The sequence below is a fragment of the Cajanus cajan genome, chromosome 4, assembly GCF_000230855.2.
Source record: "Cajanus cajan strain Asha chromosome 4, NIPB_CcT2T_4, whole genome shotgun sequence".
NCBI classification, from domain to species: Eukaryota; Viridiplantae; Streptophyta; class Magnoliopsida; order Fabales; family Fabaceae; genus Cajanus; species Cajanus cajan.
The window spans coordinates 21,344,319-21,416,407 of NC_138520.1; the positions used below are offsets into that span (position 1 = coordinate 21,344,319).

At 38.0% G+C, this 72,089-nt stretch overlaps 5 protein-coding genes, 1 long non-coding RNA gene and 1 pseudogene across 6 annotated transcripts; 1 reads left to right on the forward strand and 6 right to left on the reverse strand.

Annotated features, from left to right (window-relative positions):
- Nucleotides 1–305: 305 nt before the first annotated feature.
- On the reverse strand, nucleotides 306–4,899 carry LOC109792161 (altered inheritance of mitochondria protein 32). Its single transcript, XM_020351540.2, has 5 exons — nucleotides 4,571–4,899; nucleotides 4,386–4,471; nucleotides 2,755–3,060; nucleotides 2,584–2,667; nucleotides 306–878 (listed from the first exon to the last, which is right to left on the reverse strand). Exons 1-5 carry the CDS (start codon nucleotides 4,796–4,798, stop codon nucleotides 563–565), a joined length of 1,020 nt encoding a protein of 339 aa, XP_020207129.1. The 5' UTR covers nucleotides 4,799–4,899; the 3' UTR covers nucleotides 306–562.
- Nucleotides 4,900–5,943: 1,044 nt separating this feature from the next.
- Nucleotides 5,944–8,582, reverse strand: LOC145957233 (uncharacterized). The gene is made up of 4 exons (XM_083073456.1): nucleotides 6,836–8,582; nucleotides 6,546–6,750; nucleotides 6,291–6,454; nucleotides 5,944–5,972 (listed from the first exon to the last, which is right to left on the reverse strand). Exons 1-4 carry the CDS (start codon nucleotides 8,580–8,582, stop codon nucleotides 5,944–5,946), a joined length of 2,145 nt encoding a protein of 714 aa, XP_082929582.1.
- A 13,271-nt stretch (nucleotides 8,583–21,853) lies between these two features.
- On the reverse strand, nucleotides 21,854–22,366 carry LOC145957234 (uncharacterized). The gene has a single exon (XM_083073457.1). It carries the CDS (start codon nucleotides 22,364–22,366, stop codon nucleotides 21,854–21,856), a length of 513 nt encoding a protein of 170 aa, XP_082929583.1.
- A 19,613-nt stretch (nucleotides 22,367–41,979) lies between these two features.
- On the reverse strand, nucleotides 41,980–42,606 carry LOC145957235 (uncharacterized). Its single transcript, XM_083073458.1, has one exon. The coding sequence runs from the start codon at nucleotides 42,604–42,606 to the stop codon at nucleotides 41,980–41,982; it is 627 nt and encodes a 208-aa protein (XP_082929584.1).
- Nucleotides 42,607–53,988: 11,382 nt separating this feature from the next.
- On the reverse strand, nucleotides 53,989–56,573 carry LOC145956756 (uncharacterized). The gene is made up of 3 exons (XR_014432987.1): nucleotides 56,397–56,573; nucleotides 55,412–55,496; nucleotides 53,989–54,172 (listed from the first exon to the last, which is right to left on the reverse strand). It is a non-coding gene; the product is annotated as an uncharacterized LOC145956756 (long non-coding RNA).
- An 11,089-nt stretch (nucleotides 56,574–67,662) lies between these two features.
- On the reverse strand, nucleotides 67,663–68,424 carry LOC109806202 (NADPH-dependent aldehyde reductase-like protein, chloroplastic pseudogene; annotated as a pseudogene).
- Nucleotides 68,425–69,554: 1,130 nt separating this feature from the next.
- Nucleotides 69,555–71,770, forward strand: LOC145957236 (uncharacterized; the record flags this gene model as incomplete). Its single annotated transcript, XM_083073459.1, has 3 exons — nucleotides 69,555–69,747; nucleotides 70,185–70,354; nucleotides 70,464–71,770. Coding segments are annotated over 3 exons (615 nt in total), but the record flags the coding sequence as incomplete, so codon positions are not given.
- Between the last annotated feature and the right edge of the window lie 319 nt (nucleotides 71,771–72,089).

The window sequence follows — 72,089 nt, forward strand, 5'->3', positions numbered from 1 at the left end:
TTGTAATTAATGGAATCTATAATAATTATGAAGTCCTACATAAAAAAAACGTGCTACTTTTATCTTTTCTAGAAGACCTTGTCTTATTATTTAAGAAAGAATGGATTCAGATCTAAGCTTAATAAAATTTCACGTGCCTAAACATTAGAGAGAAACCCCAGCAAAATATTTGCAAATGTACAAAAGTATAATGGGTCATATCCAGTGTAAACAATGACAAGTATGAATTTGGATAATAGGATTATATATGGATATTTATTATTATAAGTTAGTAGTCACATATGTATCATAGAATGCCAGTGACGTAAGTAAAGAAACATATCATTATGGAACATTCAGCAGCAATATCATAATTCTGTTGGCTTCAAAAAGATGATAAAGTTTTCATCACTACATCTGTTGCTAGACTTTTAACTATTCCTTCCGTGCAACAAGCGGAAGCGTCGATGTATAACTTAAATAGTGGTTATCGTAATTGTTTCTTGATCTTATTGAACCTCGACAAAAAAAAAAAATATCGAGCGAATAAACTCCCAAGCAACCTAAAACATATTTTAGTAATCTACCCTGCTCTTCTATAAAGTTTGTAAGCCACAGCTACAACTGCTACTGCTCCAACCACACCAACAGCTGCGAGAATATCACGCTGCTGTAATACTGGCCAATTAGAACAGATTTTTCTCCCCTGTTTTTTATGTGCTTCAGGTGTTTCTTCAATTTCGTTGTTTTTCTCAACACTTGCACTTCTGCAACAAGAAACTCCATTAACACCCTGGCAACAACCACCAACATTTTCCTTGCTGGCGGTATCCTCTCCATTGGCAACTTTCTGGTCATCTGCTCCCTTAACTTCTGCAACCGATGGCCCCATTTGGCCCCTGTAGTATAAATTTTAAAAATATTAGCATATATCCCTCCATTATAAGAAAAGAAAATGTCAATCCTTAATACAGAATTTCCAGAGTTATTGCTGATCTTGAAGGATTAATACAGAATTTCCAGTGTTTTACTCTCAATCATGTTCCTAGGGAAAGCAAACAAACCGGCCCATGTTTTAGCTACTCTTTCTTTGTCTTTCTTCTGGTAAGTGGTTGTTTCTGGATGTACCTCATTAGGTTTATATGGCTTCCATGTGACTCTATAGTTGAATTTTTAATGATATGTTCTACTTTGAAGGAAAAAAAAAACACTGAAGGGCCTAAACTACATGAAGCAACTGAACAGTATCAATGACAATATACCATTTACTGAAACTACAAAATATTTTTTTCCTTTGACTATTTTAAATTATGAAACCAGGGCGGATAACAAAGGAAATAATTCCGACAGAAAATCATTACAAATAGAAGCAGGACATAAACCAACATTCAGATAGATGGATGAGAATTAATGCACACGACAATGAATGAAGGCTGCATTATTTTGATATAGATGCCAATATAGGGAATGACTGCTACCCAAGATGAAGAAATCCAACTTCCGCTTTCACTATTTTAAAACATAAGCTCAAGAAGATGCCCATTTAGATTTTCTCAAGACAAGGCTGACAAAAAAGTGAATTATAGACATATCAATATATATCTGATATCTTATAGTGGGCCATCCATTCAACTGGGCCAACATGGCATAGACATCATTGTTTAGTCCCTATGCAAGAAAACTATAAGTTTTAGTCCTTACACATTTTTTTTGTAGAAGTTTATCACCTCAGAAAACTTTTGAAGTGGTATTTTACAGCCAAGGTTTTTTTTGAGGTCAAGTTGTCAACAAATAATGGAAGGGGGCAAAACTTAACTTCTATGCATGTGTAAGAACTAAAACTTAAAAAGTTTTCACGTATATTTAACCAATATAAAATATATGTCACGTCATTTTCCATAAGCTACCAACAATAAATAGCAAAATGACTAAAGAATCAGTAAAAATATGAGAAAGAAACTTGGATAATTACATCATTTACAAAATGTTCAGTAAATATAAAATAAAATTTCACCTATTAAGTAAATATCTCAAGCCTTCAACGAAATGCTTCTAATAATTTTGCATTTCATCAGATGTGACAACAATAGACAGCATAAAGACAGGTATTTATGATACGCAGGGGGGTATGATGTATTTCTTCCTATGAAGAACAAAATCCTTGACGCAATAATTTCAAATCCAAATATGATCACAATCAAACTAGAGACACATTCTTCCTTTAAAAATTTCCACCCATTAAGCTCAAGTATTTCTGCAATGCAACTCATCAACACCAGAATAATGAACAGAGAAGAGGAGAAATAAATAAAAACATCTAGTCAAAATTTAATAATCATCCAAAGGCATGAGAAAAATATGTAGCCTCCAACTCTGTAAACCCTCCTCAAATCAACTGTTAATGCATGTACAAGTGCGTGGAATGAAACAGTGATTGTTTTGATCAATCTACCATATAGTCCAGCAGCCAACAGCATAATACTTCTAGAATTTTAAAAATCACATTTCATTATTATAAATGTTTCATTTTGTCATAAGAAATAACATATCCTTCAAATTAACATTAAATCAAAATACTCAATTCATAACCACAAAAATACCAACCTCAAAAGTCGGTGTATGACCTCTCCCTTTGCAATATCTTTGTCCAACAATTCAGAAACATCATCAGGAGTAACATAGCCATACCTGTAAATAATTATTATGTGCTACAATTAATCTGCGATGAATTCCTTCAAAATTAAAGGATGCAACTGTGGAGGTCAGAGAGTTTACCAGTGACCCGTAATTTTTCCATCTGCTCCTGGGCTGTATATGATTACATTCCCAGCATACTTATGCCCACCAATATGAGAACATGCAGTAACAGATATCTGATCTTTCAAGCCTCGGAGCTCAATTTCCTCATTCAGCTTATTGATGAGAACTGGCCCACAAACACCACATCTCACATCACGACTTGCATGGGCACATACATAAACATGCGAACCGCTCAACACCTCTGGCACTCCAGCACTCCATGGTTTACCATTTATCAAAACATCTTCAAAAAAGCTATCAACATTTGATTCCTCCAAACCCCTTCCAATTTAAAGAACAAATTAAAGGGTCTCAAAACAACAGAAATATCTCAACACCCAACCCAAAAACCCTCATTCATCAATAAAGACCAAATTTAAGAGAGACATTACTTCAACTAAATACCAGTTTAAAATTTTCACTATGCAGAGAGGAATGGCATCACTAAAGAAAAATGGGGAGAAATACCCCTCCAGTGATACACCCTTCCATATCCCTTAAGTTGCAAACTACAACCTTAATATTCCCTACATTTGCAAAGGAAATCATCACCAGTTTAGCAGAGTGGAACTAAATCAGGCTGCATCCTGTAGCCAAAATATTTTCCTCCACTTGTTATTAAAACTACAGTACAATAACTATAATAATATCATAGTTGTCAATCCCAAATAGTTGCGTGTGGTGGCCAACCCTGAAAATGCTGTAGTAGGTAGAGGGAAGCCACTAACCCAACTAGAACAGAAGGGAGGGGGGTGGTAAACATAGAAGAGAGCACAAATCAGAGAGATGAGAAACCTGTTTAAGATAGATTAAACCACAGAACAATGCAGGGAGAGAACAGAGCAAGGCAGCAAATGTCACAGTTGGCCAAAAACAGTGACAAGTTTGACAGATAATGGCCATAGGTTAGAGATGACCGGAAACTATGGAAAACAGAGGCTGCAGAGGTTGGGGGTCAAAAATTGTCATAGCTGGCTGGAAAACACTGGGAAATGTTGATGAAGAAGGGTGGGTGTTCTTCAGAGAGTTTAACACTGAGTACTTTTCCATAACAGAATGCACACAAAAGGGCCTGAGAAAGTAAAATTAGGGTTTGAGTTCTGAATCAAAGGAGGGAGGAAAATCCAGAATTGCCAGCTACCTCAAACAGTCCTAAAGACACGATTTTTCCGGGCATTTGTAGCCATACTTCAAACTGAAACGCTACACAATTGATTCAACGGTAGCGCTACTATTTGGCGCTATTGACAACTATGAATAAAATACAATAGTTTGAATTATAATAATATAATATTAAACGCTTCGAACCATTTGCAGACTAAAGCCTAGCTCTACACCTTACAAGCAAGAAAATCCATACAGTTCCGGCGTTACACACAATTCACAATATGCATCTCAGAAAATCTACCTAGCATTGCATACAAAATACTCAAGATTTAAAATTAACTTGACCCATCCGAGCTCAAATGTTAGCTGAATTCAACTCAGGTTTTGTTTACCACACAGAACAAAACCCTAACAAAAACAACCGAAGCTCAGCTTCAGTTCAATAAATAACAAAAACGAAACCCTGATAATAGCACATCAAAACAGAGCCTCCAATTCACCTGTATTTAATCATTTCGGGGAAAATCAAAACGTCGCCGTCGGAGAAGCCAGCCTCCTCACGCGCCTCGCACACAGTGATTTTCGTCTGCAAAGTCAAACCACCGAAGTCAACCTCAGATGGTAGCAACAATAGCGGAAAAAAAGAAGAAAAAAAAAACGTACGAAACCTTTTCCGCTCACGAACCTTGACGGTTATGTCGTTCTTCCGGGCCTTGAAGGCGGCGGCGACGCGCTTGGGGAGGGGATCGGAGTCGGAGGCCTCGATGCGCGAGGGCCAGGACACGTGGCTCTTGTAGCAGAGGAACACGTGGCGGTCGTAGGCGTCGACGGTGCCGGCGAGGTTTTCGGTGTACATCTCCGGGCGAGTGAAGCCGTTGACGGCGTCGTCGGCGGCGGCGTTCTCGGAGGCCATGGAGGAAGAGAAGTGGGAAAAGAGAAGCAGAAAAACGGGAAATGGAAGAGTGAAGAGAGGGAAAGGAGTATCGCACACACTTTGGCGGTGATTGGTCAGATATAACAAGCGGCTATGGTGCGCAATGCGCCAAGGATCCAGAGTTTCGTCGTATATTTGACTTTGAGAGCGACATTTTATTTTGAAAATGAAAATTAGTTTTTGTTTGTATTAAAGTAAAAATTTAGGTTAAGTTACATTTTTGGTCGCCCTTCAATTCTTAATTTATTTATTTACGTTATTTTAGTTTCTATTTTAAATTATGAATTTTGGTCTTAAATTTTTAGAAATATGTAATTTTGTTCCTACATCAAATTGTATCTGATGATAACTATTTAGCTTCTGAAAAGATTTATAAACATTAATTCTTATCCATATGTCGCAATTTATTGTGTATCTATTACGATAATTATCATTTTAAAAGTTACGTATTGATGCATTTAGGATAGTTAAAAATCTATATTCAGATATTTATGAATAAAAAAAATCTATAACACATTATTAACTTAATAATTTCAATGGATATATTAGTATTTATTAAAAAAAATATAAGAACGAAGATAGATATTAAAATACATACATGTTTTGTGGATACTTGTTAAATACATGAAAACTCAATATCAAACTAGTTAGGAATAGCTAAATGCTCGGGGGATTGGAAAGTATATAGGAAGACTATTTTTTATTGGACGAAACAAGAGGGCAATCTTTGGCTTTCTCAAGGATAGAATTTGAAAGAAGGTGCAATCATGAAGTGGCAAATGTCTATCAAAAGCAGTGTTTTAAAAACCGGACCGGTCATTGAACCGGTGAGAGTACTGGGTCAATGGGTCACTGGTTAGACCGGTAGGTCACCTATTAAACCGCATGACCCGGTTTTTATTAAAAAAAATTAAAAAAATATTTGTTATACATATTTCATACCTATAAATTTCAAAAAAAAAAAAAATCACATCATACCTTAAAATAAACTCCACAAAAATTACAAACACATTTTAACATAATTTTATAATGTCATTCATGAGTTTTAAGCAAATAAAACAAGTTCTAAATATGAGTTTCAAACAAGTAAAAAACACACATAAGTTCCAAGCTAACTTGTAAGTTCAAACATATAACAAGTCACATAACAAAGCTACAAATAATATTTAAACATAATTGAACTACAAGATTTAAACAAATCTATATAAACTATTTATGTCCAAGGAGTAAAAGTTGTGGCCACCACTCTTTCATCAAAAATCTCAAATCCTTCTCCAATAACTTCTTCAATATTGCTTTCATTTAAATTCATGTTTTCCATAGTATCATCTTGTGCTTGTACATCATCATCATCATCCTCATCCAAATTTAATTGATCTATGACAATAATTTAGAAATAAGTTAGTAATTACAAATTCAAATTTAGTGATAACAAATACAAAATAATGAAATAACAATATAAAAAAAATACCAATGTCACTTGAAATTGATTGGATGGTCATATTTGCAAGGTCATTACGTAGTGCATCCACTTCCTCATTGGTTAAAAATGGTGGGGAATCCTCCATTACCCAATTAGAATGGTCATCAAGCGTTTCAAGATTAATAGGATCATAACTTTGATGTCTCTTTTTCCTAAGCACATGTAAATATGTAATGTATTTAAATCTAAGTACATGTATTTAGAAATAAAATGACACAAAAAAAGAAAGAAACATAATAATACCTATGTTGTAACCTCAAGTTGTAACGAACAAAAACTAGATCATTAAGCTTTTGATGCTCCAACCTATTTCTTTTCTTTGAATGAATATGCTCAAATACACTCCAATTGCGCTCACAACCCGAAGCACTACAAGTTTGACTTAAAACACGAATAGCTAACTTTTGTAGATTTGGTGCACCACACCCATAAGATTCCCACCATTGATCTAGAATATTGCATGAAATAAATCAGTATATGTATTAAACTTAAATAAACATTAAGGATCACAAAGTCACAAGTTATGAAGTTACCTGGCATAACTGTATTTCTTTCATACAAAGCAGATTGCCTTCCAAAATCCAACTCAGCATCTTTGTATATTCTCATCTCAGTAGTCAATTTGTTTCGTAGTTCAGGATCTCCATGAGAATACTTTTCAATCACATCTAAAAGTCCAGATGTTGTGGAAAAATGTTGTTCAAATTCTTCATCATTAAATCTACAAGCTGGATTCAACCAATAACCAGCAGCATGAAGATTTCTACGAAGCTGTGAATCCCAACGGTTATCTATGATCTTCAAGTAAGGTTCCACTTTCATCTTATTTCTTCTAAACCTTCTCAATATCTCTTCTCTAGCTTTATGTATAGCTTGGTAAAGAAAACCCATGGCAGGTTTATCTTCACTATCAACAATACGCAACACACGTACAAGTGGTTCTGTGAGTTTTACTATATCAGCACATTTAGTCCAAAACCCAGAGTTTAAGACTTGTTCCACAAATTTCTTTGCTTTTGCTTCTTTGGCATAAGTTGAGCTTGTCCATTCCTTAGATGTTACCATGGCTCTTAGTGGATTTTTTTGAGCCAAAATACTTTGCAAAGCAATAAAATTAGTTGCAAACCGAGTTGGAGCAGGACGAAGTATTTCTCTTCCACCTGTGTGCTTTCTCATCAAATACAATGCATAACAATGATTGTAGACATATTTAGTAATATTTGAGGCATGTGACACAGCTATACTTACTTCCTCTAACTTTCCCATGTCTTGCAACATCAAATTAATGCAATGTGCTGCACAAGGAGACCAAAATAATTTAGGAAACTCTGCTTCCAATAACCTACCAGCGGCAACATAATTGGCAGCATTGTCTGTCACCATGTGAACAATGTTTTCTGGCCCAACATATAACACCACCTCTCTGAAAAGCTTATACAACATATCAGCAGTTTTAGAAGCATGAGAAGCATCAACAGATTTAAGAAAAATAGTTCCTTTAGGACAATAAACTAAAAAGTTGATCAAAGTTCGCCTACACCGATCAGTCCACCCATCCGCCATAAGAGTACAACCTGTTTTCTTCCAAATTAAACGATAATCTTCTACAAGCTTCTTTACATCATCAACCCACCTATTTAACAAATGACCACGAATAGTATGCATACTTGGAACCTTGTACCCTGGACTCATACTACATAAAGCATCAACCATAGGTTGAAAATATGCTGAATTAGCTGCATTGAATGGAACTGATGCATCAATGAACCATTTGGCAATAGCAAGGTCACATTTTTCTATCACTTCTTTGCTTTGCAACACACTTTTTAAGGTAGGTTGAGCTCCAGGAGTTGTTCTAGGCATAAAAAAGTTACCAATGCGGTTCTTGCCTTTTAAAAATGTTGATGTTGATTGTTCCACTTCTGACACTTCACCTTCTTCAATATGTGGGAAAGAGTAACTATCATTATTTTCTTCTTGAATTTTTCTTTTCTTGCTCTTGCATTCATCAATGTTTTGTTTCATCTGAAAACGAATATCTGCGGGAACCTTTTTACATTGTTCAACTTGACCTTTCTCACGAGCCAAGTGACTCTTAAACCTATTAATTCCACCTCCCCGAATAACTTTATCACAGTATATGCATAATATAATAGATTTTTCATTTTCCTTAAGCAATTTACAATGCCCCCAAGCTATATCAGTTTTCCCTCTAATATTCTTTTGGAAAGAGTTTTGAGTAGAACCCTCTTGTGATGATGGCGTTTCACCGGTTGTCATGCCTAATATCAAAATATCATTCAATAACAACCAACAAAAAAATTATTGCAAATTAAATCAACCAAAATCAATATAATAATGAGCAAATCAAAGAGTAGCTAACAATAACATAATGTTAAATATAACCAAATTATAAATTCAAATAACAGCTAATTCTCCACATTGCCACTCACAGGATCACGTTCTCCGTCCACCAGTTGCCTAATCTGGCATTGTACAATTCTCTGGGCTTCAATTTTGGCCCGAGGTTGTATCCATTTTACCAACACCTTCCTGGCTTTGTTAGTTCTCTTCTAAGTATTCTAATTTCTAACTGGACCCAGTGGTGACTTCTCTGAATGTATTTGGCATATGATACTATTATGATTAATGCTGGCATTTGCATGTAAATGTTAATAAGATTGTTTGGCTGTCTTAACCTTTGTTTTAGTAGTTGCTACTGGGTTCTAAGATAATCCATTGTTAGGTTGACAGCAGCATTATTTCGGTTTGGGCTTTACAATATAGGTAAGGGTGCATTCTTGCTAGTATATATGTTTTAACAAGCAATATTATAGAGCTATGGTGCTTTAGTTTTAAATTTGGTGCAGTCATGTTTCTTTTTGTACGGAAATAGATAAGTTCCGGTTATTGATATATACTAAATATCAAAGTAGCTAGATTCATCAACATTTAACACCAAGATATACACAGAGTAGGGTCCTCTGCAGATTCAATGAGGAGTGAAAATGAAAAAAATTTGATATGAACGTCCAAACAATTAAGTATGCCACAGACCAGTGCTACTAGCTATATAACTATAATTTTTGGCAAATCAGAAATGGCGATTATGGAGATTCGGAGTTGGTTTAACTATAATTTTTGGCAACGAGATGATCCAAAACCCAAGTTTGAATAAAATAATGTTCAAGTAGCCGTAATCAAAAAATCAAAAAATGCTACCAATATTTTAAACAATCAAAAAATCGCACAACTTATAACCTGAAGCAACGCGCGGTGGTGCGACGAGGTGGCAGTGTAGCGATGCGGCAATGCGGTAGTGCGACGGTGCGGTGGTGCGACTATCGTGGTGTAGCGGTGCGGCGGTGCAGCTGTGGCAGTGCGGTGGTGCGTGCAGAGAAGCAACGTGCGACGAGTAGGATTTGTTTCTCAAAATCAATCTGAAAAAAATAACCTTAGGGTTTCTGAAGGAGGAGGCAGCGTGCAACGAGCAGAGGCATTTTAAAAAACGACGTCGTTTAAATTTTTCTTTTTCAAAAAAACTGATGACCCGGTTTGGGTCATGACCCGCGAGTCGCTGGTTCAACCAGGTTTTTAACCGGGTCAAACCGAGTCATACCGAGTCAGCTGCATATCCGATCTGATCACTGGTTCGGCTCGGTCTAACCACCGGTTTCCGGTTCGACCGGTTCGACCGGCCGGGTCGAGCCGAGTTTTACAACACTGATCAAAAGTTGGAAAGGATGTAATGGTCAAGGCAGTGCTCTAGCCCATCTTGTAGTATCAGATGAGTGCCTACCTTATTCCCAATACCATTGTTGAAGAAATCCAACACTTGATGAACTCCTTTTAGTGGGGTTCAAATAACAACACGGGTAGGAGTATTAACTAGATGAAATGGGGTAAATTCACAATTAAGAAAGAACATGGTGGTCTAGTCTTTAGAGACATCCATAGCTTCAATCTTACAATGTTAGGGAAACAAGGCTGAAAATGATTTCCAACCCAAATGTTATCATCACACATATCCTCAAAGCTAGATATTTTCTGGGAGGGGACTTTTTGGAAGTTATCCTTGGCCACAATCCAATCTTATTCATGGGGTAATATTTAGTCCTCGCTATTAAGTCCAAATCCTTTATGTTTTAATTATAACAAACCTTATGAACAAAAGTTATAAGTTTTTTAAGTATTTATGCTACTGATGAGTTTTCTTAGTGTATTCAGAAAATTAATTAAAGTAAACTCGATATTAATTCACAACGAATCAGAATGGATGTCTTAACTATGCATTTAATCCTGAAAATATTCAAAAGACTATGAAGTCCATTTTGTATGATATCTTGAGCTCTAGGAATTCATTTGAAGAGATCTTGGTGGATATGAAAAGCCTGAAGAAGTATCTATATTCTTCATGAAGAAGTCAAGAGCTAATATGAATTAGATCATGTACAAATTTCTAAAAGAAGTTGTAGATGATGTTGATCTTGATTGCAAAACATAGTTGTTGTATTTTGCACATATCTTGAGTTGTAGATATGATATTGAGCCAGTTTTTATGGCTATGGAAATCTAGAATAATTATTTACAACATTTATTAAACAACTCATAGGCCTAAATCATGGATAAATATGGCAATCAAGATGAAAACGTCATTTTGGGTTTTGACACTAATAAAGTGCATTGTTTTGAGCATACTTAGAGTTGTAGACATGAGTTTTAGCCAAACTTGGTGGTTTTGGAAAGATAGAAAATTTGTCTCCAACTTTGATGAAGTCATGGGTTAATAAGGTTTTTTTCATTGACAAATTATGTCTATAATAAGGAAACGTTGATCTACCCATAATAGGATGATGTTGCTACAATATTTTGGAAATATCTTGTTCTATAGAGGTCTAAATAACATGAAACCAATTCCTAATGATCAAGGACATATTTATCTAAAGGTTTTATGAATACATACTTATGAAAATCTCAAAGGAAATTCAATATTCATCAAGGACCGTTGATTAGCACAAATGAAAATGTTTACCCCAAGTAAGAAACATTTCTTCTCAGGAAACTTATCTTAAAGACTTAGCTCAGAATACTACTATTTCATTTTTCTAATTAGAAACCTTAAATTAAAATAATGTTTCTTGGAAGACTTGTATTGAAGACTTGGTTTAGAAGACTTGAAGTGCAAACCTACTCAAAAGACACCTCATTTGTAAAGGCTGACAAAAACAAAAAGTAAAAGTACAATGACGTCAACACCAAGTGTAAAAAATAAGAAAGCTACAATGGATCTATTACTAAGTTCCTATAAAGGGAAGACATTAGCGCCACTTTGAAGCAAACAAGAACAAAGGAAAAAAAAAAAGATTACCCTAGCTTGATAAGCTAAATCCTTCCTTGCTTCATCCTCTGAATTTTTTGGATACTTCCATTTCATATTTGTATATGTTCTTACTGGAAATCTGTTGTAGAGCTGATCCGCCAGGTAAGATCGATGAGCCTCCTTCGCTGGTACGCTTGATGCTCCAAGATGGGGGTGGTACCTGCAAAAGAGACTCCGATGCTTGTAGACCCCTAAAATTGTCCGGGTCGGAAATAAGACTCGAAGACTCTCGAAGATCAAAGGAAAGTCACCCGGAAGGACTCCTGGAAGACCCTGGAAGACCCTAGGATGACAATCTGTAGGTTTAGAGGTCTTAGAGTAGCAAAAAATAAGAAAGTGGAGGGAATGAAGCCCAATACGGCCTCCCAGAAGTTCAATACGGCCGTATTGAAGTTTCTGAGCTTCAATACGGCTGCATTGAACTCAATACGGCTGCACTGAACTTCAATACGGCCGTATTGAGGTTTTTGAACTCAATACGGCTGCACTGAACTTCAATACGGCCGTATTGAGGTTTTTGAACTTCAATACGGCCGTATTGAATTCAATACGGCCGTATTGTAGTTCAAAACTTCAATACGGACCGTATTGACCCTCATAAACCGTATTGAGCCTCATCCCTATAAATATGACGTCAATTGGACGTCATTTCACACTTTTACACAGAGTTTTGACTCCCTCCTTGAGTTTTCTGGGGTTTTTGAGCAGTGTTCTGCCCTAGAAATCTCTCTGGGAGTCGATCCGACGAAGTTCTGGAATTCCGAGCATTTAGCTTGGAGATTCGAACCTAGTCGAAGGGAAATCCTCCGGATTTCCATAGTTAAAATTTTCTAGGAGGGAGCGAGCGGGCTTGTAGAGCGAGGGAACGCCAAAAAGCTTCCCAGTTTTACTTGAATATAAAAGCACGCTTCAAAGGTTTCTTCTTAAGACCTTCCTTTTACTGCTTTCTGTGTGTATATTTAAATTTATCATCATGTAGATATTTAATTGACAATCGCTTATAATAAATAGGGGTAATTTAGTAATTTTGCGCTATTATTTAATAAATAATCTGTCATAGGGAACCCGAAAGGGGCGCTGTGGGGTGCTAACACCTTCCCCACGCGTAACCGACTCCCTTACCCAACTCTGGTTGTAATGGCCGAAGTTGATTTATAAAATCAATTGCCTTATCCCTTTTTCCAATGTTTTGAGTAAAACATTGGTGGCGACTCCATGAACCCTTCCTTTTTATGAAAACCACTAATCCATGGAGGGTCCCGCTTGGGATTAACATGGATTGGTGAGCCTTTTAATAAAATTGCTCGTTTGACGAGGTCTCAGTTTGAGAATAAGTCATTCTAGCAATCCATATTTTTAAACAAATAAAAGAGTCCAACCATCCTTCGCGAATGCCGAAAGCCCGTTTCGGGCCGGTGGCGACAGATGGCGACTCCACTGGGGAAGCCTCGAGAGTCAGTCCCATTTAGTGACAGATTATTTTTAACAAATAATAGTTAAAATTACTTTATTACCCCTTGTTTGTATGATAACATGCTTTATGTATATGGCTTTAAATAACTGTTGTTTGTTTAATTTTCCGCAATTGTTTGAAATATAAATTGCACACAAACCTTTGCACACAACAGTTCCCTCTATACCCGGGGGCATGAGTGGAAAGCCATAGGGAGTGGATGTTAGTACGGCCGGTTGTCGAATGGGTCTATAGGTGCCCGTAGACCGTTGTCGGAAAGCATCACTCAAGGTGATAACCATGAACTCAAGTCCGACAGTGCGTTGGAACTTTCCATCGACTTACGACGAGAGGAATTGGGTCCCTATAATGGGGGCACCTTGGGGGCCTCAGACCGGTGAGAACAGTTAGAACCACCTTGAATATGCACTTTTCTGCAGGATACCCCTACCTCGTGATTCGCTCGTGACTGTTCGTGGATGAGTGAATTGTTTGTGTAAATGCTTATGTGCAATTGTTTGTGCATTAATAAATAACCTCGTGATAAGGTCTAAAGAATAATCCCCATGCATGAAAATGTCATGACATGAGAGGAAAAACCAATGTGTGAAAATATAATAAAAGTAAGGAGCATGTACATCATTACCAATAAGATATCATGCATCCTCATAAACCATGCATTCTAGGTTCACCAATACCTCTTGACATGAGTAAAAGAGACCCATAATTATCGAGATTCTCCGTTAAGGAGAGATCATAAGTCAAGGAGGGTGGTAACATTCCATTTTAAAAAGGCAGCACCTTAAAAATGGAGGGTTATCAAGCTCATGTCAAGAGCGTATTCATCCCATAAATTAATTAGATTAAATATTCATTTTTAGAAAGTGGCTGGTCATCTCTCTGTCCTCACGCGCGCGCAGAAAATCAAGAAGATGGACGCATTGGAGGAACAAATTAAGAAGCTTACAGACGAGCTCTCACAGCTCAAGGAGCAAATGGCGCAAATGATGGAACTCATGCGTCACCACAACATACACGGGGCTAAGCACAGTGACCATAAGTCCCATCATGTTGGAGGAAGAGTGGAACAAGAGCTGAAAAGTGGGAAGCTAGCTGAACATTCCCAATCATTTAAAGCTAAGAAGACCTTTGGGAAGAAGAAGGAGAGAAGAGTCAGCGCCATAACCATTTCCTCATCTTCTTCCACTTCGAAGTCAGGAAAGTCGCAATTCAACCCTGTGAAGAAGTTTGATAAACTTCCGACCACATATAGCGACCTCCTGCCGAAGCTAGTGGAAGCACGTCTTCTAGCTTACGTTCCACTAAAGAAGGTTGATCCACCTCATCCCTATTGGTACAAACCGCAAGACAAATGTTTATACCATTCGGGAGCACCAGGGCATTCAACAGAGAAATGCCTAGCTCTTAAATACAAGGTCCAAGACCTTATTGATGCCGGATGGGTCACCTTCGATTCGACAGCGCCCGACGTGAGCAAGAATCCTCGGCCAAAGCAGGATTAGAGAGAAGAACAAGCCACGATAGGGCCCCTTCATATTTTTCTTCTCTTTTAGGTACTCATGATCAGTACCCGAGATCATGAGAACCTTTTCATGTAAATAAGGGTTTTTGTACAGTTTTAATACATATCAATAAAGAGGCATTTTTCACATTACTCTCTTTTTTGTTCTTTTCTCTCTTTCCTCATTAACATTAATAATTCTAAACCTAAACAGAACCAATAAAATAATTATGTCTGTAATTGTTCGCTCTGACCGGGATCCGAAGGTGAAAGGGTTGAGTTGGACAGTGATGAGGAGACCATTTCTCCGGATCTGCAAAGATTGCTAGATTAAGAAGCTCGTCAAGAGAAATTGGAGACTGTGAATTTGGGGCATGGCCGAGAGATAAAAGAGGTCAATATTGGGACCCATATCAGTGATGAAATAAGGACACATGTTTCCACTATGATTATAATAAAATCATTCTTCATTGCTTCTTTTCTTGCTTATAATAAAATTCTAAACCACATCATTTTTAACCCTGTTTGAATAAACATGAATGAGGTTAAAATCATCTTAATAATAATAAACCCACATCATTTTCATGTGGAGGTGTGTGTGACGACTTGGAGCACCTTCCCTTGGCCTCGACAAGTGCCATCATGGGTAAAAAGAAATCTTTCAAAATAAAAGAAGCTCGGCAGGAAACCCAAAAAGGGGACTGCGCAAAAATAAGAGCAAAGAACCCGCTAGGAATCCCACGAAGGGGTGACCTAGGCAAAAATTAGGGTTGCAAAATAAACAAAAAACAAAAAGTCCGCTAAAATACCACGAAAGGGTGTTTTAGGCAAAAATAAGGACAATCAAAAAACAAAAGAAATCCATGATGGTACCATGAACCGAATTCAAAAAGAAAGGTTCAAGGGAAGCTATCCAAGTTGTCAAATCACAACACGACTTTTTAACTTCATAAGTGTTTAATCAAACAAGCCTAAACACATAAGCCTACCTTGGCCATCCATTCTTACAAAAATCATTTTTGAAAAATAAATCCCCTCTAAAACACAAACTTCAGAACAAAAATATCTTTCCTTTCTCTTCTCTCTTGTCCCAAAAGATTTTAGAATAATCTAGTGGAAGCATGGAGAAATAAATCATTACTGAAAATGGATCTAATCTGAATAATAAAATGGTGGAAGAACTGTGCCAAGAATTCAAGATCCAACACCGCAACTCTTCCCCATATCGGCCAAAGATGAATGGGGCAGTCGAGGCAACCAATAAGAACATTAAGAAAATAGGGCAAATGATGGTTGCCTCATTTAAAGACTGGCACGAGATGTTACCCTTCGCTCTTCATGGTTATAGGACTTCAGTACGCACATCTACAGGAGCTACTCCATTCTCCCTCGTCTATGGGATGGAGGCAGTTCTACCCATCGAAGTCAAGATAACTTCGCTAAGGGTAATTATGGAAGAAAAACTTTCCGAAGAAGAATGGGTTCAAAGCCGGTATGACCAGTTGAACCTCATTGAAGAAAAATGGCTGAACGCCATATGCCATGGTCAAGCCTATCAGAGGAAGACCAAAAAGGCTTTTGACAAGAAAGTCCACCCTCGAGTCTACCATGAGGGAGAGTTGGTAATGAAGAAATTGCTACCAACTCGAAAGGACAAAATCGGAAAGTGGGCCCCAAATCACGGAGAACCATACGTGGTAAAACGAGCCTTTTCAGGAGGAGCATTGATCCTCACAGACATGGATAGAGAAGAACTTCGATACCCAGTCAACACTGACGTGGTAAAGAAGTACTATGCTTGAAGACGTTGCTTGCATAAGCCCGCTAGGATGAAAACCCGAAAAAGGGCATCCTAGGCAAAAGTTAGGGCAAAACAAAAAGCCCGCCAGTACAAGGGTACTAGGCAAAACAAAGGCAAAATCATCCCCGCTAGGATACGTCCTAGGCAAAAGTTAGGGGCAAAAGAATAAGATGAAAGAGCAAAGCAAGCAACGATCGCTTGAATCGAAAACCGAAAGGCGGTTCAAGTGATTATCTTCTAGAAGCAAGCGTCTTGCAGCATCTGCACTCCTGGCTCAGGCTGAAGCAATTAGGGGAACGTAAAGAGCAACAATTACAGATATAATTGTTAAGCCCAATGTATATAGCCTACCCTGGCCAGCCATTCTTCAGAAATTCCTTCTGTAAATCTTTCTGTAAAAACATTTTTGAATATCAAATAAAATATCCATTTGTTTCTTTTCTCTCTTGACCATGTGATTATGCCTCTAAAATTGGTATTTCTAAAAAAATTGTATGAAATTCCTTAATAATCGGTCAATAAAGAAAATTGGAGGGGTTCCTATAAAATCCATAATCTCCTGCATAAAAGGCTCACAAAAATATTCCCTCACGTCGATGACAGAAATTCCTCCAAGAAAAGGAGGATAGGGAGAGCCATTCATTTTTCTAAAAACATTAAATAATAAAACTTGCATTTGTGCATCACACACATTAATTGCACATTCAAAGACCTTATCATGAGGCAATTGCATAAAATAGAAAAAATAGAAAATTGCTTGTGTATGACAGCAGTCAACAAAAGCCGAAAACGAAAAAAGGCGAGGATACAAACAATACTCCTCAGTTTGTACAGAATAATTGAGCCTGGAGAGGCTTGCTGAAAAAATACTTCCTCAGAATAATTAAGCCTGGAGAGACTTGCAGAAACAATACTCTCTCACCATACAGAATAACCGAGCCTGGAGAGGCTTGCCGAAATAATACTCTCTCAGAAATAACTGAGCCTGGAGAGGCTCGCCGAAATAATACTCTCACAGAATAATTGAGCCTGGAGAGGCTCGCCGAAATAATACTCTCTCAGAATAACTAAGCCTGAAGAGGCTTGCCAAAATAATACTCCTCAAAGACATTTCTGTACAGAAAAATCCAAAACCAACAAAAAAGGCAAAAATACAGAAAAAGCCAAAATCAATAAAAAGGCAAAATACGGAAAAAGCCCAAAAATCGATAAAAGGCAAACATAGAAAATCCACAAAAATTGTACAGAATAATTGAGCCTGGAAAGGCTTGCTGAAATAATACTCTCTCAGAAATATTTGAGCCTGGAGAGGCTTGCCGAAATAATACTCCCACAGAATAACTGAGCCTGGAGAGGCTTGCCGAAATAATACTCTCTCAGAATAATTGAGCCTGGAGAGGCTCGCCGAAATAATACTCCCCAGAGATATCTCAGCTCCCACTCACGGGCCAAATTCCCCAGCGAGAGCTATCAAAGCAAGATCGACAAAATTCCCAATGGAAGCACGATCGCCCAAGCAGTATGTCTAGTCAAAGGACTTAAAACTTCTTCAGTGGAAGATAGCTCTCCAACTCAGGCGTTGAGTGAGTCTAAGCCTGAAGAGGCTTTCTAAATAATACTCTGGGATATATAAACTTTAAATCCCCACTCGCCTACTCAGAGGCATTCCTACAAAAAAGCAAAAATCCAAAAGATCAATAACAATTCCCCAAGCGGAATTTGGCTTTTCAGCCAAACATCAAGCGTCAAGATGATCTGCCTAACAGAAGAGGCTAATCAAAATCAATGACAAAATCCCCAGCGGATAATAGCCTACACAGAGGCAACAAAACCAGAAAAACAAAAAGAGTCGCCCGAATAAGGACAACCGGGATACTCCACCAACGTCAAAGGACGTCAGCTAAACATAAGGCATCGCTCAACTCAGAGAGAGAGCATATGTGTCTACACCCCAAGGAGTCAGAAATTCCCCATGGGTACCAACAATGCAATGCAAGTTGGGGCACAGGAACCTATGAATGACTGCACATCCCCTAGACGGATCCCTGCGTTATCCAGCCCTCAGTGGCACAAAATCAGAAAAACCGTCGAAGCAGCATCGTGGACTGTGGAGACAAAAATCATCTCAAATCCCTGGAGAGGGTAAACTCAACTGCCGAATGTTAAGACGCAGACCCTGGAGAGGGTAAACTCAACTGCCGAATGTTAAGACGCAGACCCTGGAGAGGGTAAACTCAACTGCCGAATGTTAAGACGCAGACCCTGGAGAGGGTAAACTCAACTGCCGAATGTTAAGACGCAGACCCTGGAGAGGGTAAACTCAACTGCCGAATGTTAAGACGCAGACCCTGGAGAGGGTAAACTCAACTGCCGAATGTTAAGACGCAGACCCTGGAGAGGTTAAAACTCAACTGCCGAATGTTAAGACGCAGACCCTGGAGAGGGTAAACTCACACTGCCGAATGTTAAGAGGCAGGGCCTGGAGAGGCGATACTCAACTGCCGAATGTTAAGACGCAGACCCTGGAGAGGGTAAACTCACACTGCCGAATGTTAAGAGGCAGGGCCTGGAGAGGCGGTACTCAACTGCTGAATGTTAAGAGGCAGGGCCTGGAGAGGCAATACTCAACTGCTGAATGTTAAGAGGCAGGGCCTGGAGAGGCGATACTCAACTACCTCATGTTAAGAGGCAGGGCCTGGAGAGGCGGTACTCAACCATCAGCGTCGTCAAAGGCACGTTGGTGTTCAACTTCCGGCTCGGGCGTCGAGTGAAGTTGACCCTGGAGAGGGTAAACTTAGCTGCCTAGGTCGTCAGAAACAACCGAAGCAGAGCCTGGAGAGGCAGTACTCAAACATCGGTGATGTTAACACTGGTGTCTAGCTTCCGGCTCGGGCGTCGAGTGAGGCTAGGCCTGGAGAGGCGGTACTCAACCATCAGCATCGTCAGAGGCACGTTGGTGTTCAACTTCCGGCTCGGGCGTCGAGTGAAGTTGACCCTGGAGAGGGTAAACTTAGCTACCGAGGTTGTCAGAAGCGCCGAGGTATGCAACAACCTGGAGAGGCTACTCAACAATTTTCCACCGGAAGACGCTACAAGTCAGAAGGTTGGCACATCACCCGGACAATTGGGTCAACTCCTTTACTTGTCAGCCGGTACCCCAAAAGGCCGTCCGACTAAGTAAAGGGGGGGCAGCTGTAGACCCCTAAAATTGTCCGGGTCGGAAATAAGACTCGAAGACTCTCGAAGATCAAAGGAAAGTCACCCGGAAGGACTCCTGGAAGACCCTGGAAGACCCTAGGATGACAATCTGTAGGTTTAGAGGTCTTAGAGTAGCAAAAAATAAGAAAGTGGAGGGAATGAAGCCCAATACGGCCTCCCAGAAGTTCAATACGGCCGTATTGAAGTTTCTGAGCTTCAATACGGCTGCATTGAACTCAATACGGCTGCACTGAACTTCAATACGGCCGTATTGAGGTTTTTGAACTCAATACGGCTGCACTGAACTTCAATACGGCCGTATTGAGGTTTTTGAACTTCAATACGGCCGTATTGAATTCAATACGGCCGTATTGTAGTTCAAAACTTCAATACGGACCGTATTGACCCTCATAAACCGTATTGAGCCTCATCCCTATAAATATGACGTCAATTGGACGTCATTTCACACTTTTACACAGAGTTTTGACTCCCTCCTTGAGTTTTCTGGGGTTTTTGAGCAGTGTTCTGCCCTAGAAATCTCTCTGGGAGTCGATCCGACGAAGTTCTGGAATTCCGAGCATTTAGCTTGGAGATTCGAACCTAGTCGAAGGGAAATCCTCCGGATTTCCATAGTTAAAATTTTCTAGGAGGGAGCGAGCGGGCTTGTAGAGCGAGGGAACGCCAAAAAGCTTCCCAGTTTTACTTGAATATAAAAGCACGCTTCAAAGGTTTCTTCTTAAGGCCTTCCTTTTACTGCTTTCTGTGTGTATATTTAAATTTATCATCATGTAGATATTTAATTGACAATCGCTTATAATAAATAGGGGTAATTTAGTAATTTTGCGCTATTATTTAATAAATAATCTGTCACAGGGAACCCGAAAGGGGCGCTGTGGGGTGCTAACACCTTCCCCACGCGTAACCGACTCCCTTACCCAACTCTGGTTGTAATGGCCGAAGTTGATTTATAAAATCAATTGCCTTATCCCTTTTTCCAATGTTTTGAGTAAAACATTGGTGGCGACTCCATGAACCCTTCCTTTTTATGAAAACCACTAATCCATGGAGGGTCCCGCTTGGGATTAACATGGATTGGTGAGCCTTTTAATAAAATTGCTCGTTTGACGAGGTCTCAGTTTGAGAATAAGTCATTCTAGCAATCCATATTTTTAAACAAATAAAAGAGTCCAACCATCCTTCGCGAATGCCGAAAGCCCGTTTCGGGCCGGTGGCGACAATGCTAAAGTTAGTGTTTGTGGGAGTATCAGTCTCGTATAAGTAATGCACGTACCTTAGTGTGAATTAGGGTTGCTTTGGGCCCTGGGCCTGAGATAAGATATGATAAGATTAGGTGATGGATCTCGTCTGGAGCGAGATCCTTTGAGATCAGTTATGATCTACTTAAATGTCGAGCTGACGTCGCGTAGCGCGTGCCCGAGGTCATCTTGCGCTGTGGTTCCGACCTCTCGAGCTCGGAGCTCGGCTTCACAGTACGGACAGTACACTAGCCCCCCGAACTCCGAAGACCGCAGGTCAAGGAGTTAAGACCAAGCTCGTTGGGGAAAGTGACCTTTCATATGCACTGGCCTGTCAAGGTGTCGTGTTTCGTAACTGTCATTTCCGAAAACGTGCAAGTGGCGCGTTAATGGGGGTGACAGTTATGTACTGATGATTTGCGCTTGTCATGATGGTTTTCCATTAATGTGTCGTCAGACGTGTCCCTAGGCTAACACGTGGCGCAACCGTTTTGAATTTGGGGAAAACCTTTTCTCTCCCTCGCGCCTCTTCCTCTTTTCACTTTATCCTTTTTTCACTTTTCGGCTTCTCGAGTACGATAGCTCTTCTTGCTTTCTTGCCTCCGTTCGTTTTTCGTCTCCGTTTTCACAGTTCCTCTTCGAGTCTTGTTGTTTTTCCATGTGAATTTTTGAACGTTCTCAGTGGTAATTTTGGCGAGTGGAGATGCTTCAATCCACTTGGTGAAATAATCGATTGCCACCAGGAGGAATTTTAGTTGACCTTTCGCAGGGGGGAATGGTCCGAGAATGTCCATTCCCCACTGGGAAAAAGGCCATGCCGACATCATGTGGTGGAGAGTTTCGGGTGGTTACCGGTGTGTGTCGCCGAATTGCTGGCACTCTTTACATTTTTGAATATAGCTTTGGCAGTCCGACTTCAGAGTGTGCCAGTAGTACCCAGCTCAGAGTACCCTGGTCGCCATTGAGCGCGCCCCGGAGTGCATGCCGCATATCCCCTGGTGAATTTCCCTGATGACATAGGCTGCCTGAGACGCGGTTAAGCATTTGAGTAGTGGAGAAGAAACTCCACATTTGAATAACTCATCTCCGATGATGATGAACTTAGCCGATCTCATCCTTATCTTCCGAGCTTCGTCTTTGGCCTCGGGCAGGGTTCCTTCTTTCAAGTAGTTCCAGATGCCTGCCATCCATCCCAGGTCTTCATTGTCACTAACGTTGATGACTTTGTCGTCTAAGTTGGGTGAGTGCAAGGTTTCCTGAATGATGGTTCGGTGCTGTCCAGGCCTTTTGGTGCTGGCGAGCTTTGATAGGAGGTCAGCTCGGGCATTTTGTTCTCGCGGCACATGCTTTATGGTGAATTCGTCGAAGGACGAGATCTGGTGGGACGCAGTGTGAAAGTACCGCTGCAGTAGAGTATCTTTTGCCTGGTACGTTCCACTAAGCTGCTCCACCATGAGTTTTGAGTCGCTGTTGCAACTCACCTTTCAGGCTTCGAGGTCGCGGGCTAGCCTTAATCCCGCGAGAAGTGCCTCGTACTCCGCCTAGTTGTTGGTCACTTTGAAGCCAAACTTAAGGGATTGTTCCAGAGTGACTTGGTTTGGTCCCTCCAATATGACGCCTGCACCACCACCCTTAGAGTTGGAGGATCCATCCACATGTAAGGTCCACACTTGAGGTTCCTCGGCAGTGGTAGGCGTGAGCTCGGCTATGAAGTCGGCTAGGCATTGGGCTTTCAGGGGTCCGCAACTTTCGTATTGGATGCCGAACTCAGACAATTCTACTAACCACGCAATCATCCGTCTGGCGAGCTTGGGCTTTCACAGAATTTGCTTGTTGGGGTAGTCGGTTTTAACTACCACCTGGTGACTCTGGAAGTAGGGTCGGAGACGCCGAGCTGCAGTGACGAGTGCTAGTGCCAGCTTCTCGATCATCTGGTATCGCTTCTCTGCATCTTGGAGGACTCGGCTGATGAAATAGATTGGTGTCTGCACTTTCTGGTGCTCTTGTACTATTACTGCGCTGATAGCGCCTTCTACTACGGCCAAGTAAAGGAGGAAGTTGGTTTTGTGATCTGGCCTCTATAGGATCGGCGGGGTTGTGAGGAAGGTTTTGAAGCTTTGGAAAGTTTCTTCGCACCGATCCGTCCATTGGAAGTCTTTTGGTTTTCGCAGCAGGGTGAAAATGGGCCCTGCCTTTTCCGCGAGTTTGGGGATGAAACGGGATAATGAGACCAGCCGTCCAGCTAGGCGTTGGACCTCTTTCACCGTTTGTGGGCTTTGCATCTGTATGATTGCTTTACACTTCTCGGGATTGGCCTCAATTCCTCTGCTAATGATCATGAAGCCGAGGAACTTGCCTCCCTGGACGCCGAAGACACATTTATCCGGGTTGAGGCGCATGTTGTGCTTCCTGACCTGGGCGAATACTTCGATGAGGTCGGCAGCATGGTTTGCTGCCGAGGTGGTCTTGACTACCATGTCGTCGACGTAGACTTCCATGTTCCTCCCGATCTGTTGTTGGAAAACCTTATCCATCAGCCGCTGGTAGGTTTCGCCTGCGTTTTTGAGGCTGAAGGGCATCACCTGGTAGCAGTAGTTGGCGTGGTCAGTGATGAAGGATGTATGCACTTCGTCAGGTGGGTGCATCATTATTTGGTTGTACCTGGAGTAGGCATCGAGGAAGCTGAGGAGGGTGTGTCTGGAGGCTCCGTCGACCAACCTGTCAATTCTCGGCAAGGGGTATGAGTCCTTGGGGCATGCTTTGTTCAGATCGGTGTAGTCGATGCACATCCGCCACTTCCCCGAGTCCTTCTTTACCAGGACCACGTTCGCCAGCCATGTGGTGTACTTGACCTCACGGATGAAGCCAGCATTCAGTAGTTTCTGCGTTTCGGCGAAGATGGCCTCCCGCCTTTCGCCGCCTACCTTCCTCTTCTGCTGGGCGACTGGTTTTGCCTCCTTGTGTATTGCTAGCTTGTGGCAGATGAAATCAGCGTCTATGCCCGGCATATCAGCGCTGGACCAGGCGAAGAGGTTGGCATTTTTGAGAATTTCCGCTTCGAGTTACTGTCGCAACTCTGGGGTCAACTGTCTGCTAATCTTCGTGGATTGCCCGGGGAGTTTCCCGATCTGAAGGTCATCGAGCTCGTCAATGGGGCTAGGTCGTTCGTCGTGAGAGTCGGATCTTGGATCGAGATCGGTGATTTCTTCGTAGTTGGCGTGAGCCATGGAGGTGGGGTCGCTCTTGTACTGTTCACCGAGTGAGGCAATTTCCAGGCTTTCAGTGTAGCATTGTCGTGCCATCTTCTGGTTTGCCTTGACGGAGATAATTTTCCCATCATGCCCTGGGAATTTCATGGTGAGGTATGGGGTGGATACCACCGCTCCGAGCTGGTTCAAGGTTGGCCTCCCGATGATGATATTATAGGAGGTGTCGACTTCCACGAGGAGGTATCGAACCATGATTCTTCTTGTATGCGAAGGTGCTCCGAAAGTTGTCAGTAGGTCCACGTACCCCCGCGTGTGAACGCTTCTTCCTGCAAAACCGACTAGGGGCTCTGTGTGAGGTTGTATGAAAGAGTGGGGGACGTCTAACCTGAGGAACGTTGGCCAATACAGGATGTCGGCCGAGCTCCCTTGGTCGATCAGTGTTTTGTGAACCTCCCAATTGGCTAACGCTACGGCTATAACCATGGGATCGTCCTGGTTGGGGTTGACCCCGGCATAGTCATCATTTGTGAAAGTAATCGTCGGTGCACTCTGGTGTGAAGCTGAGGTGGTGAAGTGTATGTGGTTGACGTTGCACAGGTGTCTTTTCCGGGCTGAGCTGTTGGCGCCCCCTCCTGCGAAACCACCCGCGATTGTACTGATTACTCCCTGTAGGGGAGTTGGTCCTTTTTCCTGGCTTACATCGGCTCGTATTGCTCCGCCGGGGTTGAGTTGGGAGGCAGAGGGCTGTTCCGTGCGAGCTCCTGAATCATGACCTCTGTCTCGTCCTTGTCTTTTTCCTCGACCTTGGTCGGGGAGAGTGGAGTGTTCCTCTTCCTCATTGCGGTTGTTTGTATGAGGGGGGTGATTAGAGTGTCGCCGCGGGAGTTGAGCGCGAATCCTTTTGTTTTCCATGCGTAGGGTCGCTAGGTCAGCCTCATTGGCGGTCCGCATTGCGGCTAGGTCGGTTTCGTGCTTGGCACGCATATTTTGTAGATCTGCGGCGTGTTGCTGCCGCATCTGCTCGACCTGCTCGATCAGTTGTCTTAATGATGCTTCATTTTCCATGTTAGTGGTGTGATCTAGGTCATCTGTTACGCGTCTGTTATGGCTTCTGGTGAAAACCATAAGCGTGGCCGATATAGAGCTGTCTTGATCGGCCCCACGGTGGGCGCCAAATGTTCTTACCGAAAATCTGCTGTAGAGCTGATCCGCCAGGTAAGATCGATGAGCCTCCTTCGCTGGTACGCTTGATGCTCCAAGATGGGGGTGGTACTTGCAAAAGAGACTCCGATGCTAAAGTTAGTGTTTGTGGGAGTATCAGTCTCGTATAAGTAATGCACGTACCTTAGTGTGAATTAGGGTTGCTTTGGGCCCTGGGCCTCAGATAAGATATGATAAGATTAGGTGATGGATCTCGTCTGGAGCGAGATCCTTTGAGATCAGTTATGATCTACTTAAATGTCGAGCTGACGTCGCGTAGCGCGTGCCCGAGGTCATCTTGCACTGTGGTGCCGAGCTCCCGAGCTCGGAGCTCGGCTTCGCAGTACGGACAGTACAGTATATATGTTTTTTAATAGAAAAAGAAATGTGACTTGCATTGAATCTAAACTTCAGATCCTATATACAGTTATAGATCAATATACTTCTTTGGAAAGTTTTAGAAAAGTTTTGTAAAACTAAGAAAATTGCGCAAGAAATTTGTAAGCAACCAAGTCACCCCTTCTTGGTTAAGCCATCTTTTCTAACATGAAATTGTATAGTTTTTAGGCTTTTAATTATTTTCTTTTATGATTCTTTTCTTGTTGTAAACACCTTTGTGTTAGAAAAGATGGCTTTATCCAAGATGAGGTGAATTGAATATTTTAAAATTTTATTTTTAGGATCTTTAATTTTCAAAAAATTTCTAAAATTTTTCTAAAGAAGTCTATTAATTTAGATGAAGTTTCATGAAAACACATAGAAGGGGGGTTGAATATGTGTGTGTGTGCGTGAACAAAGGAATTTTAAAACGTTTTCGCAAGAAGGCTCTTTTTCTTCCAGTAAAATAATATTGGTAAATGCCAACTAGAACTCCCAAGGATTGGTTCATCAATATTTTTGTGTCAAGAAATTTCATCGTCTGCTTAAGAAAAATATTTCTTAAACGAAAACCGTTCTTTAGAATAACAAGTTAAACTAGTGTAGTTTTTGTCTGAAGATAGTTTTAATGGACGCCAAGCGTTAGACAAAGTTTTCAATATATTGAGTCAATCAAATAAAGTGCTTCTAAAATATTAGAGTGTAGATCAAGTATTATTATACTGGTTCAGTCAAACTGAGCTACGTCCAGTCTCCTTCAAAGGAAGGGTTCCACTAGATAATCAATAAAGTACAACTATTGTTTGTTCAGCCTCTTCAGGCTCATAGTGAGTATTATAGACCACCCAGGTCACGACCACTCCTGGTCCCAAGTATTCTCAACCACTTCTGACTCGTCAACTTCACTCGTAGATGCTAGTGTTCTTTACTCAGCTACTTCTGGCTCCTAGTGAGTATTATCGACCAACTCCTGGCCCGTTGACTTCGCTCATCAACGCTAGTATTCTTTAATCAGCCACTTCTGGCTCCTAGTGAGTATTCTCGACCAACTCCTGGCCCATTGACTTCACTCATCAATGCTAGTATTTTTTACTCAGCCACTTCTGGCTCGTAGTGAGTATTCCTTGACAAGCCTCTCCAGGCTTTACAAGTATTCTTTCCCTAGCCTCTTCAAGCTTTACATATGATGACAAAGCAAGTTTAGTTTGAGTGTATGGGTTACTCTCATAGAGAGGATACAAAGGAATATATACTCACTAAGGTATGCAACCTTAGTCTTTGCAACAATTGAGTGTTTGATCTACTCTGACAGAGAGGATACATAAATTGGTACACTCACTAAGGTTTTGTTCCTAAGATGCACATGTTTGGAACTCCTTAGTTTATAGAGATGAATACACTATGGTATATTTGACTCTTTACACTCTATCTCTGGTTTCGTTGTTTCATGGGCTTCTTATCACTCTTGGTATATCTTCTATGAAAAGCCAACCTCTTCAGGTTCGAAGTTGTGACATATATATAGTCTTGTAAAATTTGCCCGTTGCAAGTGTCCGTTGAAGCAGATATAGTCATTCATGACTAGTTTGATCTTTTATTTAATGCTCAAGATCTTGCATTAAATGTTGCTTCTCGTTTATAAACATTGTGTGAGACCTTCTTCATTTTGTTAGCTGTTATTTTTGACTTTAGAAGTGGTTTAGGAATTTTTGTTCGTTTTTTGTCAGTGTAGCTGCAGAGACATTGTCTTTTTCTAAAAAGTAGGTGTACTTTTTTTGACACACGCATGCTTTCACGTTTGTGCTTGCTTTTCTTCTTTCTTTTTCTTTTCTCACAATCTCGATGACTTCGTGTGCTCTTCTATGAGTGTAGACGATATTCAAATTGTTTTTCAAGGTTTGATTCTTCAAGTGCTTGCATGAAGTCTTCGTCTGCATCTGTTAGTCCATGTATAGCTCAAGTCATGATCTTCGTCTGAGCATTTGAGTTTAATGCTCTGACTTTTCTTTCAATCTGATAAGCAATGTGAATGGACAGACTTTATTATTGTCTGAAGTGTCTTTCAGTCTATGTTGTCCTTCGTCTTATGCATTGTTGACTTTCTTTTGACTTTATGCTCCGTCTTAAATTATTTATGTTGACTGGAGGTTGTCCTTGAAACATCTTCGTCTGATACTTGACTTCCTTGGGATCACTTTTTCTTCTTCTGTTTGGTTTGGCTTTGTCTATGGTCTTGTTTTTGTCCTTTCAGTCTGATGCCTTCTTTTTCAGTGTATAAAGTGGCTCTTGTTCCATTCATCACAACTTGCTTGTACTTATGTTATTTCTGAAACACTAACCCACTTGTTAGAAATAACAATATGTATTATATTTATCTCATTCAAAACCTCATTTAGAATTGTTTCGTCTTCGCATGACTTAACATTAGATTATATAGGATAGAATGTTGAGATTGATTTCTAAATTTAAGAATAGATTATATGTTGTATCCTATATGATATGCAAGATTCAAATATAAGAAATTTAATGCATTCAATCAATATTAACAAGAATTCAAATGAAAAGTTTAGGGATAGAGAGAAATGACACCAAGAATTTATACTATTTTAGCCACTACCATTATCACATGCATCTAGTCCCCAATCAACTTGATTGATATTGTTCACTATCTTTAAATTAGAGTATTACAATCACACACACATGCAATAAAATCCTAGAATCTTAAAGATAAACCCGTTTCTTGAACCTCAAGAAATATTCCTTGTAGTCACCCACTACAAAACCATTAATCTTGAGAAACTTATTCAAGAACAATGATAAAGAGAGTTTTAGAACTTGTTCACCTGGATACAGAATCAATCAAAGAGATGAATCAAAGTTAGAGTAGCTTAACCTTTCTCTTTAGTTGGATGATGATGATTCTTGAAAACCTTCTTGAAATGATCCATAAAGGATCAAAGGATTCTCTCACAAAGAAACAAAGAATTTCAAAGAGTTTTTCACAAGAGATTTCACAAAGTTACATGTTTTTCAATCTTTTTGCTCTGAGTTTGAAAACTAATATTTATAGAACTTTTTGATTGAAATAATCGATTATTTTCATAGTTAATCAATTATTTTGTCCTTGGTAAATGTGGAAACCAGTCAAGAACACTTTAATTGATTATTTACTAAAATGATTGATTATTACAAAGTGTTAACTCTAAAATAATTGATTATTGCACAGTGATAATTGATTATTATAGTGAGCTTTTCAAAGAGAAAACACAATGTAAATAATCAATTATTACTAGTGGATAATCAATTATATTTAGTGACAAACTCGAATTCTCGAATTTTCAAGTATAAAACTAGTTTAAAATCTTTTCATTATCAATCATCATCTAACAAGAAAAATATGACTAAGTTACTCGCAATGCACAAAACATGAGAAACACTATTTGTAATCATCAAAACTAAACTAAGTCTTCATCTTGAGCTTAGTCAACACTTTGCTCATGGTGGTTGTTTCAAGAGCTTCTTAGTAACTGCTAAAAACTTCTAATTTTCTTGTATTTTTAGTAATTTTAGACATTAGTGCTTGTGAAAGTATGTTGGGAGACTCTTGAGTGTCCACCCAAACTTTCACATAGGAACATGTGTAGCTTATGTTCTTTTTTACTTTCTATGTTGTTTCTTTTCTCTCTTGTAAATGTTAGAGTGTTTAAGAAGTTTCAAAAGCTTCTTTAAACACATTAGGTTTCATTTACGCTTAGCTTAAGAAAAACCTTTTTCTTCAACTTGCATCATGAGTAAGCACACTCACAAAGACTCCAATGGTAGTAGTGATTCTATTTCAACTCCAAACGCTTCAAAATTAATGGTTGAACTAAAAAAACTAAAATTATGGGGAGTGGAGAAAGGGGTATAAAAAGAAGAAAAAAAAGGAGAGAAGAAAACCCTATTAGAGCTAGAGCTTCAAAGGCTAAAAGAAAAAGGGAAAATTCTTGAAAGAAAAATACAAAAATAAGCATAATAGTAGTTCTTCAAGTAGTTCATCTAAGAATAGAAGCAAACAAAGTGATAGCATCAACATAGATGACTACTACCATAATGAGACAAAGCATAAGAAATAGAGGAACCATAGAGAGGAAAATCTAAATTTGAATTTCAAATTTGAACTAGAGTTAGTTGGCTAGAGTACAAGTTAATTTAACCTTAGTTACATTTGTAGACACCCAATTTTGTCCGGACCCGCAAAAACAATGAAATGGACTTCTATCATGAAAGAAGGAGTTCCCAGAGCATGGAGATTGCACCATATGACAACAAGGAAGCTTGAAGTCTAAACAAGTTTGTTTTAGTAGCTCAAAACAGGTTGTTCCAAAACCAGAACGGACCGTTCCCAAGTTGGAACGGGCCATTCCTAAACTAGAACGGGTTGTTTCAAGCTACTAAAAGACCCAAAAACCCTAATTGAGAAGGGCCAAAATGGGCCGTTCCAATGTAGTTCATTATAAGACACGTTTAAATCTGGAACGTGTCGTTCTACCATTAAAACGGGTCGTTCCAGGTTCAAAATTAACTCATAACTGAATGACCCAGAATGGGCCATTCTGATCTGGAATGGGCCGTTCTAGTCAAGTTTGACGTCTATAAATAGTAGACTCAGGCATTGCTCCTAGGGGTCAAAAAAATTGCTTCAGAACTCCTTAGAGCTCGAAAATTCTCTCTCTTCCTCCTATTGTATTTCTTGAGATTTTGTGAGTTACATTATAGTGTGCTAGGTTGCCAAAAAGAACCTAAGAATTCCCCTATTTGAAGATTCAATAAAGCTCGTCAAAGAGGTATTTCAGTCAACTCTCTACTATTTCCTCTATTTCCTTGTTTTTGAACATCGTTATAATAAAAGCAACCATGTAGACCTTTTAGAATCAACCGTGTAATTTAAATTTCAAGCATATGAATAAACATTAATAAAGGGGATCTAATATTTAATTTATTAATTCTTATCATGTTACCCTCATCATAGGGTACTGATTGAGGGCGCCGTAGGGGTGCTTAATATCTTCCCTACACGTAACCGACCCCCGAACCCAATTTTGGTTATTAAGGCCATCATTGGATTTTCAAAAAAAAAAAATTTCTTTTTCCAATGTTTTGAGAAAAATATTGGTGGCGACTCCTACGAACCATTTTCAAAATCATTAGTTAAGGATTAGTCTGGTTTCCGGACATTCTTTATTTGATGAGATTTTCAAAAGAAGTTTAAACCATTTAGTCGTAAGATCAAAAATCTTTCGGGTTGCGACAACATCTAACCATGGTTAGCTTAACTTACACTATAAGTTTAAAATGATTTTTCCTCAAATCTTGTGCATCTTTTTCTTCCTTAACATGTGCAAAAGAAATTATTTGATGAGAGAAATATTTTTTTCTTGAAAAACAAAGGGCTTTATCCTAAGTATCCTTTCTAAATAAGAAATGAGTTTATCCTTAAGGATTGTTATTTTCTTGGGGTCCTTTTGAACCCTTTTTATTCTACCAAAACTCAAAGTAAATTTGTATGTACTTTGTAAAATCAAAAGATGATCTTGGATCCCTCAAGAGTCTATAAGTTTTAATGATAACAAACAAAATGTTCTTTTAAAAAGAGGCTATTTTAGATGAAGCAAACATCATATTTCATCCGTAAGACAAAGGACATCAAACTAAGCATATAATCTGACTCACTACTAAATTTATTTCTCGTTATCAAGTCAGATTATTATTTGAAAGAGTATTGAATACTTTATTCCTTAACAAATCAAATGAAACAATTTCCTTGAAAACATCAAAAGTTGTTAGGAATGGAAAGTCAATCTTTGTGTCAGGAAAGAAAGAGAAAAATTCTAGAAATCACGAAAAAGTAGATAAGAACTCTGAACGCACTACTTTTCTCCCTACCTAAAAGAAATGATGATAAGTAACTGCTAAGATAAGATAAAAGATGAACATTTTCACACAAGGCATTAAATGCTTGCAGTAACAGCTAATTTACTCTCTCTCTGGTCTGAAAGAGAAGACAAACAAAACATCTTAAAAAGATTTCTCAACGGTCATTTTCTTCCGAGCTACTATATAAGAGATTGTCAAATGAAAACAAATATATATGAAGGAAGAGAGACAAGAAACAAAGTTACCACATTGTGAAAAATTTCTAAGTGTATACCATGTAGATAAATTTTGTCTTATATAGTTTATTTGTGCTACATTTTCATAGCATCACGTCTAGGAGAGATGAAACTATCCTTGTAACTCTTTTTAAATTTTTATTTGTAAGGATTAAGCCTAGAGAAGTTTGTAGTTAAAAGAATACTTGGTTATTAAACTTAGATAGACTTGTTTGTTAAAAGAATACTTGGGGTTGTTTACTTGGAGAGGCAAGTAAAAGAGTATTTGGGATTGAGTCAGAAATGACTTATTGAAAAAATATTTGTATCTTGTGAAATTATATGTACTTATCATATAATTATTCATCATATCTCATTATAGTACTCATAATAATATGTACTTATCATCACACCCCAACATTTCAATGTATCATCACATTTGAATATATTACTCATAACAACTCAACACATTATTCATCATATAATTATCACACATCAATTTCTTCTCATATGCACATCATTATCGCTACACATTCTCATCACATACTATAACATGTTCATCACATACTATAACATTTATCATTATAACGTCATTAACATACGATCTCAATCATAACAACATCATCATCAAACCTTAAATATCATCACACACCATAGTATTACTCATTATTATTGTAGACCCCTAAAATTGTCCGGGTCGGAAATAAGACTCGAAGACTCTCGAAGATCAAAGGAAAGTCAGCCAAAGGGACTCTTAGAAGACCGTGGGATGACAATCTATAGGTTTAGAGGTCTTAGAGTAACAAAAAATAAGAAAGTGAAGGGAATGAAGCCCAATACGGCCTCCCAAAAGTTCAGTACGGCCGTATTGAACATTTTAAACTACAATACGGCCGCACTGAACTCAATACGGCCGTATTGAAGTTTCTGAACTTCAATACGGCTGCACTGAACTCAATACGGCTGCACTGAACTTCAATACGGCTGCACTGAACTCAATACGGCCGTATTGAGGTTTTTTGAACTTCAATACGGCCGTACTGAATTCAATACGGCCGTATTGTAGTTCAAAACTTCAATACGGACCGTATTGACCCCCAGAGGCCGTATTGCGCCTCATCCCTATAAATATGACGTCAATTGGACGTCATTCTACTCTTTTACACTGAGTTTTAACCCTCTTCTTGAGTATTCTGGGTTTTTTTTAGCAGTGCTCTGCCTAGAAATCACTCGGAGAGTTGATCCGACAAAGTTCTCGAGTTCTGAGCTTTTTGCTTGAGTCTCGAACTGAGTCGAAGGGAAATCCTCCGGATTTCCATAGTTAAAATTTTCTAGGAGGGAGCGAGCGGGCTTGTAGAGCGAGGGAACGCCAAAAAGCTTCCCAGTTTTACTTGAATATAAAAGCACGCTTCAAAGGTTTCTTCTTAAGACCTTCCTTTTACTGCTTTCTGTGTGTATATTTAACTGTCATCATGTAGATAGTTAAGTTATAATTGTTTAGAAAAAATAGGGGTAATTTAGTAATTTCGCACTATTATTTTTAGAAATAATCTGTCATAGGGAACCCGAAAGGGGCGCTGTGGGGTGCTAACACCTTCCCCACGCGTAACCGACTCCCTTACCCGACTCTAGTTGTAATGGCCGAAGTCGATTTTTGAATCGATTGCCTTAAACTTCTTTTTCCAATGTTTTGAGTAAAACATTGGTGGCGACTCCATGAACCCTTCCTTTTTATGAAAACCGCTAATCCATGGAGGGTCCCGCTTGGGATTAACATGGATTGGCGAGCCTTTTAATAAAATTGCTCGTTTGACAAGGTCTCAGTTTGAGAATAAGTCATTCTAGCAATCCATATTTTTAAACAAATAAAAGAGTCCAACCATCCTTCGCGAATGCCGAAAGCCCGTTTCGGGCCAGTGGCGACAATTATTACTTATTTTAATACCTCCATCTTATTGTTATTCCATTAATGACATTATTAATATTTACACACTAGGATACACCATTTTGGCTAATCCTTAACACATTACTACTCATTCATATCTCAATAGGACTATTTAGGCAACATAATGGGTACAACATAGCATATTCCTTCAATATATACATCAATATTCATTAATCTTAATTTATTAGTAAACAACATCAACTCTTCCTCATGGTTCCTCCTTCAACAAATAGAATCTAAAAAAAAACAATTAAAAGAAATAGGCATGGCCTCTGACAAGGTTTAATCCACACCTAGTGTGGAGAGTCTAGAGCCTCTTTGCCAACCTCACACCAAACATGGGATTTCTGCAACATTTTTCATCAATTACTTCTCTTAATTCTTAGTCTTAGTATCTCCTCTTGACTCTTCAATTATCTTTTAAAACCTACAAAATAATTATTTAAATGTACAAAATAATTATTTAAATAATTATTCCCACCCTCTTCTAACTTGCCATATGTATCAAACACTTCAACATAAAATTTCATTTGGTCAAGATAATCAAATCACACTCAACAAACCTGATAGTAACATTGTTTCATCACAATTTGCCCAAAATCCTAAAAATTCATGGATAACCATCCTAACGCTCAGAACACGTAATTTTAATGTTAATTTAATCATCTAACAATTAAGAATCAAAACATACAACAATAATATAATTTCAATCAGAATTCATACGCGAGAGATTCCCTTCAAATGGATAACCTAAAAGGATCAGGGATCACATCTCTACCCTTATCCCTTATACATGTGTAGGATTTGATAATTCTCCTCTCCCTACCTTAAGTGATGAGCCTTTAAAAGCGATGTCCCTCAGGTAGCTTCTACTATCAATCTATGCTTTCTCCCACATCCTCTATTTCTCCTTTTGTGAACTCTTAGGGTTTTAGAATATGTGCAATTGGCCTAATCCTTTTTAACCTCTCATATTTAAATTAGCCTCCGAGTTGGACCTAGAGTCTAGTCCAAATATTTCTAATGAGCTCTACCCTTAATATTTTATTAATAAAAAATGTTTTAATTTTTTATTACTAATTATTCTAATTTATTATGTATAAAAAAATAGGATGTTACATAAGTCATGGGATGAGTATCTACCTCATATAAAGTTTGAATACAATGGGGTAGTTCATAAGGTCACCAAGATATCTCCTTTTAAGGTTATATATGATTTCAACCCTCTCGCACCTATGAATCTAATCCCTCTGTCTCATGTTGCTTATTTCTTACATAACGAATAGGCATCAAAGATAGAGTTTGTTAAGAAATTGCATGAGAAGGTTAAAACTCAAATACAACAACAAACAAAAAGATACACCAAATACAACAATGAGGGAAAGAAAAGGGTTTTCTTTGAAAAAGATGATTGAGTTTGGCTTCATCTTAGGAAAGAGAGATTTCCTACTAAGATGAAGTCTAAACGCAATCTCTAAAAGGGATGGTCCTTTCCAAGTCCTTTAAAGGATAAACAATAATGCATATAGGTTAGATCTTCTTAAGGATTATGGAGTGAGTAACACTTTTGTTGCCTATGATCTTATACAGTTTGTAGGTGTTGTTGACAATGAGGGGAAGCCTAATTGTCCTCAAGAGGGAGAGAATGATGGAATAGCCCTAGACCAGGGTCCTACTACTAGGGCTTTAGGTAGGAGGATTCAAAAGAATTAGGTCCATAATGAGGTTAGTGAGCCTAAGTTCATCTTGAGCTATTTGCTACTAAATATATAAGCCTAATGTCTCTTGTACACTTGTATATAGTTTACTTATTTTAAGCCTAGTATTTTTGGGGCAAGTAGAGTAGAAACTTCCATGTATTTTTTTAATGTGTAATATTGGGCTTAGGAGGTGCAACTTATCTTTGGGCCAAGTATTAACATTTGAAATGAATTAGATTACACATGTGGCCGGCCAAGAGTAAGGGCACTCGGTGTAATTCAATTCAAATTCAAATGTTAATCACATCGTTATAATTTAAGTCACACCTTTGTTGCTTACCATATGACACTTTCTTATAGGATAGGATAAATCTTAAATCTAGAAGCACATGGTGAACATGAGAAGTTGGAGCCAAAATTTGAATTCTATTTTGGATATCCAACTCACCCTAGTTAAGCAACCATGATTTAGTTTTGAATCATGGTTAGCCTAGGTTGCTCCATAAGCTTTCTAACTCTATATATTGCCATTTCCTACATGTATCCCCCACTTTTGAGCTTGTTCTTACCAGAGATCAGTCGTAGGGGACGATCTGCTGGGTAAGGTCAACAAGCCTCCTTCACGGGTACGCTTGTTGCTCCAAGATGGGGGTGGTACCTGCAAAAGAGACTCCAATGCTAAAGTTAGTGTTTGTGGGAGTATAAGTCTCGTATAAGTAATGCACGTACCTTTGTGTGAATTAGGGTTTCGTTGGGCCTTGGGCCTGAGATCAGTTTATGACCTATTTGGATGCTGGGCTGACGTGGCCTAGCGCATGTCCGAGGTCACGCTGCGCTGAGATGCTGAGCTTGAGCTCGGCATAGCGGTACGGATAGTACACTAGCCCCCCGAGCTCCGAAGACCGTGGGTCAAGGATTTAAAACCGAGCTCCTCAAGAGGTCGTGACCTTTCGCGTACGCCTGTCTATCAAGATGCCATGTGTCATAATTGTTGCCTTGTTCCCATAACGCATGGGCGGCGTGTTAATGGGAAGTGACGATTACGAAAAGATGACTCGTGCTCGTCATAATGGGGCTCATTAAATGTGTCGTCAGTTGTGCTCCCTAACTGACACGTGTCGTGGCCGTTTTGAATTTTGGAGGTTTCTTTTCTCTCTCTCGCGCCTCTCCCTTTTCACTTTACTCTTTGCACTCTCTGGCTTCTCGCGCACACTACTTTCTTTGCTTCATTTTCCATCTCCATTTTCTCTCTCTCCATCGCCGTTTCCGGTAACCTAGTTGTTGTTAGGGTTGTTTTCTGAGGAAGAGTACCATGTACTTCCTTTCTGTAGTCTTCTTTCTCATTTTTCTTTTCCGTCGTCCCTTTTCTTGAGTCTTTGATTTCTTGATGGTTGGAGAGAGTGGTGCCGCATCTTCCACGCCAGCCAAAGGTAAAGGCAAGGCGCGCGGCAAGGCGGTGGCTACCGGGACGGCCGCTGCCGCAAAGAAAAAGGCGGAGAACCAGCCTAAGGAGCCCATCCCTGGCATTCCTAGCTACGACTGGGTCAGGAGTGACGTGGGGGAGTTCCAGAGTGTGTTCAGGTCATTCATGGAGATCAATGCGATGCAAAAGTCGCATAGGATCTGTGACTCATCTGTCTCGAAGTTCATCCAGCTTGAGCCTTGTCGGCCTGATGAGCGTGTCTATATGGGGGGTCCTTATGACCCTCCTTTCTTTTATGTGTACCAGTGTCTTTTTAGGGATTTAGGCGTGTGTCTTCCCTTTTCACAATTTGAGTGTGATTTTTTGAATTTTATCAACTCGGCACCTTGCTAGTTGCACCCCAATAGTTGGGGTCTTTTGTGGGCTTTTCAAGTCCTATGTTCGGCCTTGGGGATAGAGGTGTCTCTGCCCGTTTTTCTCCATTTTTACTAGTTAAAAATGGGTGTTCCTCCTTATGGCCTGATGTCCCTAAGTGGGAGTAAGGATGGGGGTCTGTTTTCCCTTTACTCCCAGTTGTATAAAAATTTTAAACAAGAGTTCTTTAGGGTGATGCTTGTGGATGTCAACCCGTTGGAGGATGGGGTGTTCTATTTCGGCGGGTTGTCGAAGTTCCCCTTCTATTGGCGGCCAGCCCCGGCTAGATTTCACGGGGTGGGGAACTTGCAATTGTCGGCTTCAAAGTTCGCTGCTATTGCAAACCTTGAAGCGCTCCCTCGTCCTTTGGATTGCAAGCTCGTCTTGTCGCTTGCTAATTCAACGTACAAGGAGAGGGGTCTAGAGAGTGAGTATCTTGTCCTTTTCAGGTGTTAGGGTTTGTAAATTTCTCAGGAGGAGGAACAAGTGGCCCCCCTGGAGATGCGCAAGAAGAGAAAGAGGGGAGAGAAGGAGGTCGGGGGGACCTCTGCCCCTCGAGAGGCTGAGGAGGTGACCTCCAAGGCTGCTGATGCTGATGCGGTCGACCTCACTAGGAGTCCGCTGCCTGAGGGAGTTCCCCAAGCGGCAGCTGAGGAGATAGCTCAGGCCACCGAGCAAGTTGCCCAGGTCACCGAGGTGGGTGCCGAGCGGCCTGCCCCGGCCACCGAGGTGGGTGCCTTGCTTTTTGGTTGCTCTTCTATACTTCCCTTTCTCGTTCTCCTGACTTTGGAGTAAATTTTTGTGTTTTTGTTTTTGCAGGTGAGGGATGCTGTCGAGGTCCCGGTGGCTCCGAGTTCGGGGGCACCAGGGGCGGGTGTCCCTGTTGCTGAGCAGGGAGCGCCTGCCTTTGCTTCTGCTGAGGTCCATGGAAAGGGGCTGAGTTCCGAGGTTCCGACACCTACATCTGCGACCTCGGCACCGCCGTCTGGCCTGTCGAAGGGCCCCCCCAAAGGCCAATACCTCGCCCACCGCTTCGGGAAGGATCGCTCTTCAGAGGATATAGATTCTCTGTGGAGCGCGAGGTTGACCTCTGAGAGATTCTTCCCCAAGGACTCCCTGAGCACTACTGATCAAGCTATGATCGAGTCGGCTGGGCCGGTGGAAGGTCTTGATTCTGTCGAGGTCTTCCTGCAGAGGACAATGGCTATCATGGACCACTGGAAGCATAAGTGGTCCAAGCAGCAGGAGGACCTGGCAAAGCTGAAGGGCCGAGTCCAGCCTTTGAGGGAAGAGAATAAGGCTTTGAAAGAGGAGAATCGGGCCTTGGCGGGTGCTCTCGGGGATGCCAAGCTGCAAAATGAGGCCGAGCTTCAAGCCACCCGGAGGGAGTTGGAGAGAGTTCAGAATTCCTTGGAGATTGCTCTAAGGTCTAATGAGACTCACGCTGCCCAGGTGAGTGAGTTACGGGAGCTCGCCAATTCTTCCCGGAGTCAGGTGCGTTTCCTAGAGGACGAGGTAACCTCCCTCAAGGCCGATCTGGTGGCGGTGGCCGAGAAGCGTCTTTGCGACGAGGTGCTTCTCGGTGGGAAGGAAGAGGAGGTCGCCGCACTCAAGGTGGATCTCGCGAAGATGGCTGCGGAGAAGGCGGAGCTGGAGAAGAAGCTCGAGGAAACTGAGCGAGCTGTTGTGTTTGAGCACAAGAGGGGATTCCTCAAGGCAGCTCGCCAGGCGAGGTTACTTGCCCCGGGGTTCGACCTCTCCACTATGCATGTGGAGAAATAGGTCTGCTTCAGGAAGCTGGTGAAAGAGGATGACCTTCCGGATAGCTCAAGTGAGAACGCCTCCGCCTAGGCCGTCTTTATAATAACTTAGCTTTATTTTTTGTATATTTCTTTCTTTCTTGGGATTCATGTTTCGAACTCGTAATCGTTGTTGTGTATATATTTCTTCTTTGAGTATTCTCAGCTTGCGCTTTCGATGAGTTTATTTGGAACTTGATTTCGCGTTTATGCTTTAGGCTTAGTTTTTGCCTGTTTGCGCGGTTCAAAAATACGTTCGGAGTTTGCTTTGCATTTTTCACTTTGGTGCTTAGACTTGGCTTGGAGCAGAGTGATTTGTACCAAGGTTCGAATTTGCCCTTGGGCGAAAACGAGATAGTTCGCGGTAGGGTTCGCGCTCGACCTCAAATTAGAGTAATCCTGCCGAGGTTCGGACTCGACTTCGAGTTAGAGTAAAATGAATTGTACGGAGGATCGAACTCGACCTTGAATGGCTCATACCCGTGTTCGAAGTCTACCTTGGACTAGAGTAAAATGAATCACATGAAGGTTCGAACTCGACCTTGAATTAGAGTAAAGTGAATTATATCAAGGTTCGAACTCGACCTCGGAAAAACGTATTAAGGTTCGTACTCGACCTCGAATTAGAGTAAAATGAATTATATCAAGGTTCGAACTCGACCTCGGATAAGCGTATTAAGTTTCGTACTCGACCACAAATAAGAGTAAAATGAATTATATCAAGGTTCGAACTCGACCTCAAATTAGAGTAAAATGAATTATATCAAGGTTCGAACTCAACCTCGGCGTGACTTAAAATGAATCATATTAAGGTTCGAACCCGACCTTGGTTTAGCATAAAGCATCTTGTGGTAAAATGATGTAGATAAGAGAATATGAATAGAAGAGAATGAGTTATTTTATTGATGGTATGTATGTGCCTCGTTAAAAACCCTCTCAGCCAAAACCCATTTTTCTATTTTTTGGGACAAAAGACTGAGGCGGGAAAAGAGTGCACAGCTCATTCATACAAATTTAGCTGAAATAAAACTTGAGATGCGTGGCATTCCAAGTCTGTGGGATAGCTTTGTCGTTGAGTTCTTCCAGCCTGTATGCCCCGTTTTCTAAGTCTTCTACAACTCGGAATGGGCCACCCCAGTTGGGTGCAAGCTTTCCGTCTGATGCATCTCTCCGTGCTTCGCCCAACAGTCGCCATACCAGGTCGCCAACTCGGAAAGAGTGAGGTCGCACTCGCGTATTGTATCTTCTGGAAGCTCGGAGTTTGTAGGCTTCTTCATGAATCCGAGTTTCATCTCTGAGCTCGTCAATCATGTCAAGGTCAGCTGCTAACTCTTGAGCGTTCTACTCGCTGTTGAAGACCTGACATCGGTGAGATGTCTCTCCAATTTCCACTGGGATCATTGCGTCAGCTCCGTAAGTCAGCCTATAAGGCGTTTCTTGCGTTGTTGACTGGGGGTGCAATGGTATGCCCAGAGGATGCTAGGGAGTTCGTCGGCCCATTATCCTTTAGCGTTTCCTAACCGCTTCTTAAGCTCTTGGAGGATGACCTTGTTGGCGGCTTCGGCCTGGCCATTAGTCTGGGGGTGCTCCACCGAGGTCGGAAGGTGTTTAATACCGAGCTCCCGGAGGAAGTCCTCAAAGCTTTGTGCGATGAACTGCCTGTTGTTGTCGGTGACGAGGGAATGAGGGATGCCGAACCTGCAGATGATGCTTTTCCAAGTGAATTTCTGAACATTGTGATGGCATCCTTACTTGCATGAACTTGAGATGATCAACAAAGAATAGGACGCCTTCTCCAAGGATCAAGTTCTTCAAAGGTGGCACAAGGTTTTAGGGTGGATGATGATGGAATGGATGAAAATGGAGGTTGGGTAGAAGGTGTTTGAGGAAATGCTTGAGAAGGGTACTCTAGGGTTGGCTCACTTCATGATGATGAAGGCCACTTCTAGGGATGTGTCTCTCAAGGTGGAGATGGGAGGGAGGTGGCCGAATTAGCCAAGGGTGACTAAGGAAAGATATAAAGGCACAAAAGGCTCTCTTTATATTCAATATCCAAAGTATTTACATGATGCATAACCTAGGGTATTTATAGGAGTGGGAGGAATTTAGGGTTGCATTTGGAGAGTGCATGGCTGAAATTCACAAGCCAAATGCACACCAAATGAAATGCAAATTAACCCTAGATGCAACTTGGTGGCCAAGGATGGAATCTTTGGGATTAGTTAGGCTACATCTAGGTACATGATAAAACCATGCAACCTTTGCCCTCCACTTGGGCCTAAGCCTTTCTAACACCAAAAATAGGTCCAATAGCCACAAAAAATATGTCTAGGTTTTTGTTCCCACCCTAATCAAATACCTTAGCTCAAAGAAAATAAACCCTATGACTAAAATACCCCAAAATACAAGGGTAAAATGGGAAATACAAAGAAAATAAACCCTATGACTAAAATACCCCAAAATACAAGGGTAAAATTGGAAATACAAGTAAAATAGATCCTATGTCTAAGATACCCTAAAATACAAGGGTAAAAATGGAAAATCAAAGACAAGGGAAAATAGGCATAAAAATAAATGCTATGCTAATAAAAACTTAGGAGCTAAGGTCAAAAAGTGGTCTCACTCCTCCTATGGTTTTTCAACACTAACCCATTCCTTTTGCTTCCTTCAATACGTCACCTCTTGGACTTCTTGGTCTTAGTGTTATTCCATCACATTGTCGGTGGTGATCTTGGCGAGTGGGCATGCCTCGATCCACTTGGTGAAGTAATCAATTGCCACCAGGAGAAATTTGAGTTGACCTTTTGCGGGGGAAAATAGTCCCAAGATGTCCATTCCCCACTAGGCGAAAGGCCACGGGGACATCATCTAGTGGAGAGCTTCGGGTGACTGTCGATGTGTGTTGCCAAACTGTTGGCACTCTTTGCATTTTTGTACGTAGGCTTGGTAATCTGACTTCAAGGTGAGCCAGTAGTAACCAGCTCGGAGTACCCTGGTCACCATCGAGCGCGCTCTGGAATGCATGCCACATATACCTCGGTGGATTTCTTCGATGACATAGGCGACTTGAGGTGTGGTCAAGCATTTGAGCAAAGGGGTGGAGATGCCGCGCTTGAACAGTTCGTCTCTGACGATTACGAACTTAGCCGAATTTACCCTCATTTTCCGAGCTTCATCTTTATCTTTGGGTAGAGTTCCTGACTTCAAGTAGTTCCAAATACTTGTCATCCACCCTTGTTCTTCGCTGTCGTTGGTGTTGACGACCTTGTCGTCCAGGTTGGACGAATGCAAAGTTTCTTGGATAACGGTTCGATGTTGTCCAGGGCATTTGGTACTGGCGAGCTTTGATAGGAGGTCGGCTCTGGTATTTTTCTCTCGCGGTACATGTTGTATAGTGAACTCGTCGAAGGACGAGATCTGGTGTGATGCCATGTGGAAATATCGCTGTAGAAGAACATCATTGGCTTGGTATGTCCTGCTGAGCTGCTCTACCATGAGTTTTGAGTCGCTGTTGCAACTCACTCTTCATGCTCCGAGATCGTGGGATAACCTTAGCCCTACAAGAAGTGCCTTGTACTCCGCTTGATTATTGGTCACCTTGAAGCCAAACTTGAGGGATTGCTCCAAAGTGACTTGATTTGGTCCTTCCAAGATGATACCTGCACCACCACCCTTAAAGTTAGAGGACCCGTCAACATGTAAAGTCCATACCTGTGGTTCATCGACTGAGGTTGGCATGAGTTCAGCTATGAATTCGACCAGGCATTGAGCTTTCAGGGCACCGCGACTTTCGTACTGGATGCCAAACTCGGACAATTCTACTGACCAGGCTATCATCCGCCCGGTGAGCTCTGACTTTCTCAGGATCTACTTGATTGGGTAGTCGATCTTGATGACCACCTGGTGGCTTTGGAAGTAAGTTCGGAGATGCCGAGCTGCCATGACAAGCGCTAGTGCGAGCTTCTCAATCGTCTGGTACCGTTTCTCCATGTCTTGGAGGACTCGGCTAATGAAATAGACTAGCGTCTGTACTTTTTGGTGTTCCTGCACTATAACCGCGCTGATCGCGTTTTCTTCCACCGCCAGATATAAGAGGAGGTCAGCTTGGTGATCCGACCTCTGGAGAAATGGCGGGGTTGTGAGGAAAGCTTTGAAGCTTTTGAAGGCCTCTTCGCACCGGTCCGTCCATTCAAAATTTTTCGATTTGCGTAGCAGGGTGAAGATGGTGATGGAACTACTTGGAGAAGATTGATGTTCTTCAAGTTTTCCATGCAAGGACCGAAGAAACTCTTGAGGTTGAACTCCTTGAGGTGGTGGAAACACCTTGGAGGATTGTCCAATGGTGGAGAAGCAATGGAATAGGTTCGGTTACTCCTAGATTGTTGTAGAAGCTTGAGGAACCAAGGCAAAGTTTGAAGAAACTTTGGTGAGAAACCTTAGAGAGAGAATTCTCTTCGGTTTTAGGAGAGACTTTTGGGAGAGAAATCTGAAGTTTTATTTCTTAAATGCTCAAAAGTGATTACAAGTGAAGAGAAAACGAATTTATAGGGAGAAGTAGCTTCTAGGAGAAGCTAACATTAACCATGGTTCACTAGGAACCATGGTAAGGTGTAGCTAACCATCCATAGTTTCTAAAACTTGTAGGAGAAGCTAACCTTGACCATGGTTCACTTAAGAACCATGGTAAGGTCAGTCTAACCTACCAAGGTTTAGAAACTTGGAGGAGAAGCTTCAAAAACCAAGAAGAGTAGCATAGAAATTTCGGCCAAAGAGAAACAAGTAAGCTAGGCGGCCAAGGCTCCATTTCCTCCTTTGAATTATTTCAAAAATTGTTGATTTGGTTTAGTTAGGTTCATCAAATGATGATGAGACCTAGCTAAATTAAATCTATGAAAAATTTGGAGTAAAATGAGTCTAATATGCAAAATTTTGCCTAGGCTCAACTCAGGCTCAATTTCTAAACACACTCCCTAGCTTTGCTAAATGTCACCCCCTTTCCCTACTGAAAAAATAGAAAATGAATGTATCAACAAAGGAGGTTAAATAGAGTTAAACTCTCCAAGTAACCCACCCTAAAATCAATATACAATCACTAATTAAAAGCAAGTAAAGTGCCTCACAAATACAAAGGCAAAATTAGACCTATACAAAGGAACTATGTACAAAATATATGAAAAAGGTCTTTAAGATCATCCCATTCCTCTTGGTTCTTTTAAGATATCACCTCTTGGATTTCTTGGCCTTGGCCATAGTCTATCATCCCCTCCCTCTTGAAAAGGATTTGACCTCAAATCTCGAGGGTCTTCATGATTATTGGCCATACCTACAAATATATAATAAAATTCATTAGAGGTGATATTTTCAACAAATAAATGTGAAAGGTATATCCTAGAAGGAATCCTTTCATGGAACCTAAAGAAATCTATGATACTAGACCTTCTAATATAATGAATAGGATCCTCTCCTAAACATAGACTAGGTATATTACTAAATCCTAAAAATGTGCTAAAACTAAAACTATAGCACACTGAAGACTTAATCCTAAAAACTAAAACATCTTGCCTAAAGTACCCTATGTGGTAACCTAGGCATTTCCTAGAAAATAAGGAAAATACTACTAAGAAATTTCCTAAAGAATTTTGGATTATATTATTTGTTGGATAGTTATAAAAAGAATTTGTCACAAGGAACCTTGAAGGTTCAGATGTTGTATCCAACAAATAATATATTCCATAAATTGGGTGCATTATTAAAACAACTAAGGTAGGAAAAATCCTACACAAAGGAAGGCTATCTACCTTGGGCACCACCAAGGAAGTAGCATGAGAAGTGGAACTAAGTGAAGTCCACTTCTCCTTCACCAAATCTTGAAGTTGAGACTCTTTTTCTTTAAAAATAATGGATTTATGAATCTCCTCCTCAAGACTAGTGGCAGAATGAGGGCAAGAGTTAAGATCTTTATGAATAAAGAGAATTTTTTTCATAGGGATTTTTAGTACTAAAACAATTCTCTTTAGTCACAAATCCTTTAGAGGATTTTTCTTCCTCTTTACTCTTCCCTACACAAAGTTCTTTCTTTTTTTCTATTTCTTCTTTTCTTTTGATTTTCATTTGTCTTCTTCTTTTGTGTTTTCTCATGTCTTCTTTCAATTTTTCTTCTTCTTGTTTAAGAATTCTCAACTTCTCATCTAGGATAGCAAGTTTGGCCTCTCTTTCAATTTTCTCCTTCTCTTTTTGAAAGGCCTTTTGCTTCTGCGATAGTTTAAGTGATTTTAGCTCTTTTGTTAAGTAAGAAATGCTTTTAGGAGAGCTATCACTTCTACTATAGTTGGATTGTTGAGACATTTTAAACAAGATTTTTCTCTTCACACAAAAATAGATTTTAAGAAAATAATATTTTTGAAGTGGTTAGACTTGGCACTTAGAGGTCTAAGAGTACAAATTGAACTATGGAGGGAGGTGAGCTACTAAAGAGCCACTTAATAACCAAGTCTCTTCAAGTAAAAATCTCTAAACCCCCTTGTACGTTTGCCTTGCACAAAACAATTTTCACAAAGATATTTTTCAAAGAAAAATAACAAGCAAGTGCCTAAAGTGTACAATTAATCAATACTTGAAAACATAAATTGCTTGAAAAATTAAATTTCTGAAAAACATAAATTGCTTAAAACATAAATTGCATGAAAACTTAAAGACAAGAAAACATAAACTAGGTGTTGAAAGCAATTAAACCTAGGTGAGAGCTTGGAAAGCACCAAAGACCTCCAAGGACCCTCTCACAAGTACTAACGGATTTACTACTTGGAACACTTAAGGAGAGATGGAGATACACCAAAGGCACTCCAAGACACTCTTTAATAAAGGCCTTGTACAAAAATGAAGAATTAAAAAGTTACAAGAAAATGAAATGCAAATTTACACCAAATGAAATGCAAACTCACACTCAAATGAAATGTAAATTCACACCAAATGAAATGTAAATTCACAATCAAATGAAATTAGTGGCTGCACTTAATTTCAAAGAAAACAAAATTAGCCACTAATTAGAGACAAATTTAGAGACGGATTTTGTAAGGAAAATTGGTTTTTGAGACAAAAATTTCCGTCACTAAAATTAGTCTCTAAAGTTCACAAAATTTTCTAAAATTTGTTGCTCCTTCTCTTCCAATTCCAGCCACCAAGGTTGCTGTACTCTCAAGTGTTTCACTCTACTTTTTAGAAGTAGCCTTGATATTGGATACTTCTAGGTGTTTCCAAGAAACCTTCCACCAAGAGAGAACAAGCTCCCTAAGCAACCACCAAAGTCCTCAAAGTTGACTTCCTTTGACTTGGCCTCCTACACCTTTTAAGAAGCACTCAACCACCTTCAATTGCTGGAATATTAGTGCTAAAATTGAAAAGGAACAATTTAGAATGGCTACACCAATTGGTGGAATGAAATGAGACAAACTAGAAGGAGTTCCAAAAATTGACAAGCAAAAAATTAAGGCAAATTTAGAAAGCTAGCACACAAAGGATAACCTATCAAAGGCACTAGAATGGATTACAAAATAAAAGCTAAGATTAAAAACAAAAATAAGACACAAAATATGTGGCTGGACTTAAAATTTAGAAGCAAGCACACACCAAAAACCGAGAGCTATTTTGCACCAAATTTTCACTCCTTGGCTTTTCCTGTGTTCTTTCTTTTTGTTTTCTTTTGTAAATTATTTTGTTCTTTCTTTTTCTTTTTTTTTTGACACAGGAGTTTAATTTCATTTTGAACAGTTATAGGTCTTGGCCTTAGTCTAGAAAAACTGCAGCAAAAATATTTTCACAAAACAAGAGGTGTTCACAAGCATGTTTTCACTAGTGCATCACAATTTTATAGTATTTTTAGATCAAATTTTTAGGCACTATTTTCTTTTGTTTTTCTCATGAATTTGGAACACATACACCTCTGTTTTTCCTCTGTTTCTAATGTATAAAATTTGTTAAAAGTTTCAGCCACAAAATAAGACTCAAGGAAACCTAATAGGAATTAGTGTTTAGTAATTTTTTTGACAAAACTTTTAACAAGACATAATAGAAACCTAACTTTAGGAAATTTGCTAGAACTATTAGCAAATTATGAACACAAATATGTTAAAAAAAAAGAACATATAGGTAAGGTTCAGATTCAAAAAGAAAAATACACAAAAAATTTCGGACACAAACAACACACAAAAAATTAGGTCAACAAGCTAGTCTAGGAATTTTCAATATGAAAAGGACTACACATGACTTCTATGACAAAACAAGTGATTCAAAAATAAAACTAATGCAATATGAATGTTGTCCAATCACGAACACATGCACATGTTAAGGAATGGAGAGACTCAAAAAAAAAACAAAAAAACGCACAAGAACAAGAGTCCTAAAAGCACAAACCAAATTGATTCACAAGAATTGGAAACAAGCAAAATATGAATCAATTACTTCTCATGAGACATATAGGATCCATCAAAATATGAAATAAAACTAAATCCATACAGCAACACAAATTTAGACAAAGATAAGGAAGGAACAACACGGATTCAATGAAGAGAAAATTAGAAACACATAACCTCAAGAGCACTAGGCTCTAGATACCAAAACTGATGGAACTACTTGGAGAAGATTAATGTTCTTCAAGTTTTCCATGCAAGGACCGAAGAAACTCTTGAGGTTGAACTCCTTGAGGTGGCGGAAACACCTTGGAGGGTTCTCCAATGGTGGAGAAGCAATGGAATAGGTTCGATTACTCCTAGATTATTGTAGAAGCTTGAGGAACCAAGGCAAAGTTTGAAGAAACTTTGGTGAGAAACCTTAGAGAGAGAATTCTCTTCGGTTTTAAGAGAGACTTTTGGGAGAGAAATCTGAAGTTTTATTTCTCAAATGCTCAAAAGTGATTACAAGTGAAGAGAAAACAAATTTATAGGGAGAAGTAGCTTCTAGGAGAAGCTAACCTTAACCATGGTTCACTAGGAACCATGGTAAGGTGTAGCTAACCATCCATGGTTTCTAAAACTTGTAGGAGAAGCTAACCTTGACCATGGTTCACTTAAGAACCATGGTAAGGTCAGTCTAACCTACCAAGGTTTAGAAACTTGGAGGAGAAGCTTCAAAAACCAAGAAGAGTAGCATATAAATTTCAGCCAAAGAGAAACAAGTGAGCTAGGCGGCCAAGGCTCCATTTCCTCCTTTAAATTTTTTCAAAAATTGTTGATTTGATTTAGTTAGGTTCATCAAATGATGATGAGACCTAGCTAAATCAAATCTATGAAAAATTAGGAGTAAAATGAGTCTAATATGCAAAATTTTGCCTAGGCCCAACTCAGGCCCAATTTCTAAACACACTCCCTAGCTTTGCTAAATGTCACCCCCTTTCCCTACTGAAAAAATAGAAAATGAATGTATCAACAAAGGAGGTTAAATAGAGTTAAACTCTCCAAGTAACCCACCCTAAAATCAATATACAATCACTAATTAAAAGCCAGTAAAGTGCCTCACAAATACAAAGGCAAAATTAGACCTATACAAAGGAACTATGTACAAAATATATGAAAAAGGTCTTTAAGATCATCCCATTCCTCTTGGTTCTTTTAAGATATCACCTCTTGGATTCCTTGGCCTTGGCCATAGTCTATCAGATGGGCCCTGCTTTCTCTGCCAGCCTGGGGATAAAACGGGACAAGGAAACCAACCTTCCCACCAAGCGTTGGACTTCCTTCACAGTTTGAGGGCTCTGCATCTGGATGATGGCTTTGCACTTCTCCGGGTTGGCCTCGATCCCCCTGTTAGTGATCATGAATCCGAGGAACTTACCTCCTTGGACGCCGAAGATGCACTTTTCTGGGTTGAAGCGCATGTTGTGCTTTCTGATCTGGCTGAACACCTCGGCCAGGTCGGTAGCGTGAGCTTCGGCTGAGGTGGTTTTGACCACCATGTCTTCGATGTAGACCTCCATGCTCCGTTCGATCTGCTGGTTGAAAAATTTGTCCATCAGCTGCTGGTAGGTGGCCCTTGCGTTTTTGAGACCGAAGGGCATCACTCTGTAGCAGTAATTGGCATGATCGGTGATGAATGATGTGTGCACCTCGTCTGGTGGGTACATCATTATCTGGTTGTATCCGGAGTAAGTGTCAAGGAAGCTGAGGAGGGCGTGCCCGGATGCTCCATCAACCAGCCTGTCGATGCTCGGCAAGGGGTACGAGTCCTTGGGGGCATGCTTTGTTCAGGTCGGTGTAGTCGACGCACATGCGCCACTTCCCCGAGCTCTTTTTTACCAATACCACGTTTTCCAACCACGTGGTGTATCTAACCTCACAGATGAAGCTGACATTCAGTAACTTTTGTGTCTCGGTGATGATGGCCTCTCGCCTTTCACCACCAACTTTCATTTTCCTCTAGGCCACTGGCTTCGCCTCCTTGTGAATTACCAACCTGTGACAGATGAAGTTAGCATCTATACCTGGCATGTCAGTGCTGGACCATGCGAAAAGGTTAGCATTTTTGGAGATTTCGGCCTCAAGTTATTGTCGTAACTCTGGGTTCAACTACCTGCTGATTTTTGTGCATTGCCCAAGGAGCTTTCCGATCTGAAGGTCGTCGAGCTCGTCGATGGGACTTGTTCGTTCATAATGGGAGTCGGACCTCGGATCAAGGTCAGTGATATCCACGTGGGTAATGTGAGCCACTGTGGGGGGATCCTTCTTGCAACGCTCGCAAGACGGAGAGATTTTCAGGCTTTCAGCGTAGCACTGCCGAGCTGTCTTCTGGTTTTCCTTGACAGAGATGATCTTGCCATCATTCCCTGGGAACTTCATGGTGAGATGTGGAGTAGATACCACTGCTCCAAGTCAGTTCAGCATCGGCCTTCCAATAATAATGTTGTAGGACATGTTGGCTTCTACTAGGAGGTATCGGATCATAATCCTCCTTGTGGCGGGAGAGGTGCCGAAGGTTGTCAGCAGGTCCACATATCCTCGAGCGTGTACTCGCTCTCCTGCAAAACCGACTAGGGGCTCTGTGTGAGGTTGGATAAGAGAGTGAGGGATATCTAACCTGAGGAACGTCGGCCAATACAGGACGTCAGCCGAGCTCCCTTGGTCAATCAACGTCTTGTGGACCTCCCAATTGGCGACCTCCACGACGATGACCATTGGATCATCCTGGTTGGGCTGACGCCAACATAGTCGTCGTCAGTGAAGGTGATCGGTGATGAGCTTTGATGCGGGGCTGAGGTAGCGGAGTGGACATTGTTAATGCTGCGCAAATGTCATTTCCGCGCCAAGCTGCTAGAGCCTCCCCCAGCGAAGCCACCTGCAATTGTGTTGATGATGCCCCGCAAGGGGGCTGACCCTGTTTCTTGGCTTACCTCGACCTGCACTGCGCCACCGGCGTTTTGCTGAGAGCCAGAGGGTTAGCTTGTGCGGGCTCCTGAACCATGACCTCTGCCTCGTCCCCGTCCATTGTATCCTCCTCGGTGACCCTGTTATCGTTGGACGTACTGGCTGAGGTGACCTGCCTGGATGAGTTCCTCGATACGGTCCCGGAGTGTGCGGCACTCTTCAGTGTTGTGGCCGTGGTTTCTGTGGTATCTGCAGTGCTTGGATTTGTCTGCACTGTTGGGAGTGTGACCTGGTGGTGGCAGGGTGAGCAGGTTGCTATTACTGGCCTCCTCCAGGATATGTACTCGGGGCGTATTCAGGGGAGTGTAGAAATCGTATCTCCCCCCCTTATTCGCCCTTGCAGTCTTCTTGAACTGGCTGTCGTTGGTGACCTTCATCTTGTCTTTGTGGCCATGATCGGGCTTTGTTTGTGATTTTCCGCGAACCTGGTCACAGAAAGCGGAGTGCTCTTCCATCTGTATGTATCCTGCAGCTCGGGCTCGGAGCTCATCCATGTCGCGAGGAGCTTCTCAACACAGGTTGTCGACAAACGACTTTGGCTTGAGGGCCATGAGCATGGCATGTAGGGCGACCTTGGGGTTTAAATTTCCGATTTTCACCGAGATACTAGCAAAGCGCTCCATGAATGTCCGTAGTGGTTCATCGTCACTCTGTTGGAGGCTGGCTAGGGCAGCTGACATAATGTGGTCAGGTCGGCTCGTTGCATATTACGTCGTGAATCGTCTGACCAGAGTGTCGAAGTTGTCGATCGACTCTGGCAGTAATTGGGTGTACCAATTGAGTGCGGCTCCTTTGAGCGAGGTCGGAAAAACCCTACACAGAACAACATCATCGTTAGTGTATAGGTTTACCTGTGTGACGTATAGATCAATGTGCTCATCTGGATCCGTCGTGCCGTCATAGCGGTCGATGTGGAGGGGCTTCCATCCGAACGGCAGAGGTGTCTCCATGATGCCGTGCACAAAAGGATGGCAGTGGATGCTCGCCTGATTTCCAGGAGCCTGAGCCGGAGCGTTGCTGACTCCGTGGGCCAACCTATTGGTCGGTGCATGCGATCGATGTGAGGCGGGACTGGGAGTTAGTGCCCTAGGTGCAGTCGGTGGCTGAGAAACCAAATGCCCCTCTTCCTCGTGTTGGTTACTCGATTGAGGAGGTTGATCAGAAGGGTGCCGAGGGAGCTGAGCGCGAATACGCTCATTCTCGGCGCGCAACGCTGCTAGGTCAGCTTCATTAGCGGTACGCATCGCTGCTAGGTCAGTTTCGTGCTTGGCACGCATGCTTTACAGATCGACGGTGTGTTGCTGCCGCATCTGCTCGACCTGTTCGATCAGTCACCTCAATGCTGCTTTGTTGTCCATGCTGGCTGTGTGATCTAGGTCGTCAATTGCGCGTCTGCTATGGCTTCTGGTGAAAACCATAAGCGTGGCCGATAAGAGCTGTCTTGATCGGCCCCACGGTGGGCGCCAAATGTTCTTACCAGAGATTGATCGTAGGGGAAGATCTGCTGGGTAAGGTCGGCGAGCCTCCTTCACGGGTACGCTTGTTGCTCCAAGATGGGGGTGGTACCTGCAAAAGAGACTCTGATGCTAAAGTTAGTGTTTGTGGGAGTATAAGTCTCGTATAAGTAATGCACGTACCTTTGTGTGAATTAGGGTTTCGTTGGGCCTTGGGCCTGAGATCAGTTTATGACCTATTTGGATGCCGGGCTGACGTGGCCTAGCGTGTGTCCGAGGTCACGCTGCGCGCTGAGATGCCGAGCTCGAGCTCGGCATAGCGGTACGGATAGTACAGAGCTTGATGTAGATTTCATTTTCTAAAATTTCTCTCAAAGGCCTTTGATTCTCTAAGAAAAAAATTTTCTCTTAAGTTCTTTCATCAATAAAATCATCCTTGTGGCAAGAGCATCACTTATTGCTTATCCTTCTCCTTGGAAGGTGGTGCGCCACTCTCCTTATCTTCATCACCATTTGATCACTTTTCTTTGAGATTTTAATCCATGGAGAAAAATTGAGGAAGTGAGATTCAAGAATGGAGAAAATCGACAATCATCTCTACCTTGGATTCCATCATAAGTCATGATACAAAATGAAACTAATGACTAATACAACTAAGTCTAATAGTTACGACTGCTACGAAGCTCCAAAGAATGTACTAAAGAACTAATTGTAGGATAAAAATTTTCATTTCAATATCAATCGCTTAAAGTGAGAATGGTTCTAGTGTTAACCAACACAATTACTAGCCAATTTTCACCCCTATAACTTTAGAATTAATAATAAAAATTCACTCATAAAATTTGTAAACTTTTATTATTTAGTTCAACAATTTTACTTAATATTTACATGATTTAACTGTTTTAAAATGATGGTTTACATCCAAGAATAAAGTAAATAATTTTAATAGTGGATTGAAAATGAATTATATATTAATATTTCAATATTGAAGAATCATAAATTTCAAATCCAGTTTCTTAAAAATAACTTATTTTTAAAAAAAAAAACCTATTTACAAAATTGAAGTTGTTGTCTAAAACATGTATACTACAAAAAAAATGTGTGATTTATGGCGGTTATTTTGGTAGTTTCTGGCGGTTAAAAACTGCCACAAATTGCATTATCGGCGTCATTAATAACCGCCGGATCTACGGTCGCCAAAAACCGTTTGTGGCGGATATTTTGTAAACGCTGGTTTTGTGTGCCAGAAAATTTAATCTCTTTCTGGCGGTTTGAAACCGCCACAAAATGCATTTTGGTTTGACTTGTTTGACATTTTCTGGCGGTCTAAAACCGCCACAAAATTGCAACTCTGTTTGACTTGTTCATCATTTTCTGGCGGTTTAAAACCGCCACAATATTCATTTTAATTCTACCCAATTCAACATTTCTGACGATTTTTAAACCTCCACAAAATTATTATTATTTTTGGTTGTTTACATTTTCTGGTGGTTTTAGATTGCCATTTCTCGCATTTTCTAATAATTTTAAACCGCCAAAAATACACTTTATTTTGCGGTAATTTTTTTTTTAAAATATATTTGGAATTATTTTAAAAGCGCATTTTTATTATAAATTGACAAATAATATTCTGTATATTTTAGACATTTATCAAATTATTATTTAAAATTATCACTAACCATAGTAATCATTAAAAATTAATAATGACTATATTATATTGTTATTTAATTCAAGTAACTTATAAATAAAAATTTTACTTGTCAAATTCTAGGATCACTTATTTTAATAAATTATACCTATAATTATAATAATATTTATGTGTTTTATATGTTTCTTGTTCAAATATAATTACTTAAAGATACATTAAATTAACAATTTTTAACATTATAAAAAAAAAATCAAGCCAACATCTAATCATGGGTCTAGCATGACATATTTTTTTATTATTAAGACATTAACATCCATCAATTTTAAAACATATCCAACATACTCAAAATCAAATTCATGATCAATGCTCAAAAGTAAAATATGTAAATTGTCCCAAAATTAATCTTGCTTCAAATATAAAAACATAGGTTCAAATTCATGAGTTCATCATGTCTAAAAAAAATAATAATAATGTTAAACTCCATGAACATTACTATCTAATGAAGATCCTCCTTGTGGTGTTGGCATGTCATGTCCACTCCCTTCATCCTATAAAATACAAATTGTTTAATGTTATCCTTATTAATAAAATATGCATAAAATATTAAACTTCAATTAAGTATTAATATAATTTAATTTAGTGCAAAATATAAAACAAAGGTTGTGGATGTTTGCATGAAAGAGTATTTGAACAAGGGTATTCAAACCCTTTATTATGATAAACAAATTGGAAAATAAAAAACCCAAAAAAACAGACCACACTACAAAAAATAGGTTGCAGGGATAATTTTTTTAGCCCCTGTTCACGGTCTTGGCTGCAATAGTCACAATGGCAGGCTCAAGACTCTGCAACAGAATTTTAAGGCTTCAATAGCAGTACTATTGAGCATTATTAATAAATATGCTTTGTCCAGTTCCCTTTGACTACGATTTTGTACCTATACAATCACAAACACAAACAGACAGAAGCCCAAATCAAACTATTGAATATGAAGTTGATTCTGTTAGGAATGGCTCATCTATTACTTCAGTGTCCCTTGATGCCATTGTTTCATATGCTTCACCATGCCATATCCAAACTTTGTAATTTTTTGGAAATTGCTTACAAATCAAGTGGTCAAACACAACATCTCTAGTTTTCCATTTACTAAAATGACATTTAGGACATGGACACCTTATTGCACCATTGACAGATCGATTTTCAAAAGAAAAATCTAAGAATTTATTTAATCCATCTAGATATTCTATTGTATTCCTTGGCATATCAATCCATGATTTATCCATTACTACATCCATCTGACAAGGTTCAAGAAGAAGAAAAAACTAGATAAGTAAATTAATTTACTTATTTAAGCCAATTAGTCCAATTTCTGTAGTCCATGAATCTAGGCAATCTTTAAAAGAACCCTTGAAGGTAAACTTACTTGAGAGCCTGCTGTGACAATATCAGTAGATTCTTTGTCTCATAAGCATAAACATCTTCAATATCATAAAAGAATCATATGAATGCATACTTGCTTTGTAAGTTTTAGTGCCACAAATATTTTGACATATAAGGAGATAATCAGATAAACGAATAGAAAGCTGCGTGTATTAAATAATACAAATCCCATACGTCTATACATATAACATGCCTAGAAAGTAGTTATAGATATCCTTAATATATAACTTAACCAATTGCTAAATATCACACCAGTTTAAAAATTGAAATACTACTAAATTAAAAGGCATATTATATTATAAGTCAAACATTTTTCTTTTTACATTTATGTCAAACAAACAGATTACCTTGCAAGTTTTGCTTCCTTAAAAATGGCCAGTTGCTGGGAGAAAAATGATTTGCAAGAACTGCACCCACAAGCAAGTGTAAAAACTGAAAAGCAATCCATCAGTATATGTAAAAGATATTTTTTTTGTAAGTAAAAGATACAAATAATAAATCCATAGAGACTGACATAGATTAGTTGAGACAGAGTGTACAGAAGACAATTTTTTTTTTTTAATCCATTTTTTGTAAGTGAAAAATGCCATCTAAGTAATAGTTGTTAGTAAAGATATTAGATTTTTCTTTGTTTTTTTGGTCAAATTTCAATGAATGTATATATGCAGTTTTTTCTGCAGAAAATTTTAATATACAGACGGCAAATGTTATTCATATGCTCTTCATTTTTTTTACTTCATTTCCAGAAGCTAATGTTAAATCTAATGATTCAACGGGGTCATCCATAAATCCAGCCTATATGGATTTCAAATGTCACACCTTTTTGCATGACATGTATACTTTACAAAAAACATTAGTATTCAATGACAGAAGAAGACATTTGATAAATCACAACTTAATCTGGACCCGAAGAAGAAAGGAGCTTGAGCTTCTAAATTTGAACGGAACCCAGAGGAGAGAGGATGGGTTTCAACATACAAGGTTAGACCCTTAGGCTGTGTGACTGTGATAGTCCTTTAGAAGAATCAGACCATGCCATGAAAAATCAAGAAGACTGAACTAGTGGGACAAATAAACGTGACAAAGTGAAAGCCTTAACAGTTAACAGTGTTGCAACAAAAAAGAAAAGGCAATTGGTGAATGGTATGGTTGTATGCAACAACAAAACAATTCCTCAAACACCATGAGTGTGCATATATATATAAATTCCTCAACAAAAGATCTTTCAATAAACTAATCAATGAAACTAAAAACTAATAACTTTTTTTTGTATTCGACAAGAGAAAACATCGTAAAGATACAAATAAAAGGTGAAATTGGGTACAAACTCACCTTCAATCACAATGCTTTTGTGCACTGCCTTAAGTGCGTGATTGTTACGCAAGCATCTGCTTTGACTGATCCACGAGAATCAAGCTACCAAAGAATAATATTCACCAATTTGAGTTTTCCTTGCATAGATTGATTACGAGTCATATCTGCCAATTCCAATACCTTGCTTAACACCGTAATTTACTTAATTGTCAAGTTTTAATTTAAGCTTAAGCCACAATTTAGAGGTCCAACGACAATAAGGCATCCATGATCTGTGGCACAGTAATTTTGTTTAAATCACAGAGGAGATATTTGCTTCTTGGAAACTAAAATTTGAAAGAGAAAGGATCTGTGGCACAGTTGCAGATGGAAGCAATTAAAGTACAAATCGATGTGGAATGAAATACACTTAAGACAACTAAATGAGACAAATGAAATGTCACTATTTCTGATCCCCCCGAGTATCATCGTCATCTCCTTCCTCACTTTTAACATAAAAAAAAAAATTTCTATCCAACCCACCCATATAATGATATCCAGTTTTGCTATACACAGCATATACCACCAACTTCTCTAGTCCAAATAAAACATAAAAGCAGCATCATCAAAGAAAACAGCAACATTGAAATAGTGTTGAGAGAAAATGTCTATTGAGGCTTGCATATTGATCCCTTCTTTATACTATACAAGGGTCAACTTTGAGCCTCTTTTTATCTTGGTTTTAGATGTGCTTGTAGAGCATATCCAAGAGCCAATGTCACAATGCATGAATTTTTGTAGATGATACAGTCCTAGTGTAAGTGTCCAGAGGGGAAATAAAATATAGAGTAGTTGTAGAGAAAAGATTTAGAAACTTTTGTTATCATATTGGAGTGTCATTTGTCTTTTCAGTAGTTCACAAATCACGGGTCATATTCATCAGGATCCAATGGTTTAGAGGCCGCTGATGCAAACTAGAAGAAAATATGATGACATAACTCATAAGCCTTTTTCAATTCAGTGGTAAACAACAAATGTTAATAATATACCTTGAAATCAATTTGCATTGGAAAGTTCAATGAGCATAGCAGAGGAAGACCTTTCTTAGTGAAGAAAAGAACTAGATATCCATTAAAAATGTCCATATCACATAGGCTCATATCTATATCAGGAAGGATGATATTCTAAGTGCAATATAAGCATAAAAAGGGTGATCTTGCATTTGAGAATGTCAATGCTAATGCACTGTATTGAGGTCATTTTTACTGTGGGCTTAATCATATTTATCCTGACTCATTGTCTCATTGTTTTAAACTATACCTAATTTCTCAAATATGTTATGGAGGCATATAATATTTTTCCTGATATTGATTCTACCGCTACAGTTTGTTTCATATGTATGCTTCCTATTTCAATAGTATTTTTTTATTTTCTTATAAGCTTTCTCTGCTACATAGGAACTGGCTTTATATTGTTATATATTTTATTCAAGTGTTTATATTGTCTTAATGATTATGGAATTTTAACTTACTGCTACAACTATTAATTACTATCCTGCAGCTTGGCATTTGTCTAAATTATTCAAGTGTTTATATTGATTATGACTTAGACCCTTGAGCTGACACTTCCATATGGATGGACTCACTTCGATATGAATTAACTAAGGTCCTGTCAAAATTGAAAGATGATGCAGCAACAGCAGACAAAAAACTTTAATAGATTATAGATGAACAATTGATTATTTAGTAGTGTTTAATTCTTTTAAAATAACAGTTTTGGAAAGTAAAAAGTGAGAAAGAAATCAAACAGCAGAAATTAAGGGCACTCAATCATATTTTGTAAGAAGATGACTTGAATTAAATTTCTCCTACAAGTTAAAAAGCATTAGTTAAATCAGTTTTTAGAGAAGTTAAACAAGAAAGATTCTATAAATTGGCTTATACATAAATTACTTTTAATAACTTGATTCAAATAAGACTTAAGTTGTGAGCTGCTCTTATACAGTGTGTTATTCCCAATATGAGACTGAGAGGGCATTGTCACTGCAGAAATAAATAAAATAAATACATATAATATTCAATGATCAGTTAATGGAACGAAAATGTTTTTTTGTACACATTTTTTAGAGTGTGTACATTTTAAAAAAAATTGAAAGTAAATTTGGCACAACTAACAACTAATTAGTAAAATTCAGCTTCGAACATAAAATTAAGTCTCATAATTTCTAAACATAGTCTAGGCAACCAATTTATAATGTGGCTGAGATAATTGGAAATGGATGTGAGCCTCAATCACATAAACACTAAAATACATACATATATATATATATGTTGGTGCTTGATATTTAGAATTTTGAATCACCTAGTTGTTTAACTACTATTGTGCCCTGTCATTGGTGAACTTAGTTCAAAGTTCAGGAGTCTCACATACCTCCAATTGTATGAGCCAACTGTTTGATCCTGAACCATATCCACGGTGGAAGTGGTAACCTGGTAAAGTACAAAAATCACGCTAAATGATATTGAGAAATTATTTGATAACTTTTTTATGTGTTTTGCAACTGTCATCTACATTATGATTCTAAATTCTAAAAGGGGCCACCTCACAAGCAATGTCAACCATGTAATCTACAAAGGTTTGATTAGATATCATATGTTTAGATCTCAATCAAAGCCGGGAAAAGTAACTAATAACAGTGTTTTAGAAACACAGAATACATTTCTCATTTAATTTTCTTACATAAAAACCCAATCTTATAAGAACTTGGTTAAGATACTCTCCATATTAGAGATGCTCCGAATGTAAGAAACCGCTTCATATGATTAAAAACAATAGAAATAATATGCAAAGCTCATTTAATTTTTTAACGATTATACTATTAGAATACAAAATTGTTAAAAACTCTATTAAGCACATTCAATTTAAATACATCATTGAACATACTTTTAAATTATTCTCACTCATTCCACAACTACTAGGAGTACCAAGCAACCATCGAAAACCTCAAATCACATTAGCATTAGTGCAAGTCTTGATCATTTATATGATACCAAAATTAATTTGTACAAAAGAGTATATGTTGTTCAGAGAGGTTATCCTTTTCAATAAATATCAGTGCCTTATATGATCAGAAAAGTTCCTATTGTATTTTACAAGCCTGAACTGAACCAAAAATGCCACCCCTTCGAATTTGAGGGTACCGCGGAAACATAAAAAGAATAGAACCAAAAATTCAAACAGGGAAAGCAAAATGCATACAAGACTGAGTGAACTATACCATCCTTCCACAAATAAACAAGTTAACAAACCAAATTCGCAAAACACAAAAAGACGTGACATTACACGAGAAATGGCATAACCAACAGTGAAGTTCAAACAAGTGACAAAATATCATCCACATTATAACACCAACTATCGAAAAACAGAACTAATGCAAGCAGGAATAACAAGCTCAGCGAGGTTCAAAAATAAAACAGAAGTGTGCGTTTGGTTTATCATCAGGATGGTATTCAACAAACTTTCACTTGATCCAATTCACAAAACATTGAATGTAACTCTTTTACAAACACACCCTAACTGTAAATATAACTGAAGAATCGAAGACATAGAAATGCACATATCAAAATTATTATGGTTCTTACGAGACACTCAAAATCGAATAGAAACGTGCCCTTCTCACAACAGCAAAAACTATTAAACTAATTCAATTGCATATTTCTCGATTGTTTCACATCGCAAAGCAGAGCAAACAAGGTGCAAAATATGACACTAGCATTAGTAACGTAGAGGTTTCAGTTTGCGGAATCAAATTAGGAATAAAAACCTAGGGCGAAATTCAAAGTTGAAGGAAAGCGCGGAAACTTAAGTAAAGCCTTACCGAGAATGTGATTGAAGGAAAGCAAGAAAGAGAGTGAGTGAGGGACTGGGACTAAGTGAGTGGGAGAGTGAGTGAGGGTCTGGGAGTGAGAGTGAACGAACGAAGTTAAAAAAATTGGGGAGGGAATTTTTTTCACTTTTTTTTATTAAAACCGCGTCCACTCTCCTAAGTGGTTGCCATGTGTGACATGAAAAGGTAGAATAGGTATTTAAAGATTGTGGCAGTTTTAAACCGCTAAAAATATCATTCTTTTGTGGCGGTTAAAATAACTGCCAGAAATATAATATTTTGTGGCGATTTTTTGAAACCGCCAGAAAAAAACCGCCACTAATTACATAAATTTTTGTAGTGTAACTTATTTCGTAAATAATTTTTTCCTGAAAAAATAGCTAAAATTAAGAGATTTAATATTTCCCAAACATGTTTTTTAACTATTTTTTTTCTACAAACTATTGATTTTTATCAATAACCGTAACTATTTATTTAACTTTAAAAAGAAAATTCCCAAGGTCAAAGGATCAAAATCTAACGTATGATATGAATTTTATAATCTAAATAATATAATACAAAAAATCTTAAATGTTAGAGTGTTTCAAAATAGAGTCCGATTCTCTTACCTCACAATAATTAACACATATATATAGAGAGAGAGATCGAGGGATCCTTTTTCACTCCAAGAGAAGTTTATCTAAACTTACTCCGTTCAATAACTCATATTATACATCAAATTTCAATGATCCAACCGTTCAATTTAAAGTTCTTAATGCATAGATTAAATCTGCAAATTTTTAGAAAATTTGAAAATTATTTGATACTTTATTTCATTAATTTGAATCAATGTATAAAATAATTTTATATTATCCGTCAATTTGAATTAATGAAATGAAGTATCAAATGATTTTCAAATTTTCTAAAAATTTGTAGATTTGATCTATGCATTAAGAACTTTAAATTGAACGGTTGGATCGTTGAAATTTGATGTAGAACATGCGTTATTGAACGGGGTAAGTCTATGTAGACTTACTCCTAGAGTAAATGGATCCCTTCCCATATATATATATATATATATATATATATATATATATATATATATATATATATATATATATATGGGGAATGCTAATATACTCCCACCTATTTTTTAGTAGGAGTATGTTAGCAACCTACACCAAAATTTTAGGACAAAAAAACCACTCATTTCTTTTGATTTGGTTAATTTGTATAAAGGATATTATAATAATTTAATTTAATTTTAAAATAAAATTATATGGGAATGTTAATATACTCCCACCTATTTTTTAGTGGGAGTATGTTAGCAACCTACACCAAAATTTTAGGAAAAAAAAACCACTCATTTCTTTTGATTTGGTTAATTCGTACAAAGGATATTATAGTAAATTAATTTAATTTTAAATAAAAATAAAATATTTTCTCTCTCTTATTAATTTCATTTTCCAATTCATTTATTTTTTCTATTAATTAATTTTTATTTGTTCAGAGAGAAAGGGGGAGACATCATGAGATGAGAGAGAAATGAGTTAAAGAAGGAATTTAATAGGAGAGAGATAAATAAGTTAGAGAAAGAATTTAATAGGAAAGATAAATGGGTTGGAAAAGGAATTTAATAGGAGAGAGGAATGACTTAGTGAAATAAATTAATAAGAGAGAGAAAATATTTAATTTTATTTTAAAATTAAATTAAATTATTATAATATCCTTTATACAAATTAATCAAATCAAAAGAAATGAGTGGTTTTTTTGTCCTAAAATTTTGGTGTAGGTTGCTAACATACTCCCACTAAAAAATAGGTGGGAGTATATTAGCATTCTCCTATATATATATATAGGGAACATATCAAGTGAGAGGAAATTTATTATGAGAGATGAGAGGGTTAAAATATAACCCTTAGATTAATCAAGTGAGAAAAAATTTGGGGTTTAATCAAGTAAGAGAAAATTAATCTAAGGGTTATATTTTAACCCTCTCATCTCTCATAATAGATTCCTTTTCACTTGATATGCTCCCTCTCTCTCTCTCTCTATATATATATATACACTCTTGTTGGTGTTCCCGGTAGTAAAGCCTAAGTGAGAGGTAGTAAATCCGTTGATAAGCCATGGATAGAGGCCACACCTTTACCACTGTCAAAGAACCCTCAAAATTGTCAAGAATTTTTGAAACAATTAGCAATCTAGGAACCAAAAACAAAAATAAACAAATAGTTATGAGAACTCCCAATACTTTAGAAGATACTTCAAGTACTTCTCAAGATCATTCCCAAACCGAATTCCAAATAGCAGAAATAGAAAATTCTCTTCATAATTGGTCAATACCTATAGTTAAAAAATGTGAAGTCTATAAACAACATAGTATTTGGTCAACAAATCAAGATGAAATCCATATCTAAGAATTTTGTTACCCTTGGCACTAAAACCAATAAAATTATTAATCTATTACAACAAAGTATATTAGACGAGTATATTAAAAAAGGGTATAATTACATGCATTTAGGATTAATTCAAGTAGCTGCTAAACCTAATTATAGATTAGGCATAAACAGTCTCATATTATTATTATTACAAGATATTCGCATGAAACAATTTCAAGATTCTATTATAGCCATATTAGAAAGTGATATGCATGATGGCCCTGCCTTTTTTAACTATTATCCAAACTTTTCTATGAATATTAGAAATACAAAAACCAGTAATGCTTTAAGATTATGTTAAAACCCCTGATGAAATCTTAGATGAAGATTCTGGTCCTATTCAACTCATTTTTAGAATTTATTACAAAGTTACTAAAATAGATTATAATTATAAAGCTCTTAGATCTTCACCTAAAAATGAAATTGTTTTAGTTGATGCAAACCTAAGAAAATCCTCAATACAAATACCAAGGCGTCTTAATCATGCTGAAGTTATTTCTAAAAGTCTAGAAGATTGGTTATTAGAAAATATTATAGAATAACCAAAAATATATAATACTCAAATTAGAGAAATAATCCAAGATGGAACAAATATTAGATTAAAAATGAATAGATCAAATTCTTTGAGAAATCCGTTACCTCAAATGATTTATAAAGGATCTAATTCTAGACATTCTAAAGATGGATCCACTATTAATATAGATTTAACAAAATTAGATATTAATTCAAAAATAGCTAGACCTGTTTATGAAAATAATTCTAATATAAAAATAGAAGATGATTTTGATCCGACTCGATCACAAATACTCAATACACTTACTAGGCAAAAAACTTTTAATATTGATAAAAAATGGATTAATGAAGATTTTAATGTTGATTACAATAAACCTTTAAGAGAATGGTATTTTTCTACTTTTACAACAGAAGAAGTTGTTAATTTTAGAACTCTATATTATTCGTTTATGGAAGATAATGAAATTAATATTTATTTCTTTGATTGGTTTGAAAAATGCAGTAGAGAACATAATATTATTAAAACCATTAACCCATTAAAAAAACTATAAAAACTTGGAAAATAATAGACAATAAAATTCATACTTCTGAATACCCTCCGACTTCAACAGTTAAGATAGTCATAGAAGATATAAAAATAGAAGCATGTCCTTTCAAAACTATTAATGAAAAAGAACATGATATTAATAAAAAGGATATTAAAAAATTACATTCTCAATTAAACTTTTTTAATATTATGCTAGAAACCATGTCAAAACAATTAACTCGCATAGAAGATAAAGATGAACCCTCTAGTAGTATGATTACTAGCATACCAAAACCATTAGTTAAACCAATATATCAACTTAATACTAAATTAGATACAATAAATTTAGGAAATGAAAGTGATACAAAAATAGAAGAGATTAAAGAATTATTATCCAAATTAACATTAGGAAAACCATCTATTAACACAATAGATGATCTTTCTCTTAATAAGACAAAAACCACCTATCCTAAAACAAGAACCTATTATCCAAGACCTTCTCCTGCCGACGTTCTTTTTGAAGAAAGAGGAGAATAAGTTCAAAATAGTTATTTGGGAGGTGACATCTGTGAATGGAACATAGATGGAATGAGTGAAAAAAATATATTAGATTTTATTTGTCAAATGTCCATGGCAGCTAGTGCCTATAAGAGACATGGAAATTCTGATAAAGCCACAGCTATGACTTTAATACAAGGGTTCACCGGACAGCTTAAAGGATGGTGGGATAATATCTGGAGTCCTGCTAACAGAGAAGCCATATTAAATGCAGTCAAACAAGAAACTAGAGAAGAGGATGCAGTTGCAACTCTTATCTATACGATAATTCAACATTTTGTAGGAGACCCCAATACCTTTAAAGAAAGAGCAGCTAGTTAGCTAGCTAATCTTTACTGTCCAAAAATGTCTGATTATAGATGGTATAAGGATGTTTTTATGTCAAAAATTACTTTAAGAGAAGATGGATTTCAGGGATTCTGGAAGGAAAGATTCCTTGCAAGATTACCTAAATTATTTTCTGAAAAAGTAAAAATGAAACTTGAAAGTCACTTTGGAAATCCTATACCATATCATAGTCTTACATATGGACAAATTCATAGTATTATTGTTGAAACCGGAATACAAGTTTGTAATGATTTCAAACTCCAAAATAAGCTTAGAAAAGAAGTATCTACCAATAGAAAAGAAATAGGAAATTTTTGTGAACAATATGGAATAGAACCTATTAGAGCACCTAGTGCAGTCCGAAGAAAAACTCAAAAAAGACAAACCTATGACCAGAAACCCTATAAAAAACAACCTTACAAAAAGTATAAAAAGCCTTATAAAAAACCTTATAAAACAAACAAGACTTATTCAAAAAAGCCCAACACTGTTTCAAAACCCAATAGAAAAACATCTCAAAAGAAAAATATTACTTGTTGGAAATGTGGACGTACTGGACACTTTGCCAACAAATGTAAAATACAAAATAAAATTAATGAACTAGAAATAGATGAATCATTAAAGAAAACCCTTATAACTATAATGATTAATTCTGAATCAGAAGAAAGTGATTCCACATCCGATGAAGAAAGCAATACCGAAATTATTTATCAACTAGAAGAGGAAGATTCTAATTCTAGTCAAGAAGATGAATGTTGTCTAGGTCCAGAACTATGTACCTGTACAGATTGCAAAACTATTAATATGTTAACTTCTGAACAAACCCATACTCTTATTGATCTTATATCACAATTAGAAGATGGTCCTATAAGAACATAATTTATAGCAAAATTAGAAGAATTATTAAAAAAGGATGAAAAAGAATAAGAAGAAAACAAAGAAATAAATTTAAAGGAAATATATGCTAGATTTAGGCAACCTTCACCTATAACTGTTAAAGATCTACAAGAAGAAGCAAAAACATTAAAAAATGAAATTACTAATTTAAAACAAAATAATATCTAAATACAATATAGATTATTAGAATTAGAAGGAATAGAAAAACTTAGAACCCAACAATTAATTAATACTAATCAAACCTCTACATCTAGTACTCCACCAATAGATAATAATTACTTAAACCTTATTACTACTCATAAATGGCATTGTACTATTAAATTACTTGTTAAAAATGATGAATTTAATCTTATTGCTTTAATTGACTCTGGAGCTGATATTAACTGTTTACAAGAAGGAATTATTCCCTCAAAATATTATGAAAAAACTTCAGAAAAGGTATTAAGTGCTAACAACTCTCATATGAAAATTAATTACAAGCTTTCATCAGCAAAAATTTGTAAAAATAAAATATGTTATGAAACCTCATTTGTTCTAGTAAAAAAATATGAATATTCCTTGCATATTAGGAACACCCTTTTTATCACTATTATATCCCTTTACAGTAACTGAAAAAGGATTAGAAACAAATATTTTAGATAATAATTTATGTTTTGAATTTATATATCCTCCACGATCAAGAGAATTAAATCTTCTAAAAGAAATTTCTACTAGTATTATTACTAATAAAAAGAAACATATTAATTTTATTTCTAAAAAGATTCAATATAAAAGAATTGAAGAATAATTACAAAATAAAAATCTGCAAGAAACTATAAAGGTTATTAATGATAAAATTGAAAAAGAAATATGTGAATTAAATTCGACAGCTTTTTGGCATCGTAAAAAATATGAAGTTTCATTACCTTATATAGATAACTTTGATGAAAAAAACTATCAATACTAAAGCAAGACCAATACTCAATATTTAGAATATTGTAAAAAAGAAATTCAAGAATATTTAGATAAAGGATTAATAAGAAATTCTAAATCTCCTTGGAGTTGTTCAGCCTTTTATGTTATGAATGCTACTAAACAAGAAAGAGGAGCACCTAGATTAGTCATAAATTATAAACCATTAAATAAAGTATTAAAATGGATTAGATATCCTTTGCCTAATAAACAAGATCTTATTAAAAGATTAAACCATGCATCTATATTTTCTAAATTTGATATGAAATCAGGATATTATCAAATTGGGGTGAAAGAGGAAGACAAATATAAAACCGCTTTTAATGTTCCCTTTGGTCATTATGAATGGAATGTTATGTCATTCGGATTAAAAAATGCTCCTTCTGAGTATCAAGAGATTATGAATGATATTTTTTATCCTCATATGAAATTTGCATTAATTAGTATATCTTGACGATGTATTAATATTTTCAAATTCCATAAACCAACATATAGATCACTTGCATACATTTATTAATCTAGTTAAAGAAAATGGATTAGTAGTCTCTACCAAGAAAATTAAAATATTTCAAACAAAAATTAGATTTTTAGGATATGAAGTTTATCAAGGAACTATTACTCCAATTCAAAGGTCAATAGAGTTTGTCGATAAATTTCCAAATGAATTAAAAGATAAAACTCAACTTCAAAGATTTTTAGGATGTGTCAATTATGTAGCAGATTTTATACCAAATATTAGAATTATTTGTGCCAGATTATACACCCGCCTTAGAAAAAATCCAAACCCTTGAAATAATGATATGACAGAAATAGTCAAAAAGGTAAAACAAATAGTCAAAAGACTACCCTGGTTAGGAATTCCTGACCCAGAAGCTTATCTTATTGTTGAGACCGATTCGTCAGACTTAGGATATGGGGGAATACTTAAACAAAAAGTTTTATCATCATCAAAAGAACAAATTGTCAGATATCATTCAGGTATTTGGCATCCAGCCCAACAAAAGTATTCTACCGTTGAAAGAAATTTTATCAATAGTTTTATGTCTTCAAAAAATTCAAGATGATTTATTTTAAAAAATATTTTTAATTAGAACTAATTGCAAAGCAGCCCCATCTGTTTTACAAAAAGATGTTAAAAATTTAGTTTCAAAACATATTTTTGCAAGATGGAAAGCATTATTACACTACAAAAAAATGCTATTTAGTGGGAGTTATTTTACGGAGGTTTTAAAAACCCCCTCAAATTAACATGAGTTGCAGCGTTTTGGGAGAACGCTCAAAATTGTAACAATGGTGGCGGTTTTTATCATTTTTTAAGGAGGTTTATGCCCTCCCAAATTCAAAGGCAATTTTACCTGAAAATTTTTCACCATTTCCCCCCCCCCCCCCAATTTATTTTCACCAAATCCCTCCAATTTTGTCTACGCGAACACCCTTCCTCATCTCCCAACCCTTCCCCACCTCTCCCCACACCCTCGAAGAAAGCGGAAAATCTCCCCTCGAAGAAAAGCTCCGTCGCGATGGGTCCCGGCGCCACGCAGTTCGTCGTTATCTGCGTACCTTTCAGCTCCTTCGCCAGGATCTTCGCCATCGCCTCCACCACCGCCTTCAACGCCATGTACGCGCCGTACCCAGGCTTCAGCGCCGCCACCAGCGACGTCATCAACAGGTTGATCCGCCCCCCGCCGTCGCGCTTCAAGTAGTTGGCCGCCTCCCTCGCGCAGGCGAATCGCCTCGCGCGTTCACCGCGAAGATGCGGTCGAAGGACTCGACGGTGGTGTTAGCAACGGAGGGATAGGCACCGTCATTGATGCCGGCGGAGTTGACGAGGATGTGGAGCGGCGAGTCGAAGGCGCGTTGGGCTGAGTCGAAGAGGGACTTGACCTGGGCCACTACGGCGCGCGGCGTGGCGGAGTTGGCGTTGATTTGGGCCGCGACAGAGTGGGCTTGGGAATGGAGAAGCCTGCAGCAACTAAGGTCAAGGAAGCATTATCCAAGGAAGCATTGTTTTGATAAGAATAGGAACTGGCGCAGATGGCATGCGTTTAAAAGAAGGTATTCCTTTTGCTTGTGATGGGGCATATTGTTTTGATAAGAATAGGAATATAATTTATACACAAAAATATGTTCTCTAATATATCGTATTTTCACAAACCACAATAGAATTATGAAAATTGTACATCACTGCCTTTCTGCTAGATGAGTTTTATAAATGCAATTTTTAAACTTTTAGTGATAAGTTAGTTTTTCCATTGTCAAGGCATTCATATCAACAAGGGTCTATTAGCTCTTGGGAATGTAATAAGTGCTCTAGGAGATGAAAGAAAGCGAAAAGAAGGTGGCCAACGAAGGCATTGTTCAATTAACTCACGTTTTCTATTTTGGTCTTCCCCCCTGTATGCATAATTATTTGTCTTGTGAATGATTTCTTTTTCTCCCTCAACTCCTTTTCAACATCATTGGCGAAAGACTATTATGACGTGCTTGGTGTGAGTAAGAATGCAAGTTCTTCTGAAATAAAGAAAGCATACTACGGGGTAGGTTTTGATTAACTAGTATGAATATATATATATATATATATATATATTGATACTAGAACATTTTTTTTAAATTTTTTTTGGTAAACATGACTTATTTCCTGGTAAAAATTTATGATTTCTTGTATCTTTCCTGGTTAAAAGGGATCAGATTATAACATTCTTTTTTAATTTCATGTCTTTCCCACATGCTTACAAAACTGTCATTTTCTTTATAGTATGTGGATACTGCAGTCATTTCCCAAGTAGCGATATTAAAAATAATTGTTTGAATTGGACTAGGAAGAGTTTGTTTTAAATCATGTTGATCTTACATATGCAATCACTTATTTACATTATATATTACAGAAATATGTCTTTCACCTTTTGCTGTTTAATTTTTTACTTGCTACTTTTTTATGATTTTCTTTTACCAAAATCAGAATGTATTATTCTCTTATAATATTTTCATGTCTGCACAAGTTCTAGGCTTGCTAACATATTCCTTACAGTTCCCTTTACTTATCCTTCATTCTTTCTTGACACAAATTCTTCAAAGACTCTTGATAATCATGAATTGTTTGTCTAAAATAATTCTTTCCCTATGCCATTTCTACCATCTCAATTTTTTTTCTCTATGTTCTGCAGCTTGCAAAGAAGCTCCATCCTTACACAAACAAAGATGATCCTGAGGCTGAAAAGAAGTTTCAAGAAGGTTTGGTCGTAAACAAGAAAGGTTTGACTTTAAAAGAACTTCTCCAGCAAACATCTCATCATAATGCAAAAGTTCGTAGAGGTATATATATTAATATATTGTCAGTATATATAATTTCTTTTAAATGTGCATATCAGTGTCAATAATTCTTTATAGAATAATTCTGTATGTTTGAAACGATAAAGGTCAAGTTGGTTTGAGTTTAAGCCTAAGGCCAAAAAATTAGGACCATGAACATTGTGTCAATATTAGTCACTATTTCCAAATCTGTCAAAAATAAAATTGAGTGGTCATTAATTATATTGTTTGGATCCTATGGAAGTTTCTCTAATGGCATGTCTTTATTGCTTTAATGTGTTGACCTGGTTCCTATTCCTAATATTCTATTATTCTTTTTGAATTGTAATATCATAAATTAATTCCATTGCTTTATTTAATCCTGTTAAACATTCCAATCTTCATTTAAATTTGGTAATCCTTGTATTAATACTCTTTCTTTTCTACCCGCTAAATTACAGATGCATTGATTGGTATTAAGGATTTATTCATTAGATATCCAGAAGAACAAAGGTTGCACAAGTATACTGCTATAGAAAAACTTCGTGAGCGCATTGGTGATGATGATAAAGTGGTCCGAAAATCATTATATGATCTTTTTAAAGTAGTGATTTTACCTGGCTGTAAAGAGGTAATTTTCATTTTGTTTACTTGAATCACTTTTCTCACACATTGGGATGATGCTCCATTATCATTTAGAAGCAATCCATCACTGACTCACGGTCCAAACTTGTTTCTAGGATTATGACCTGGTTAAATCTTATGTGTCAAAGATCCAAGAGATGGAAGGTGAATTGCAACGTTTGGAAAATTCAAATGCGAAATCTAGACATTTTGTTGACTGGGTTGATTCGGATGATAGCGGATTCCAGTCAAAGAATGCTTTATTTGCATGTGATAATGAGTACTCTTCTGATTGTGATGCCAAAGTGGACATAATAGGTAGAATTTTGGCAGTTGATTTGATGAATTATTGTAAGATGTATCCTTGATTTGATTGTTAACCCTTGTGGCTGATGTTAATAATATTATTTCTGACAATTTTGTTATAGTCGAGACAATTGAAATATAAATAGTTATTTTTTTATTGAAATATAAATTAAATAGTGAGAATTCTTAATCTCTCTTAATATGAAAACCCATACTTAATGAGCTATAATCAAATTCTCCTCAGTTATATTAATTTGTCTGAAAGATTTTCCTTTATGTATTTAGTTTAAGCTTTTGAAATAATTAGTTTATGGAACTTTAATAATTTAGTGGTTAGGACTTTAATCTTGAACAACTTTAATAATTTATTTGACATTTTGTTGTCTATATTATGGGTTTCTATTGATAGTTTGTATTCCCATTAATTTCTTTTTTTTCTTATAAAAATGTTAATATTATCCAATGGAATTTGGATTATGTTATGAGTACCTCCTTATTTTTTTGTATACAGACTAAATGTAATTTAGATTAAAAAAATAAAATATATTGTGAAATAAAAAAAAAACATCATTCAAATTGAGGAGGTCAAAAACCCCCGCTAAACAAAACGCCGCAGAATGGAAAAGGTAGCGGAGGTTGGTAAAAATCGCCGTATAATGCTAGTGGCGAACGTAACTGCGACGTTTTTATAAAACGCCATTACTTATTTTGAGGGGGGCGAAAACCGCCGCAATATGAAAAAAAAAACCGCCGCAAAATGACAAATTTCTTGTAGTGTTATCTTGTTTCGATTTTGAGATTGAACATATCAAAGGAGAGACAAACACATTACCAGATTATTTAACGAGAGAATTTTTACAGGAAAAATGAGCAAAAGTGCAAAAGATCAATATGGAACGCCTTTCAAGGCCTCTTCCAGCAAGACAGTTAAACAGGTTTCACCTGATTCATCAAGATTATTATTGGCTTCGCCGAATGATGCAAGAAAGTTACCAAGCTCTCTCAATAGTAGAACACCTTCTCACTTAGGCTTTACTACCGAGAACACCAACAAGAGTGTATAACTTTGGCCTCTACTTCCCCCCCCCCCCCCAAAGAAGACTCAAAATATCAATAGCTTTGAAAACAAATAATAGAATTTGAACACAAATTCAAAGATAAATCAAATAATTTCAAGAAAAGTTATTTGCCAGCTCTACAAGACGACAAAAGACTTTTTAAGATTCCTTATCTTCTGAAGTCTTACTATATGTAAATTATTGTACCATCTTTTGTTTTCCAATCCTACCCTTCAATAATGAGGAGTTTAAATGCCCTTAACTGTAATTTAGTAGGAAGGAGTTTGCCTATATAAGGAGAGGTTCTCCTACTTTGTACATCATCGAGTGTTTGAAATTACTAAGTTTGTAAAATAACGCTTGCTATAAAAGAATTCT

What these genes read in the sequence shown, in the direction of transcription:
- LOC145957234 (XM_083073457.1), bottom strand. Translation starts at nt 22,366, where the DNA reads ATGGTGGAGCAGCTTAGTGGAACGTACCAGGCAAAAGATACTCTACTG.
- LOC109792161 (XM_020351540.2), bottom strand. Translation starts at nt 4,798, where the DNA reads ATGGCCTCCGAGAACGCCGCCGCCGACGACGCCGTCAACGGCTTCACT. An exon ending in AGAACGACATAACCGTCAAG is followed by an intron (nt 4,472 to 4,570) that starts GTTCGTGAGCGG and finishes TTGACTTTGCAG; the next exon opens with ACGAAAATCACTGTGTGCGA. An exon ending in GGAAAAATTACGGGTCACTG is followed by an intron (nt 2,668 to 2,754) that starts GTAAACTCTCTG and finishes AATTATTTACAG; the next exon opens with GTATGGCTATGTTACTCCTG.
- LOC145957233 (XM_083073456.1), bottom strand. Translation starts at nt 8,582, where the DNA reads ATGACAACCGGTGAAACGCCATCATCACAAGAGGGTTCTACTCAAAAC. An exon ending in AAGAAATACAGTTATGCCAG is followed by an intron (nt 6,751 to 6,835) that starts GTAACTTCATAA and finishes GCAATATTCTAG; the next exon opens with ATCAATGGTGGGAATCTTAT. An exon ending in ATCAATTTCAAGTGACATTG is followed by an intron (nt 5,973 to 6,290) that starts GTATTTTTTTTA and finishes TATTATTTGTAG; the next exon opens with CTTTGTTATGTGACTTGTTA.
- LOC145957235 (XM_083073458.1), bottom strand. Translation starts at nt 42,606, where the DNA reads ATGGTAGAGCAGCTCAGCAGGACATACCAAGCCAATGATGTTCTTCTA.